We start from the raw sequence: 72,089 nt of genomic DNA, 5'->3' as shown, positions 1-72,089 counted from the left end.
CTCAGGCAATCCACCTGCCCTAGCCTCCCAAAGTGCTGGGATTATAGGCATGAGCCACTGCACCTGGCCCTGAGAGACCTTTTTAAACACAAACTAAAACCCAGAAATTCCAGATAGATACAGTTAGTTCCATAAAAATGTTCATGCACATATCTGTTTGGGGTATATGTTTGTATATTTGTATACCTACATACAGATATACAAATGATATGGTACAACAATAAAAAAGATAGCAAAATAAGTCAGACGAGCGATGTTAGATTGGAAAAATATTTGCAATGCATATGAAAGATAATGCAATAAAAAGGCACTTAAGCAACCATGAGAAAAATGAAAACTAAAAGATGGCTAAAGATGTGAATAACTATTAAATAGAAACAATCATCAAGGATATGCTAAAACTAAGATAGGCACGTTTACAAAAATCACAAAAAACCATAACCTTTATTGCTGATAGAAATGATGTGTGGAAAAGGATATTCATTCATTGCTGGTGGAAGTGGGAATTGCTGTGGCTTTCTGGAGGATAATATACTAATCTGTATTAAGATTAAAAGTATTCATGCTGTAATACAGCCATCTCACGCTTGAGAATCCAGGCAACAGAAATGGAAGCACCAATATTTGCATCTACACAGAAATATTTCTTGCAGGATCATTCCACAAACACTACATGTAAAATTTCTGAACTTGTCCATCAATCACAGTACTTGTCCTTCCATTAATTAGGCAATGCTATGATAATTACGGATCTACAATGTGGGATGGAGGAATTTCCAAAATGTAAGCGAGAAAAGCAAGATACAAGAGAATTTGTAAAATATTAATCCTTTGGGGGAAAATTTTTAAAAATAAACACCTACAAGTGTTCTAATATGTTGGCGCATGATTATATGCACATGGAAGTAATGAGCTTACTTGGTAGGAAGTGGGCTTCAATAAGTTTAAAAGAGGTACCCCAAAAGTCCACCAAAAAGGGAAAGTGTCAGTCAGGTGGCTATGAAGACCCCAGTCCCTGTTCAGGCTTTGTCTGGATGCCACTAGCAAGTGGTGCCAGGAACTGAAAGCACTTTGACTTGGTCGGCACAAAAATAGGAACCCAAGCGGCAGTATCAGAGCCATAGATAGTTCAATTTTTCTTTAACAGACAGATCACACCTGAGAGAGAGGCATCTACCTCTTCCTTGTGAATGAAGAAGGACCCATTTCCAAATTTTATTCCCTAATTACTATTCTGTTTATATTAAATCATAACTGTATACATTAATATATTTATGTGGTACAATGTGCTGATTTTATATACAATTTGGAGTGCTTACATCAAACTGGTTAACACAGACTTTACCTCACTTATTTAATTACTGTGTTAAGACATTTATACTCTACTCTTAATAATTTGACATGTACCCTTGCTTCTCTTTTAAAAAGTTCCTACTGGGGGGGAGGAGAGCAAGATGGCGGCCGAGTAACAGCTTCCTTGCATCTGGGCACCGTGAGTCCAGGGAGATAGGACTCCAGGCATCTCTGGCTGGTGGGATCTGCCTATCATCACCCCTGTGAGGATACAGAGAGTCAACGAGAGACTTCTGGACCCCAAGAGGAGGACTAAAACAGTGGAAAACCAGCAAGTGGTCGCGTGTGTTCAATCGGTCTAAACCCGCTCACAACTGTAAGTTCAGTAGCAGCGAGACTGCAAACCAGAAAGACCTTACCTGTGAACTGTTTTGGTGTCTTTGGACTTGGCATTCAGTTGAACTGCCTTGGGGAGAGCCTGAGCAGGAGTGCGGAGAACTTTGGCCGTTGTCTAGGTCGCCAGTCTGAGCCGCTGAGCCAGAAGGAGCTAATAGTGTTTGGCTGTGGGCCACAGGGAGCCATTGTGAATTTTCTGCCCCTGCAAGCTCCGCCCTCAGGGTCGCAGAGCTAGAATCGGGTGGGAGCTGGTAACCCAGTGACCGAGTAGCCTAAGGGTGGGGTCTGAGCCGCCTTGCAGCCCTAACCCTCAGGGGCAGAGTGAGACTGGTTTTGGCACACTGGGTAAGTGGATAGCCACTTCAGCAGTGATTCCAGCAACAAGCACTTTCCTGGGAAAGCTTCTGCTCAGCAAGTTTACAAGTTCAAAGTGCCTTTTAAGTGGGCTGAAGAGAGATTTAGGGTGCCTATCTGCTGGGGTTTGAGAAATCAGCAGCCTCCAGTCATATCAGAACTGTGATTAACATCTCATACCCCAGAAGACCGCGTGTTGCCCAGACAATATTCAACAACATATACATACTGCTTTGTTTTTCGCTGTGTTTTGTTTTTTCTGTTTTTTTTTTTTTTGTTCATTTTTGTTTGTTTGGTTGTTTTTTGTTTATTTTGATGTTGTTGATGTTGCTTTGTTTTTAATTTCAACCTTTTCTGTACAGATCTTTTTTCTTTCTCAATTTTTCTAGTTTAATTATAATTTCCCATTGCTGCCTTTTTTAATAACTAGAACTTCATTTTTGCTAGTGTTTCTACCGCTATTATTTGGTTTTTCACCCAATTTTATCCCGTAAAGTTTTCTGTTTGCTTGTTTTGGTTTGATTTATAGCATTTTTGTCTTTCCTCTCTACTTGGTGGAGGTGGGGTACTGTGTCTGATCAGGTTAGCAAAGAGCTGCTGACCTCAAGGGAACCACCCAACTGGGCACCCCCAGAAGGTGGTTTTTTTTTTAAGGTTGTATCAAAGTATCCTACTGTACACCTATATTGCTCTATCTCCCTCTTTCTGTGCCTCTCTTCTTTTTGTCAATATTCCTTTTACCCACCCCCTCTCCTTTCTCTATTTTTCTTTGTTTTTCTTATCACACGGTCCTCCTTCCTTTCATCCCTTTTTTGCTCTTCAACCTTCTCACCCTTCTGGTCCTGTAACGCTTAGTCCACAGGCACGAGAGCAAGAGGAAGTGAAAGGAAAATTAGGGCAAGGAAACAGATAAAAGAAATCATTCATGAGGAAGTATCAGCAGAAAACTGCAGGCAACATGAAGAACCAGTCCAGAACAACCCCACCAAGGGACCATAAGATAGCTACTGCAGAGGATTCCACCTATAAAGAAACGTTAGGAATGACATAAAGGGAATTTAGAATACACATGATGAAAACAATGAAAGAAATGATGGAAACAATGAAGGAAACTGCTAATAAAGTGGAAAATAACCAAAAGGAAATCCAAAAACAGAATCAAATCAGAGATGAACGATATGAAGAATATAAAAAGGATATAGCAGAGTTGAAGGAACTGAAACAGTCAATTAGGGAACTTAAAGGTGCAATGGAAAGTATCAGCAATAGGTTAGACCATGCAGAAGAAAGAATTTCAAAGGTAGAAGACAAAGTTCTTGAGATAACTCAGATAGTAAAAGAGGCAGAAAAGAAGAGAGAGAAAGCAGAACATTCACTGTCAGAATTATGGGACTTTATGAAGCGTTCCAACATACGAGTTATAGGAATCCCAGAAGGGGAAGAAGAATGCCCCAGAGGAATAGAAGCCATACTAGAGAATATTATAAAAGAAAATTTCCCAAACATCACCAAAGATCCTGACACACTGCTTTCAGAGGGATATCGGACCCCAGGTCGCCTCAACTCTAACCAAGCTTCTCCAAGACACATTGTGATGAACCTGTCCAAAGTCAAGACAAAAGAAAAGATTCTGCAAGCTGCCAGCAGTAAGCACTAGTTGACCTACAGACGCAAATCCATCAGAGTGAGTGCAGAATTCTCTAATGAAACTTTCCAAGCAAGAAGACAATGGTCATCTGCCTTTAATCTACTTAAAGAGAACAATTTCCAGCCCAGAATTCCGTACCCTGCTAAGCTAAGCTTAAAAATTGATGGAGAAATCAAATCATTTATGGATATACAAACATTGAGGAAATTCGCCAAAAACAAGACCAGTTCTACGGGAAATACTTCAACCTGTTCTACACACTGACCACCACAATGGATGAGCAACAAAGTAAGAACTCAGAAATTAAAGGACAAAACCTAACCTCCACACTGATGCAAAAGATAAAACTAAGCAATGGACTCTCACAAAATAAGATGAATAGAATACTACCACACTTATCAATTATCTCAATAAATGTTAATGGCTTGAATTCCCCACTGAAGAGACATAGATTGGCTGACTGGATTAAAAAACACAAGCCATCCATTTGCTGTCTGCAAGAAAATCACCTGGCTTCAAAAGACAAATTAAAGCTCCGAGTCAAGGGTTGGAAGACAATTTTTCAGGCAAATGGCATTCAGAAGAAAAGAGGAGTTGCAATCTTATTTTCAGATTCATGTGGATTTAAAGCAACTAAAGTCAAAAAAGACAAAGATGGTCACTTTATATTGGTCAAGGGAAAAATACAAGAAGAAGATGTTTCCATTCTAAATATTTATGCACCCAATTTAAATACTCCCAGATTCTTGAAACAGACTCTTACTCAGTCTGAGCAATATGATATCTGATAATACCATAATAACAGGGGACTTTAACACTCCTCTTACAGAGCTGGACAGATCCTCTAAACAGAAATTAAACAAAGATATAAGAGATTTAAATGAGACCCTAGAACAACTGTGCTTGATAGATGCATATAGAACACTCCATCCCAAAGATAAAGAATACACATTCTTCTCATCACCCCATGGAACATTCTCCAAAATTGATCATATCCTGGGACACAAAGCAAATATCAACAGAATCAAAAGAATTGAAATTTTACCTTGTATCTTCTCAGACCATAAGGCACTAAGGGTGGAACTCAACTCTAACAAAAACATTCGACCCCACACAAAGGCATGGAAATTAAACAATCTTCTGTTGAATAACAGATGGGTGGAGGAAGAAATAAAACAGGAAATCATCAACTTCCTGGAGCATAACAACAATGAAGATACAAGCTACCAAAACCTGTGGGATACTGCAAAAGCAGTTTTGAGAGGAAAATTTATTCCTTTAGATGCCTACATTTGAAAAACAGAAAGAGAGGGCATCAACCATCTCACAAGCCATCTTATGGAATTGGAAAAAGAAGAACAATCTAAGCCTAAACTCAGTAGAAGAAAAGGAATCTCCAAAATCAAATCAGAGATCAATGAAATTGAAAACAACAGAATCATTCAGAAAATTAATGAAACAAGGAGTTGGTTTTTTGAAAAAATAAATAAAATAGATAAACCATTGGCCAGACTAACATGAAATAGAAAAGTAAAATCTCTAGTAACTTCAATCAGAAATGATAAAGGGGAAATAACAACTGATCCCACAGAGATACAAGAGATCATTTCTGAATACTACCAGAAACTCTATGCCCAGAAATTTGATAATGTGAAGGAAATGGGTCAATATTTGGAATCACGCCCTCTCCCTAGACTTACCCCGGAAGAAATAGAGCTCCTGAACAGACCAATTTCAAGCACTGAGATCAAAGAAACAATAAAAAAATCTTCCAACCAAAAAATGCCCTTGTCCAGATGGCTTCACACCAGAATTCTATCAAACCTTCAAGGAAGAGCTTATTCCTGTACTGCAGAAATTATTCCAAAAAATTGAGGAAGAAGGAATCTTCCCCAACACATTCTATGAAGTAAACATCACCCTGATACCAAAACCAGGAAAAGACCCAAACTAAAAGGAGAATTTCAGATCATGCATCTATGAATATAGATGCAAAAATTCTCAACAAAATCCTAGCCAATAGATTACAGCTTATCATCAAAAAAGTCATTCATCATGATTAAGTAGGCTTCATCCCAGGGATGCAAGGCTGGTTTAACATACGCAAGTCCATAAACGTTATCCACCATATTAACAGAGGCAAAAATAAAGATCACATGATCCTCTCAATAGATGCAGAAAAAGCATTTGATAAAATCCAGCATCCTTTTCTAATTAGAACACTGAAGAGTATAGGCATAGGTGGCACATTTCTAAAACTGATTGAAGCTATCTATGATAAACCCACAGCTAATATTTTACTGAATGGAGTAAAACTGAAAGGTTTTCCTCTTAGAACTGGAACCAGACAAGGTTGTCCTCTGTCACCTTTACTATTCAGCATAGTGCTGGAAGTTCTAGCCAATACAATTAGGCAAGACAAGGAAATAAAGGGAATCCAAATGAGAGCAGAGGAGGTCAAACTCTCCCTCTTTGCTGACGACATGATTTTATACTTAGAGAACCCCAAAGACTCAACCACAAGACTCCTAGAAGTCATCAAAAAATACAGTAATGTTTCAGGATATAAAATCAATGTCCACAAGTCAGTAGCCTTTGTATACGCCAATAACAGTGAAGATGAGAAGCTAATTAAGAACACAACTCCCTTCACCATAGTTTTAAAGAAAATGAAATACCTAGGAATATACCTTACGAAGGAGGTGAAGGACCTCTGTAAAGAAAATTATGAACTCCTCAGAAAGGAACTAGCAGAGGATATTAACAAATGGAAGAACATACCATGCTCATGGATGGGAAGAATCAACATTGTTAAAATGTCTATACCTCCCAAAGCAATCTACCTATTCAATGCCATTCCTATCAAAATACCAACATCATACTTTCAAGATTTGGAGAAAATGATTCTGCGTTTTGTATGGAACAGGAAAAACCCCCGTATAGCTAAGGCAGTTCTTAGTAATAAAAATAAAGCTGGGGGAATCAGCATACCAGATTTTAGTCTGTACTACAAAGCCATAGTGGTCAAGACAGCATGGTACTGGCACAAAAACAGAGACATAGACACTTGGAATCGAATTGAAAACCAAGAAATGAAACTAACATCTTACAACCACCTAATCTTTGATAAACCAGACAAGAACATACCTTGGGGGAAAGACTCCCTATTCAATAAATGGTGTTGGAGAACTGGATGTCTACATGTAAAAGACTGAAACTGGACCCACACCTTTCCCCACTCACAAAAATTGATTCAAGATGGATAAAGGACTTAAATTTAAGGCATGAAACAATGAAAATCCTCAAAGAAAGCATAGGAAAAACACTGGAAGATATTGGCCTGGGGGAAGACTTCATGAAGAAGACTGCCGTGGCAATTGCAACAACAACAAAAATAAACAAATGGGACTTCATTAAACTGAAAAGCTTCTGTACAGCTAAGGAGACAATAACCAAAGCAAAGAGACAACCTACACAATGGGAAAGGATATTTGCATATTTTCAATCAGACAAAAGCTTGATAACCAGGATCTATAGAGAACTCAAATTAATCTACATGAAAAAAGCCAACAATCCCTTATATTAATGGGCAAGAGACATGAATAGAACTTTCTCTAAAGACGACAGATGAATGGCTAACAAACATATAGAGATGATGAAAAAATGTTCATCATCTCTATATATTAGAGAAATGCAAATCAAAACAACCCTGAGATATCATCTAACCCCAGTGAGAATTGCCTACATCACAAAATCTCAAAACTGCAGATGCTGGTGTGGATGTGGAGAGAAGGGAACACTTTTACACTGCTGGTGGGACTGCAAACTAGTACAACCTTTCTGGACGGAAGTATGGAGAAACCTCAAAGCACTCAAGCTAGACCTCCCATTTGATCCTGCAATCCCATTACCGGCCATCTACCCAGAAGGAAAAAAATCCTTTTATCATAAGGACACTTGTACTAGACTGTTTATTGCAGCTCAATTTACAATCACCAAAATGTGGAAACAGCCTAAATGCCCACCAACCCAGGAATGGATTAACAAGCTGTGGTATATGTATACCATGGAATACTATTCAGCTATTAAAAAAATGGAGACTTTACATCTTTCGTATTAACCTAGATGGAGGTGGAAGACATTATTCTTTTTTTTTTTTTTTTTACTGTTGGGGATTCATTGAGGGTACAGTAAGCCAGGTTACACTGATTGCAATTGTTAGGTAAAGTCCCTCTTGCAATCATGACTTGCCCCCATAAAGTGTGACACACACCAAGGCCCCACACCCCCTCCTTTTATTCTTAGTAAAGCATCACAAGAATGGAGAAGCATGAATCCTATGTACTCAATTTTGATATGAGGACAATTAATGACAATTAAGGTTATAGGGGGGAGGAAAAGCAGAAAGAGGGACGGAGGGAGGGGAGTGGGGCCTTGGTGTGTGTCACACTTTACGGGGGCAAGACAGACTTTACCTAACAATTGCAATCAGTGTAACCTGGCTTATTGTACCCTCAATGAATCCCCAACAATAAAACAAAAGTTCCTATTGGGACTTGGTGCCCAGGGCACAGTGGTTACAGTGCCAACCACATGCATCCAGGCTGGTGCTTTTGAACCCAGCCTGGTTCAGCTAAGCAACAATGACAACTGCAACAAAGAAATAGCCAGGCGTTGTGGCAGGTGCCTGTAATCCCAGCTACTTGGGAGGCTGAGGCAAGAGAATTGCGTAAGCCCAAGAGTTTGAGGTTGTTGTGAGCTGTGATGCCATAGCACTCTACTGAGGGTGACACAGTGAGGCTCTGTCTCAATAAAATAAAATAAAATAAAAATTCCTATTGGTTCGGGAGTGATGGCTCACAGCTTTAATCCTAGTACTCTGAATGGCTCAGGAGGGTGGATTGCTTGAGCTCAGGAGTTCAACACCAGTCTGAAGCAAGAATAATACCTCCACTGCTACTTAAAAAAAAAAAAAGAAAGAAAACAAAGAAAAACTAGCAGGGTGTTGTGGCGGGCACCTATAATCCCCACTACTTTGGAGGCTGAGGCAAGGGAATTGACTGAGCCCAAGAGTTTGAGGTTTTTGTGAGCTATGATGATGCTATGGCACTCTACCCAGGGAGAAAGAGTGAGACTGTGTCTCAAAAATATATAAATAAACAAGTAAAAGAAAAAATTCCTATTCCTTAATCCTTTTATGGAGGCCTTAGGAGTTGAGCAGCCTGTGAATTTCAAAACTTCTCAACCACAATTGTAGCTACTTCTGCTTTTGTAATAGCCCAGAATAGTCTATTTCCCATACACGTCTAAGCTTTGGAAGCATCTATCTGGCTCCTTCCCCACACCCCCTTTTTTCCTTCTATCACCCTGTTCCCTGTCTATCCCTAACAATGTCTGTAATAGAAACTCTGGGAGGCCAAGGTGGGCAGATTGCTTGAGCTCAGGAGTTCCAGACCAATCTGGGCAAGAATGAAATTCCGTCTCTAAAAATAGCCAGGTATTGTGGTGGGAGCCTGTAGTCCCAGCTACTGGGGAGGCTGAGGCAAGAGACTCTCTTGAGCCCAAGAGTTTGAGGTTGCTGTGAGCTATGATGCCAGGGCACTCTACCGGGGGCAAGTGAGACTTTGTCTCAAAAAAAAAAAAAAAGAAAAGAAAAGAAAAAGAAAGAAGAAAGAAAGAAAAAAGAGAGAGAGAGAAGAAAAAACCAGCAATTATGCTATGATCACATTTTTGTAAAATTAAGTATGTGCCTATAAATGTGATCTATATACAAGGATGGAAACCAACATGTTAATATGGTTAACAGTCTATTGGATTTCATATTTTTCCCTTGTGCTTAAAAAATTGTTTGAAATGTTTAATGAGTATATTTTAGTTGTATAATCAGAAAAGAAATTTAAAAGAAAGATAAATATGTGATCTACTAATTTCCCAATATGTGTCTGTGAATAGCTCCAGGCTCCAAGCTGTGTGCCTTGCACACCTCTAAATAGCATTCTTAGAATCTCTCAACCAGTACCTCTGAGGATCCTGAATGGCTTCCCTTGCCATATTTCCAATGAACTGCCATTGTAAGGCAGAATCCTGAAACAACAGGGCAATCTGGGCTGACATAGACCCCTGAGACTTTGAATCTACCCGTGGCAAACTATTTAAATAATGCTATTCTAGTAAAACCAATACCTACTGTATACTCTTGTCAAAAACAAATGGCATGAATTTTCAAATGCATTTCTCACTTATGGCTTCTGGTTATATTCTCAGACCCTATCCACAGGTGGATTTGCTATTCGTAGGAGTATTCTGGCAGAAATGTTTGAGAAAGACCTATCAAGGAAAATAAAAATCTCAACACCACTGACTTCCCCTACAAACTGTTCCTGCAAAAGAGAAGGTTAAGCCTGGAGGCCAATTCATGCAATACCTTCTTCCAAATAAATAGCGGTTACTAAAATTTATGCACAGGCCAGAATACCCTAGAAAGGTATAAAGCCTCAGGCTTCTACAAGGACTGCCTCCACAGAGATTCATAAGGAAATTTGCAAACAGTAACTTTGTCTCCAGACTAAGTCTGGCTCCTAAAACTGAAGTTGGTTCAATTCCACACTAATAATGTTGATTACAAGTGAAGGCGCAGAACAGAGACAAGACAATATCAATCATCTATCCAGGGACATTTATGTAATTGCTTCTTCCTTCCCTCTCTTTTTCTTTCTAAAAATTCACCTTATCTTATATAAAATGTAGATTTCCTGGGTCTCATAAGAATGTGGCCGTTAGCCTCAATGCCCATTCCCTCCTTTTTCTTTCTGTATGCCTCCTCCTCTTCAAAAACTGAGTTCCCAGATCCTGCTTTGGAAAAATAATCACAGATGTGTCTGTAGTTTGTGTTTTTCCCAGGTGCATCCTCAAACTTTGACTTAATAAACCTGCATTGGTTGAGACCTTTGCCTCAGTCACTTAGTTTGGGTTGTCAGACTGAATAGAATGTACCCACTCAGCTATTTAGGGTCTTTCCCATTAGTACCTACCTAACCTCGTGTTACCTAAAAGTATACCCCCCAAGGCATGGTCACAGCAGCTGGCGATACTAACACTTCTTCCAGGGAGAGATGGGTCTGTTCCCCTTCTTGATTTGGTCCTGGCCTGTGAATGCTTTGGCTAAAAAAGTATTAGAGAATTAACATGGTGCCAGTTTGAAAACTGACAAGGCCCCCATAGGCTCCTGGGGCCCTGGGCTGCTCTATGAGAGGTGACACTACCCTGTGTGGGAGACCCTCTGTATGCAAGAAGTGGGGGAAAGATCCAGTGAGCCAGCCCCACTAGCACGAGTCAGAGGCCCGCAGAGAGCATGGTTCCTCGTGTTGCTGGTGAGGGATCATTGGGTGTTGGGAGTTAGGAGGAGAGTTGTGTCGTGTCTCTCAGGAGGACAAGGAGTGCCCTCTCTGGTCCAGCTGCCCCAAGTCTCCGTATGGATCCTGGAAGGAAGAACAAGGAAAGGAATAATCATGTTCACAATTCAGATTCTGGGTCAAGCTGTGTCTGATCAAATCTATCCTTAGTCTTTGGCTTTTTAAAACCAGTAAAATACCCCTCTATCCCTGGGAGGCCTTTCTTCCCCACCATGAGGTCTAGATATGCTACTAGCCGACTGAGACGCTATCTCCTGTGGGAATGCAGTCTCACTCCCCTACCATAATCAGGTTGTTCTGTTCTCTTTGAGAAATGTTTGGCTTTTCCCAAGCCAGCAGTGTAGCCTGTGTTTCTTGGTGTGTCCCTTCCCCTGGTCTGAGTTTGCTGAAGAGAAGAATGACCCACCTATGTTTGCAACTCCTCACTAGGCAGATCATATTCCTGGAGGCTCAGGAAATACATGCAGACTAAAGCAATTCATGGATTAAAAAATGCACTTCTAGAGCTTCTATTTTCCTACACTCTCACCTGCTCACCGCTTGCTGATGGTGAATTTAGCTTCTCTTCCACCTCAAGGCAAATGAATCATTACTGCATGACTGCATACTTTATCTAAAGGCCACTGTGGGGTGGCGCGTGTGGCTCAGTGGGCAGGGCGTTGGCCCCATATACTGAGGGTCGCGGGTTCAAACCCAGCCCTGGCCAAACTGCAACCAAAAAATAGCTGGGCGTTGTGCCAGGCACCAGTAGTCCCAGCCACTTGGGAGGCTGAGGCAAGAGAATTGCCTAAGCCCAGGAGTTGGAGGTTGCTGTGAGCTGTGTGACACCACAGCACTCTACCGAGGGTGATAAAGTGAAACTCTGTCTCTACAAAATAAATAAATAAATAAAATAAAATAAAAATAAAGGCCACTGTGGTGGCACCTGTAGCTCAGTGGGTAGGGCACCGGCCACATACACCGAGGCTGGCAGGTTTGAACCCAGCCTGGGGCCAGCTAAAACAACAAGGACAACAATAAAAAATACCTGGGCATTGTGGCGGGTGTCTGTAGTCCCAGCTACTTGGGAGGCTGAGGCAAGAGAATCACGTAAGCCCAAGAGTTTGAGGTTGTGGTGAGCTGTGATGTCACAACACTCTACACAGAGCAGCAGCTTGAGACTCTCGCTCTCTCTCTCTCAATAAATAAATAAATAAATAAATAAATAAATACATAAATAAAGGCCACTGTATCTAGTGAAATTCTTTCCTTGGTTACTACAAAACATTAAAAAATTTTAAAAAACAAAAAAAGGCCAGGCACAGTGACTCACACCTATAATCCCAGCACTCTGGAGAGTCTAAGGCAGTTGGATTCTTTCTTTCTTTTTTTTTTAGAGACAGAGTCTCAGTTTGTCGCCCTTGGTAGAGTGCCGTGGCGTCACAGCTCACAGCAACCTCCAACTCCTGGGCTTCTCTTGCCTCAGCTTCCAGAGTAGCTGGGACCACAGGCGCCGGCCACAACACCCGGCTATTTTTTGTTACAGTTTGGCCAGGGCTGAGTTTGAACCCGCCACCCGTGGTATATGGGGCTGGCGCCCTACTCACTGAGCCACAGGTACCACCCCAGTTGGATTTCTTGAGCTTAGCAGTTCCAGATCAGCCTCAGCAAGAACAAGACCCCATCTACTAAAAATAGAAAAACTAGCCAGGAGTGGTGGCAGACGCCTGTACTCTCAGCTATTCAGGAAGCTGAGACAAGAGGATTGCTGAAGTCCAAGAGTTTTGGGTTGCTGTGAGCTATGACACTATGGCACCCTACCCAGAGTGGCAGGGTGAGACTGTGTCTCAAAAAAAAAAAGTTGAGGCACATTGTTTCCTCTTGAATTGCTGTGTATTTTTAGCCTGGGGAACAACTCCAGCAAGGTCAGGGACAAAGAACTTGCCTTTTCAAGCTGCAGAAGTGTCTGCAGCCCTTGACAATTCACTGGGATATATACTGTCACCTTTGGAGTAGAGGGGGACTGATTGGTGGACATTTTTTGCTTTTTCTTGGTGACGTCACTCTTCAAAACGGGCCCCTAGCATAGTGCTGAAGTGCTATCTAGTGTTGCTAAGAGGAGGAAGGCTGTGATGTGCCTTATGGAGAAAATTCGTATGTTAGATAAGCTCCGTTCAGGCATGAGTTATATTTAGTGTTGTTGGTTGTGAGTTCAATGTTAATGAATCAAAAATATGGTTCATCAGAAAAAGGAAGAGGAAATTCGCCAATCTGCACTTGAGGCTGCTCCAGAAAATGCTAAAGTAACATCTATAGTGCATGATGAAACTATGGCAAAGACAGAAAAGTGGCTAAATTTGTAGATTCATTAGTTGATGACTGAAAATAAAAACCCATAAAATCTCCAACCCCAAATCACAGCAGATAGCATCGTGGAGAGGATGAAAGCCAAAGAAATTTGGGATCACATTACCCAGGGTCAGGAAAATGTTAAACCTTTCTTGGCTAGGACTGGCAGGCTCACATGCTTCAAAAGGCAATATGGTGTGACAAATGTTAAACTCACAGCCGAGGCAGGTTCTGTAGATAGGGAGACTGCGGAAGAATTTTAAGAACACCTGCTAAGTGTTTTATATATATATATATATATATATATATATATATATATATATATATATATATATGGGTTATTTTGAAGAGCAAATTTTCAATGTTAAAGCGACAAACTTCTTTTATAAGGACATTGGCAAACAACCCTCTGCAATGCATTTAGCATTTTGGTTGATGTAAATGTTATGACCAGAGCCTAACCCTGTACTAGGAACCTAACTCTGTATTACCCTTAAAGCAATGATTCAGCTTTTGCTGATTAGTGTTTGTTGAGACTTTTTGAAACATAACTATCACAAGTAAGGAGAAAAGATTATAACTAAATGTCTTTTGTTTCCTTTTGTTGCCTCTTACACTGGTTAGAACTTCCAGAACTATGTTAAATAGCAGTGGTGAGAATGGGTATCTTCACCTTGCTCCTGAGTTCAGGGGGAGAGTATTCAGTCATTCACCTTTATGGAAGTTGTTTTTGCAGGTATTCTCTATCAGATTGAGGAAGTTCCCTTTATTTCTACTTTTCTGAGAAGGTTTTTTGTTTTTTAATTGTGATAGGCGGTTGAATTTTGTCAAAAGCAAACCAGTAATTCCTCTTTAAGTATATACCCAAAGGAAGTGAAATCACCACCTCGTAAAGATGTCTGCACTCCTGTTTATTCCAACACTATTTTCACTAGCAAGGCATGGAAACTACTTAGGGACCCACCAAAGGACGAATGCATAAAGAAACTGTGAAAAATGATGTCATAACACACATAAATACACACACACGTGTATATATATATATGTATGTACATATCCTATAACTTATGTATATCTTATTCAGGAAGAATAAAGAGAAAGTTTAGAGCACTTCCAAAGAGAATTGGAAGTGTGTCCTTCTCCTGAAGGAGAAATGGTGAGAGGGATGGAGATGCAAAGGTCTGCAGCAGTCTAAATATTCTGTTTGAAACAGATTTCAAGTCTTTCATTGGAAAGAAAGAAAGACTTGCACCTCTAGGCAGTATTGCCTTTTTCTATTTGTCATTGATTGCCTCTTTGTATTCAGGTATAAGATATCATGTATCTTATAACATCATTTGTATTCTGGAAATATATGCAGAGTTGATATAAAGTTCATCTGCAATTTAAAATAGTTTAACATAGGCTTGGCGCCTATACTACAGTGGTTACGGCGCCAGCCATGTATACCGAGGCTGGCGGGTTTGAACCTGGCCTAGGCCTGCTAAGCAACGTGACAACTGCAACAAAAAATAGCCGAATGTTGTGGCAGGCGCCTGTAGTCCCAGCTACATGGGAAGCTGAGGCAAGAGAATCGCTTAAGCCCAAGAATTTGAGGTTGCTGTGAGCTATGACACCACAGCGCTCTACCGAGGGAGAGATAGTAAGACTGTCTGAAAAATAAATAAATAATAAAAATAAAAATAAATAAAAATAAAACAGTTTAACATAGTGGCTAGGGGCTCATTGCTCAATGGTTAGAGCACCAGCCCTGTGCAGCAGGGCTGGTGAGTTTGAACCCTGGCCAGAACTTTATGGACACCCTATATAAGAAAATGTATTAAAATAAATAAATACATTTTGTCAAATGCTTTACTGCATCAGTTGATACCATTATGTGAATCATCTGCTTGTTCTGAATTACACTGACCAATTCTAAATATTGAATCAACTTTGTGACCCTGGGATAAACATGATTTGGTCATGGTATGTAATTATTTTTATAAATTGCTAAATTTTATTTGTTGATATTTGTTTAAGGCTTTTTATGTCTATGTTCATGAGGGATGTTAATCTGTAGTTTCTTTTCTTTTCTTTTTTTTTTTTTTGTACTTCTTTGGTTTTGTATCATGTAATACTGTTTTCTTTTTCTTTTTTTTTTGAGACAGAGCCTCAAGCTGTCGCCCTGGACAGAGTCCTGTGGCATCACAGCTCACAGCAACCTCAAATTCCTGGGCTCAAGCAATTTTCCTGCCTCCGCCTCCCAAGTAGCTGGGACTACAGGCACCCGCCACAATGCCCAACTGTTTTTTGGTTGCAGCTGTCATTGTTGTTTGGCGGGCCTGGGCTGGATTCGAACCTGCCAGCTCAGGTGTATGTGGCTGGTGCCTTAGCCGCTTGAGCCACAGGCGCCGAGCCATGTAATACTGTTTTCATAGAATGAGTTAGGAAATATTCTCCCTTCTTTTTTTTCTTCCTACATTTTTTTTTTTATTAAATCATAGCTATGTACATTAATGCGATCATGGGACACCATACACTGGTTTTATAGACCATTTGACACATTTTCTTTTTTTTTTTTTTTTTTTTTTGTAGAGACAGAGTTTCACTTTATTGCCCTCCGGTAGAGTGCTGTGGCGTCACACAGCTCACAGCAACCTCCAACTCCTGGGCTTAGGCGATTCTCCTGCCTCAGCCTCCCAAGTAGCTGGGACCACAGGCGCCCGCCACAATGCCCGGCTATTTTTTTTTGTTGTTGTTGTTGCAGTTTGGCCGGGGCCGGGTTTGAACCCGCCACCCTCGGCATATGGGGCCGGCGCCCTACTCACTGAGCCACAGGCGCCGCCCCATTTGACACATTTTCATCACACTGGTTAACATAGCCTTCCCTGGCATTTTCTTAGTTATTGTGTTAAGACATTTATATTCTACATTTACTAAGTTTCACATGTACCCTAGTAAGATGCACCGCAGGTGTAATCCCACCAAACACCCTCCCTCCGCCCAACCTCCCCGCTCTGCATATTCTTAGGTTATAACTGGGTTATAGCTTTCATATGAAAGCCATAAATTAGTTTCATAGTAGGGCTGAGTACATTGGATACTTTTTTTTCCATTCTTGAGATACTTTACTAAGAAGAATATGTTCCAGTTCCATCCATGTAAACATGAAAGAGGTAAAGTCTCCATCTTTTTTAAGGCTGTATAATATTCCATGGTGTACATCTACCACAATTTGTTCATCCATTCATGGATTGATGGGCACTTGGGCTTTTTCCATGACTTAGCAATTATGAATTGGGCTGCAATAAACATTCTGGTACAAATATCTTTGTTATAATGTAATTTTTGGTCTTCTGGGTATATACCTAGTAGAGGAATTATAGGATTGAATGGCAGATCTATTTTTAGATCTCTAAGTGTTCTCCAAACATCTTTCCAAAAGTAATGTATTAATTTGCATTCCCACCAGCAGTGTAGAAGTGTTTCCTTTTCTCCATATCCACGCCATCTCCCTTCTTCTATTTTCTGGAAGAGATTATATATGGTTAATGTTGATACTTTCTTAAATTTTTAGTAGAATTATCCAGTGATGCAATATGGACTAGAGATTTATTTTTTGAAGAAAAATTTGGTTTTAATTTTTAAAAATCATTTATACATGCACCTAATTGACAAAGATTGTTACAAAGAGTAAGAAGTTGGTCACTCTCAACTTTTCTCCTTCATGAGAAGGACCCACTTCCCACTCTGTTTTGAAGTACTCTACACTTTCTTTTATTCTTCCTAAATAACTCTTTTTTACCTGAATAGAAAGAGACAATTAAAAAGAGACAATTAAAGTGACCAATAAAAAAGGGCAATACTTCCCGGAGGCACAGAGAAGCCAATGAAAGACTCAAAATCAATTTCAAACAGGGAATATTTATGCTGGGGCAGACCTTTGCTTTTCCTTCTCTCTCATCTTTTCTCCTTCACGAGAGAAAATTCTTTTTGGAAGTGCTCTATAGAATTCTTTTTGGAAGTGCTCTGTACTTTCTCTTTGTTCTTCCTAAATAAAATCTCTCTTTGCTACCCTGAAGGAAAAAACAAAAACAAAGAGTAACAAGTTCCCTGTGTCTACTCTCCTACTTCCTACGCTAACAAAGCAGCTCTTTCAACCCTGTTAACTAATCTTTTGGTATCTCCCTTTATATCTCAAACAAAGATGCCTATATTATTGTTTCTTGATTTTTCAGTTTAAAAATTATCTAAGACTTCTCAATATGGAGGATAGCTTATCTCTTTCCCTTTACTGCCCTCATAAGCAACTTCTGTATTCATTTTCTTCTAATCTAATTAAATAGAACCTTTTTAATACCACCTTTGGTGGTGGTATTATACCCGCTGTGAGTGGAATTGTAGAGAAACGTCAACACACTGAGTCCGAACTAAGCAAGAGTCCTTTATTGGGCTGTCCAGTTAAGAGCTGGCTCATGCCCCAACATCTCTTGACCCCTTTGAAGAGAAGGTGCAAGGTTTTTATATGGCACTTCAAGCAGGGGATGGGAAGTCCTGGCGAAAGCAGAATTTTACAGAAGCTAACATCTGCAATGTTAGAGCTATAGGGTGGGGGTGGTGGTGGCTTACAAGGGGAACTGGGGGATGCACACAGACAGACTTATGATAGGATTGTGGTTTCACAAGATTTTTTAGCTGTCACAGGATTTTGCAGCTCTCAGCTAAACTTCCCACTTCTTGTTTTTGCAGGGTCACTGCTTGCTCAAGGGGCAATTGTGGTTACAAAATGGGGGGTCTACAAGCTCTTAACAAAATGGAGTAAGTCTGGTTCACTTGTTCAAAATGGATGGAGTTAGGGCATCACATTGGTGGTGGCAGTAATGACAACAATAACAGAGCACTCATGTGATGCTTTTTATGGCCCAGAAAAAATTCCAAGGACTTCAATTTTCACAGAACTTTTATAAGACTGTTATAATAATCCTGATTTTACACATGAGGACCAGGGAGGTTGAGGGACTTGTTCAGGGTAATTAGCCTTTAAGAAGCAAAACCAGAATTTGGATCCCAGGCATCCTGGACTCATATTCTGTACTCTTAACCACTACTCTAGAGTCCTTAACATATTTTTTTCTCCAGTTAACTATAATCTTTTACTGTTTGCTTATTTTTCAATATATTCATCACTTACTAATTCTGAGTTTTACTTTGGTTGTGAGTATCTTCTCTCCATGTGTTCAAACACATTAATACAATATCGTTAATTCAGGAGACTGGGAGACAGGGCTGAGACAGAGGCTTGCAGAATGGGTGTGGATGTCAAAGGAAACAACCTCAAGCAGAAGGTAACTAGAGGAGCTGTAACTGTAGGCAAGAATTGGCTTCCACTGGCTTATCAAGTATCTCTGTCACCTTACATGAACTTTGGCTAATTATGGTATTATTTATATTGCAGTTTTAAAATTTCTCCACCCTTGAAATCATTATGGCAGTTCCAAAACAAACATATAGAGTATACAAATGGGAGGAAACACAATTCTAGGAATTGCTACCAAAATTCTAATAAAAGCCAACACCTTGGCCTTGAATATTCCTCCCCTCAATTAGTAAAATTACAGAAGATTGAAAACTTCTTCCTCCCAGTGCAACTGCTCTTTGGATCCTGCTCACTGTCTTACCTGAGAGTGTACTTTTGCTTTTAATAAAAAGCTGTACTTTGCTTGGCTTACATGATGTGTTCTGAAATTCTTTTCCCCATGATCACCAAGAAATTAGAAAAACCCACATCTGAAGACTGGTAACAATATCATCTTCCTGAAAATATATTCTGGAGTAGTGGCTTGCTCACAACTGGCATCCTGGAATCTCCCCTCCACTATCCTGGGGATTCCCTTCACCTTTCTTTTGTTTGGAACCGTTTCCTGAAGGATAAGTCACATTCTTTCTTGTTCTATTCAATTATTTTGGTGAACAACATCCTCTCCGCTTCCTGAAGCAATTTAGTAAAAAGTATGTTTTTCGAACACTTCATGTTTATATGTGTCTTTATTAGATTTAGATTTAGAATGTCGAAGACATTCTTTCATTGTCCATTAGCTTTCATTGCTGCTGTTGAGAATATCAAAGCCATTTTGATTTCTAGTCTTTATATTTGACCATTTTCTGAGGAAACTTGTATAAATCATTTTCATTTCCCCAGGGTTCTGACATTTAATAATGTTGTGTTTTATGGAGGACAAGTCCAATTTCATGTATTCCATACTTGTTGCATCTTTTAAATTTGGCAACTCAAGTTTTTTAGTTATAATATATTTTCTTGAATTAGTTTCTGATGCCCCTTGCATTATTTTCAATTCGCTCTCTCAGAAACTCACTTTATGGGAAGCCAGACCTTCTGAATGTTTTCTAATTAAAAAAAAAAAAAAATCACTTTTTTTCAATTCGCTCTCTCAGAAACTCACTTTATTGGAAGCCAGCCCTTCTGAATGTTTTCTAATTAAAAAAAAAAATCACTTTTCACCTAATAAACACATGTATATGTAAAAATAAAAAATAAAAAGGCATGAGGAAATTTTGGCAGGGAGGATAAAGTAAATGTTCTAGAACTGTTTTCTGGTAGTAGTTACATGACCTTACACATTTGGAAAAATTCATTAAACAGGGCACCTAAAAGGATGAATTTCATTTTAAATAAATTTTATCTCAATTAAAAAAAAAATCACTTTTCCTGTATTTTAAATGTATGGTCATTGTGTTCTACTTTCCAAGAGAGTGCTCTCTTCCAATGTTTCTAGTGTACTTTTATGAAGTAAATGTTTAAGTTATGTATTTTATCCAAATAGGAAAGTGAACAAATCACATATACAACTCCATGAATTTTCACAAAGTAAAAACACTCAGCAGCCAACACCCAGCTCTAGAAAGAGAACATTGCCAGATGCCCTTTCTGTGCCATCACTCAGTTACTACCCTTCCCTAGGGAAACAGCTATCCTTATTGCTAACATTATAAATTTATTTTACCTGTTTTCTAACTTCATACAAGTGGGATCACACAGAATCATATTCTTTTGTTTCTGGTTTCTTTTACTCAACACCGTCTTTATAAAACTCATTCATCTTACTGCTGTGGTTTGAATGTGCCTCCAAAATTGATGTGTTGAAAACTTAATCCTCAATGCAACACTGTTGGGAGGTGGGACCTCTAAAGGTGATTAGGCCTTGTTCTCATGAATGAATTCATGTTGTTTTCATGGGAGGGGGCTAGCTATTGTGGGAGTGGGTTTTTGATAAAGGGTGAGTTTCTGAATTTGGTTCACTTCCTTAGTTCCTCTCGCTCCTGTGTACGCTCTCCCCATGTCATGCCTTTCATCATGTTATGATGCAGCAAAGAGGCCCTCACCAGATGTAGTCTTTTCATCTTGGATTTCCCAGCCTCCAGAACTATGGATCAAATAAATTTCTTTCTTTCTTTTTTTTTTTTGGAGACAGAGTTTCATTATGTCACCCTCGGTAGAGTGCTGTGACGTCACAGCTCAGCAACCTCAAACTCTTGGGCTTAAGCAATTCTCTTGCCTCAGCCTTTCAAGTAGCTGGGACTACAGGCACCTGCTACAACGCCTGGCTATGTTTGGGTTGTAGTTGTCATTGTTGTTGGGTAAGCCGGGGCTGGATTTGAACCCGTCAGCTCTGGTGTATGTGGCTGGTGCCCTAGTCACTTGAGCCACAGGCACTGAGCCAAATAAATTTCTTTTCATTATAAATTATCCAGTCTGTGCTATTCTGTTATAGCAGCATAAAACAGACTACGACACTTTTGTTCCTTGTTATTCTGCATGAAATTCTATTGTACAAATGTACCACAATTTATTTGTCCATTCTACTATAAATACAGAAAATTGTTTCTGCTTTTTATAAGTAGGGCTGCTGTGATCATTCTTGCATATGCCTTTTGGCTGAGTATATACCTACAAGTAGAATTAGTTGGTCATAGGGTATTCATATGTTCAACGTTAGTAGACGATCTGGCCAATTTTCCAAAAAGGGGTTTCACAGATATATAGTTATACACTGTCCTGAGTGAGACATCAGGGTTTCAGTTGCTTTTATACTCTCACTAATATTTGGTGTTGATCGTTCATCTGTTTTTCGCTTTAGCCATTCTGGCATACTATGTGGCTTTAATTTGCATTTTTCTGAAGTTGAACACCTTTTCATGCCCATTTAAATTCTTTTTTGCAAAACATTTGTTCAAAACTTTTGCCCAATTTTCTATTGGCTTTCCATATTTTAGCATATTTATTTGTAGTTGTTTCCTATATGTTCTGGAGATAAGCATTGCATTGGATATAAAATTGTAGGTATTTTGAGTGGCTTGCCTTTTCACTCTGTGATGATGTGTTTTGAACAGAAGTTCTTAATTTGAATGTTGTCAAATATATCAATCTAGTGTGACTTTTTTTGATGCCATATTTCAAACTTGTTGTTTTCAAACAGCTCCTTTGGTGTTGCTAATTTCTGAGGTTTTTGTTTTGTTTATATTTCTGAGGATATTAATGATTTTTGCAAGATTATTATTTTTGCTGCACAGCCTATTCCCTCCCAGTCATCCTTTTCTCTTTATTTTATCCCTGCCACTCATCACAATGGGGGTTTCTCCAAGTATTCTGTGACTATTGGCTGTCTGCTAATATTTGAAAGTCCTTTGTGCACAGTGGCCTTCACTGTACAGTGGTCTGGATGAGCTGTTTTGTGGGGTGGGGGGGAATTCCTGTTTTTAATGTATTTAGGCAAGTCCTCTTGGGTTGGTTCAAATTCATCTAAGAGTACATGTTTGGTTTCTTCTGGACCTGGTTTTAGAGTCTTGGAGGCCACAACATTGTTGTAGAAGGATGAATGTCTGGTTCGAACCAGATGGAGTCTTCCAACATGGCTAAGTTTTGCTTTAGCCTGTCCTAAAAATAAACCTCCAGTTTTTTGACAGAGGGGGAAGGAGAAGTTTCTCATACTTGAGGAGGAGTGGCAGGATCTGTGTGTCAAACTTCTCCTTAAACAGACCTGAGTGACTTTCTGGTTTATAGCCCACTCTTCTCCCCCACTTTTGCAGGTCTGTGGTGCTCACAACTTCTGAGACTCTAGGGATTTGGGATTCTATATCAGACTCCTCTTCGATCTTCTACTGCTGCCTTAAGATTCAGCTTCTCAAGTTCTGCTAAATCAGTTTCCACTCATCACTCTGCTTTCTACCTTCCCAAAATTTTGTTGTCTCTTTATAAGTTTATGTCTTCAAAAAAAACCCCTTAACTGTCATTTTACTGAAATTTGGGAAAGGAGCCAATGAGAATGGAGGTGTTTAATCCACCATCTTTAACAGGAAACCGCTGCATTTAATTCCCTATTCTATCTAGAATTAATTTGTTTGTTTGCTTATTTATTTATTGCCCAGGCTGGAGTGCAGTGGCAGCTCACAGAAACCTCAAACTTCTGGGCTCAAGTGATCTTCCTGCCTCAGCCTTTCAAGTAGCTGGGTGGGACTACAGCCAGTGCCATCATGCCTGGCTAATTTTTTCTCCTTTTTTTTTTTTTTTTTGTCCTCTAATAGAGATAGGGTCTTGCTCTTGCTCAGGCTGATCCAGAATTTGTGTGTGTGTGTGTAGTACATAGGGTAGGAATATAAGATTATATATATTTTCCAAAGACATATTCATTTCTTCCAAAGCCATTTATTGAATTTTCGTTCTCTGTCCGCTGATTTGGAACATTACCCTCATCACATTCAGATGCACAGTTCTTACTGTTCCTCAAGCAAGTCATGTACTGGCCTATCCAGGGCTGCGTTATATTATACTTTATGGATATAACACAATTTATTTACCTTGTTTACATATTAATATATATTTGGGATGTCTTCGATAATTTTTGTCATTGCAATTATGTCATGATCATTTGGAACACATATAATGAAACAAAATTAAAATCACAATTAGATAATTTATACTTTATTAAAATTAGCAAAGAGTTAAGTGCATGTGTGTGTTTTAGCTTGGTAACACATGTAGGAGGAGAAGACTTGGAGAAATGTTTCTCCCAGGGCAGTGCTCATAGAAGGAAATTTGAAAACATCTGCCAAAATTAATATTGCTCCCATCCATTCACTCAGAAACTTTGCTGACTCATTTATATAACACATGTAGTCAAAACTTGTTAGAACTATAGTGGAGATTTACTATATTTATCATTTAATTTAGGGGCACTTGACATCTTTATTCTTTTAGTGACTTTCCTTTGGAAAGACACAGTACAATTTTTTATCTCTACATGGTTTTTTTGGTGATTTTCAGTAGAGGTGATAATCTATCTTTCACATTTCTTAGGTTTATTTTTAAACATTACATAACATTTTGCCATTTTAAGTGGTACTATTATTATACTGAAAAAAAAAAAAAAGGATGGGTTTTTTTTAAAGACAAAATCTCACTGTCACCCAGGCTAGAGTGCTGTGTGTCAGCCTCGCTCACAGCAACCTCAAGCTCCTGGGTCCCAGAGATCTTCCCACCTCAGCCTCCTAAGTAGCTGGGACTATAGGCATCTGCACAATGCCCAGGTAACTTTTCTTATCTTTTAGTAGAGGTGGAATTTTGCTCTTGTTCAAACTCCTAAGCTCAAGCAATCCTCCCACCTTGGCCTCCCAGACAGCTAGGATTAGAGGCGTCCAGCCTATACTGAAATTTCTAACTGACTAAGAATGATATATAGGGAAATTATTTGTTTCTATTCTACCTCCCCTCAATCACCTGCCATATTGAGATCAATGCAATTTTATTTTATTTTATTTATTATTATTATTATTATTTTTTGGTTGACCAAGCCAGAGTTGTGGCATCAGCCTACCTCACAGCAACCTCAAACTATGGAGTTTTAGCAATTCCTTCTGCCTCAGCCTCCTGAGTCTCTGGGGTTATAGGACCCCACCACAATGCCCTGCTAATTTTTCAATTTTTAGTTGGGATGGGGTCTCATGCTTACTTAGGCTGCTCTGGAACTCCTGAGCTCAAGTGATCCTCCTACCTCAGCCTTTCAGAGGGCTGGAATTATAGATGTGAGCCATTCTGCCTGACCACAAATGCAATTTGTTAGGTTGGCCAAATTAAGTACATTTTGAGGCTACCCAAAGAAATCTCTCTGAACCATTAGATCCCACCACCCCCAGAGAGTCTCACTTCAAAAAACTCCAGCAGGAGCAGGGCGTGGTCTCTAAAAATAGTTGGGTGTTGTGGTGGGCACCTATAGTCCCAGCTACTCGGGAGGCTGAGGCAAGAGAATTGCTTGAGCTCAAGAGTTTGAGGTTGCTGTAAGGTATGATGCCATGGCAGTCTACCGGGACAACAAAATGAGACTCTGCCTCAAGAAAAAAAAAAGTGCTTGGGCAGCACATATACTAAAATTGTAACTATACAGAGAAGATTAGCATGGCTCCTGCACAAGGAGGACACACAAATTCTTGAAGTGTTCCATACTTTTTTAATAACATGAATAGGCACACAGGCAAGCAATGTCAACAACCTTCAGACAGGTCTCTTTTAAGAAAATTATTTTTCTTTCATTGGCCATATTTAGATATATTGCCTTGCTATATGTTTTTAATAAAGAACATATCTTATGCTACTGGGGAGGCTGAGGCAAGAGAATCACCTAAGTCCAAGAGCTAGAGGTTGCTGTGAGTTGTGATGCCACGGCACTCTACTAAGGGCAACAAAGTGAGACTCTGTCTCCAAAAAAAAAAAAGAACATGTCTTACAAAAACAACAACATTCCAACAGGCTCTGACTTCTGCTCCTACTCTTGCCCTCCCAATCTCTCCAAGCCATTTTCTCTATACATTGATGAAAGAAATGGGACAGCAAAGGAAAGGGCCCTCCCTACAAACAATAGCTTATCTCTCCAAACAACTTGGCACCACACTCTAGAATGGCCCACCTGCCTAAGGGCCCTGGCAGCCCAGTTTTAACCCTTGCAAGTTAGAAGAGTACTTTCAGTAGACCCACCAACTGTCTTTTCCTCCCTTAGTTTAACCAACCTCCTTTCTCACTAATCTATTCAGGCCCTCTCCCCCACCCAGATACAATAACTCCATGTCCTATTCAGAGTCCCCACATATCACACCAGCAAAACGTGCTCCTTTAAGTCCTGCTTCTCTTTTATCAATCCCCTAGACAGACACTGACTCAATCTCACACTGCTGCACAGATATAATAGAGATTCAGCAATCTCCCATTTCACATCTTTCTGAAACTATGAGAGAACAAGCAGATCATATCTAGCTTATTGATGGCAGCTCCTACATACTTGAGGGCCAATGCTATGAGGGATATTCTATTCTTTTTTTTTTTTTTTTTGCCGGGGCTAGGTTTGAACCTGCCACCTCTGGCATATGGGACCGGCACCCTACTCCTTGAGCCACAGGAGCCACCCGGGATATTCTATTCTTTATCCCAGATTATAGAAGCTCAACCACTACCTATAGACATCATATCCCAAAAGGCAGAACTTATAGCCTTAGCTCTAGTTGAAGTACTGTCTGTCAATGTTTATACAGACTCCAATTATGCCTTTCATATCATCCACTCACATGCTACCATAAGGGCTGAACAAGGTTTTTCTCACAACCAAGAGCTTACCCATAATCAATGCAAAACTTATCAGCTTTTACAGGCTGCAAAGAAACCAAAAGCCCTTGCCATTATCCATTGTAGATATCATCAAAGTTCTGATGACCCCATCACAATTGGAAACAACAAAGTTGACCTTCAGGCCCCCAAAATGGCTCTAAAATATAAATATATATTTTACACACTAACCAATTTCTCTCCCACATAGTCAGCATCAAAGACTTTCCAACACCAAAACCTAACAAAATAGAGACACTGGTGTCTTAAAGATGGTCATTATATCCTACCCGAAACACAAAACCCCCAAATCTTCCAACCCTTGCATAAATAATTTCATGTCAGCCACCACCCTCTCCTTCAATTCCTTAAACCCATAGTCACTTGTAAAAGTCTTCCCCAACTTCTCTCTACTGGAAACTGCAAAATCTGCTCCACAGTCTCTCCCCAGGGCCCAAGACCCACCTCATTTCCCACCCACCGGGCTAGAGGTTACATCCCTGGCCAAGACTGGCGAATTGATTTCACTTATATGCCCACACATAAACCACATAAATGCTTATTGGTGTTAGTAGATACCTTCTCAGGATGGGTTGAAGCTTTCCCAACTACTTCTGAGAAGGTCCCAGAAGTTGCCCAAGTCTTCCTCAATCACATCATTCCCGTTTGGGTCTCCTGTCTCCATTCAGTCAGACACTGGCTCTTCATTTATAAGTAAAGGTCACCCAACAGGTTCTACAGGCTGTGGTATTCTCCTGTATTACCACCTAATATCATATAAGTATTCTCCTATATTCACATACTCTGTACCAACCTCGATTCTCAGGAAAAGTAGGAAAAATTAACTCTATCATAAAAACTCATCTGACTAAACTAAGCCAAGACATCAGAGTACCCTAGACCACTCCATTACCCATTCCACTCATTAGGATTAGGGCTACTCCTAAGGCCCCCACTTTTTACAGCCCATTTGAAATAATGTACAGCAGATCCTTTTTATTAACACCCATTCCTGGTGATCCGAGCCCTTTGGGAAATTATCTGCCCACCCTAATTGAAACCAGAGCTAAACTCAGAAAACATGTACAACCCAGCCTTCCCACTCCTTATAAATCCCTTTCCTGGGACCAACCTGATGACCTTACTGGTAAACAAATATATATAAAAAAAAATCAATCTTACCCCCAAACAGGCTAACATCATGATGTGTCTTCCCAAAACTAACTTGGTTCTTACCTTTGATAAGATCCATAATAACCTTTTTTCTTATTTTACTATTTGCTCCCTGCCTTTTTCACCTAATAACCAAAATTTTACAAAATCATATATAGCCATTACTAACAAATCCTTAGGAGAAATATTTCTCTGGCAAACCCACCTCAGATACAACACACATCCTAACAATACTTCCCTTTAGGCTTCCACACTAACCCTAAGTTATGCAGAAAGTAGTTTATGAGGACAACACCCAATTCCCAAAACAACGAAACAAATAATCGGGAATGTTAGATTGGCCAAACTAACACTATCTTGAAAAGCCGCTCTGTGAGACTCTGTTACAAGTGGACATAACTCAGATAAGAGAGACAGGCTGTAGGCTTATCCTGGCACTGCCTAATTATGGACACACCCCAGCAAAATATGCTGACACTCTCACAGGAAGAACCTGCCAGGGGAGTCCACATAATGAGATAACATCTTTGATGTTCTGATGAGAATGACGGTTTGGTGGTCCTTGATAGAAACAGCTCCCTCTCAACCAACTATATAGGATTGGCCTCCCTCCCTAACCCCACTCCCAACATTCTTTAGATCTTAGCCTACTTGTGCCCAAGTGTCAAAGTAAACAATGCCACCTTGCTTACATTTTGGTTTTGAGTGTTCTGATCTGTTCTTTTTTCCATTTCTTTAACCTATCACAATTTTACTTCTAGATTATTGTTTATTCATCCATGTAAACAATCAACAATTACCCGTAAGTATATAGTTATATAGTATATAGTTTAGTAGTTTTTCTGTTTACTTCTTTTTCTTTACTTTCTTTTTCTTCTATAATTTCTCTTATATTTATAAGTAACTTCTTTTTTTTTTCATAGAGTTTTGTAGGAGTCAAATTTTTTGAGTCTTTGAAGGTCTGAAAATGTCCCTCATACTTGAATGAATGTTGATCAGGAATAGAAATCTAATTTTCAAATCCTTTACTTCCAGAAGTTCAAATTATTGTTACTTGGGTTTTCTGCACAATTCTTATGTTATCATAATGAATCGGCTGTCTTCTTTCAGAACGCTTTGGGGATTTTTTCCTCCCTTTTAGTCTTGGTATTTTGGAAATCTCATCATGAAGTAGGTAAAGGCAAATCTGTTTCAATCTGAAGATAGGCTTAATTCTTTTTCTTAATTCATTAATTTGTGCCCACTATTCTCACAATTCTTGTATTTTCTCCTACATAAATGTGGGAAGGTCTGCAACTCTCATTATGATTCTTGACCATTATGTTTTCATCTTTTAATTTTTGGTTGAATATTCTGATTCCCACTTTCCATATGTGGTGACAGATTCAGTAGGTTGGGAGGTGGGTGCAGAAGGAATCTGAGAAGTTCTTGATAAAGATGTCTTTTAAATCTTGTTTAACCCAGTGTCTTCCAACTAACTTGACCATGGGCAAAAATTTTTAAGTGGCTTATAATAGTTTGTATAATATTTCACAGAACTTGTATTCTATATACAGATTCTAAAAACTATCCCAGCATAACATTTATTATAGGTTTTTAAATACTGTTAAAAAGTGAATAATTCCTCCACCCATCAATTTGTAAATCTCTTTAGAGAGGTAATAGTTTAACTTAATTATGGTCATTTATACTCTGGTATGGATAAATTAGGGAGAATAAGTATTTCAGCACAAGCAATCCTATGAAATGGAAATTTGGCACAATACACAAACTCCTTCAAAAGCGTCTACTTCAGAGGTATTCAGAAAACTTTAATGGTAGCTAGGTAATTTTCGTTGGGGAACATGGAAAATCCTTCTTAAGAAAGCAAACTATGTTATGTCTTCATATCTTGGGCAGGATTAAGAAAACTTCCAAGTCAGTTACAGAAGTTGAAGTTTAAAGAAAACTGAGGGTGGCCATGTGAAAGGTAAATATCAGGATACAAGGCAAGAAAGCAAGACATAGCCCTGAGCTGAGAGATGAGGGGCACGGTTTCTGCAAAGCAAGAAACATGTATTTTTCAGTTACAGTTTATTTTTATGCATGTATTTCCAAACTGAATGAAATTCACATTTGCTTTAGGAATATCACATTGTCTCCCTAAACTGGCTTTCTGTTTACTTATTTTAGATAAAATATTTCGTTAAGTAAAAATAACACCCTAAGTTTTTAACTTTTATTTTTATTATAACCAGCTGGGAGTTACAGAACTCAGAGATATATATCAGAGACTGAACATTGGGTGTCTGGTTAAGCTCTCAGGTAGATTTCATAAATCTCTTAGGCTTTCCCATAAGTAAAAAATGTAATGAAATAGATTAGATCCAGTTACATATTATTATGTGAGGCTTTTTTTACCTTAAGCTCTAAAATTTATGAGTTTTTAAATAGGTAAACTTAACATCTTTAGAAGTTGAAGCATCAGTATTAGAAAACCACTAGATATTTTTTGAACAACTAGTATGTGGCTTTGGCAAATAATTTAGTTTTGATTTACTTCTCTGAGAAATTAATTATAGTTACAAAGCTGTACTATGTGTGGCCTCATTGATTCAGGCGGTATTTGGTATCCCATTATGTGGCTGCTCATGTACGGCAAACTCATTCTTATTAGTATTGACCAGAATTTATCGATCTACTTTAAGCACCATAAATTTTTTTTTTTGAGACAAAGTCTCACTTTGTTGCCTTCACAGAGTGCCGTGGCATCACAGCTCACAGCAACCTCCAGCTCTTGGGCTTAGGTGATTCTCTTGCCTCAGCCTCCCAAGTAGCTGGGACTACAGGCACTCGTTACAATGCCCGGCTATTTTTTTGTTGCAATTTGGCTGGGGCAAGGTTCGAACCCACCACCCTCAGTATATGGGGCCAGCACTGTACTCACTGAGCCACAGGTGCTGCCCAAGCACCATAAAATTATTTTTTCAAAAGTTCATTGTGTAGGGGTAGAAATATTTCAAAGTAATTTCAATTATTATAATTATTATTTTTTTGAGACAGAGTCTCACTATGTTGCCCTCAGAGAGCTGTGGCATCACGGCTCACAGCAACCTTAAACTCCTGGGCTTAAGTGATTCTCTTGCCCCAGCCTCCCAAGTAGCAGGGATGACAGGAGCCCACCACAATGCCCATTTATATTTTTGTTGCAGTTATCATTGTTGCTTAGCTGGCTGGGGCTGGGTTAGAACCCTCCAGCCTTGGTGTATGTGGCTGGTGCCGTAATCACTGTGCTATGGGTGCCGAACCAAATTTCAATTATTATTATTATTATTATTTTGAGACAATGTCTCACTTTGTCACTTGGTAGAGTGCCGTGGTGTCACAGCTCACAGCAATCTCAAACTCTTGGGCTTAAACAATTCTCTTGTGTCAGCCTCCCAAGTAACTGGAACTACAGGCACCCACCACAATGCCCAGCTATTTTTTGTTGTAGTTGTCATTGTTGTTTAGCTGCTGGGTCTGGGTTAGAACCCTCCAGCCTCAGTTTATGTGGCTAGTGATGTAACCACTGTACTATGGGTGCCAAGCTGAATTTCAATTATTTTTAATAGTTATTGGAGGCGATAAAGGATACAATGTAATTCCTTAACATTTTTTTTATGGTTCCTATTGCAGTGACCTCATAAAGACTCCATAAGCATATCATCATGGAATGAGCATTTTTACGTAGCTTGCCCAGTCATCTAAGAAAAACACCATACTTGTGACAATTTTCTCAAAATGATTGGCATAGCATGATGAAGCTGTGATTATGTGGAAATAAGTGTTCCTTAAAAACTCAACAGAATCCAGGTTATCTCCGAAATAACCACATCAAAATGCTAGAACAAGTGTTCTAGTACTTACTTTTTAGGTGTTCTAGTACTTACTTCAATGGCTGAAGAATCACATCAAGCTCTCTGCTAGGGCCATGGGTGACCTCAGGGACTTTTGCATCCTTCTGTCCCACACCAGTGTTAGCTTGTTTTCCACCAGTGCCTGAGGCTGAACTGGCCATTTTTCATTTTCTCAAGTACCTTAATTGTGTCAAGCCTAATTTAGATGTGAAATTATTGATTTTTTTTTTGCAGTTTTTGGCTGGGGCCAGGTTTGAACCCGCCACCTCTGGTATATGGGGCCGGCGCCCTACTCCTTTGAACCACAGGCGCCCCCCAAAGTTAAAAAATTTTATATAACATGGAAGTAAAATTAATGTGTGTCATCACCAATTTCAATGGTTTTGTTTTTATTTATTTATTTATTTATTTATTTTTTGAGACAGAGCCTCAAGCTGTCGCCCTGGGTAGAGTGTTGTGGCATCACAGCTCACAGCAACCTTCTACTCCTGGGCTTTAAGCCATTCTCTTGCCTCAGCCTCCCAAGTAGCTGGGACTATAGGCACCTGCCACAATGCCCAGCTATTTTTTGGTTGTAGTTGTCATTGTTGTTTGGCAGGCCCACGCTGGATTTGAACCTGCCAGCTCTGGTGTATGCGGCTGGCACCTGAGTCGCTTGAGCTACGGCCCCGAGCCAATTGTTTTGTTGTTAGTAAAGGAAACTGAAGTCCTGAGGGTTGCAGAGGTTTTCTGTTTTCTGCCCTCGGGGTCTTTTCAAAGATGCCCTTTAGCTCCCTTAAATGGATTCATGAAGACTTCAGGGAAAGATTTCAGTCATTAATCTTGGAGATGACTGATACATTCTCCTTCTTCCTGAAGAGGAGTGAAAGAAATCTCTTAGAGCTCTCATCTCCTCTTGATGAGTTTATCACAGCCTCCCTGACAAGGCATATAACCTGATAACTTGCATCAGGTTTGTGCACCAATTGAAGATGACTGATGAGTCACAGCACACAAAACAGCCAACACTCAGACGTCATTAGTGGGGTCAGCCTGCACAATTCTGACTGAAAAATTAAAGTGGAGCAGACTTTCCATTCCACGGGTGCTGGGATCAGCTGAAGACCAGAGCAGAGCTGTGGACAGAAACTTTCAACAGGTGGGATGGAGATCCTGAAGCATTTCTTCAAAGGTGTATAACAGGAGATGTAACCTGACTTTCCCAGCAGGATCCTGAGGCAGAGCGCCCAATGTGGGACCTCCCATTGGCCTGTGTCCAGTTAACTCATGGACAGGGGCAGCCCAGGTCAAACATGAGGCCATCGCTCATGGCATCGGGCCAGGGTGGGTGGGGCGGGGCAGATCTATATAAGGCCAGCAGGGCCAGGGTCTGGGGCTTTGTTCCCCGCTAGACTGCACCGGGAGCAGGCTTTGAGGTGAGCTGGTTGCCTGGGAGACGATTTCCTCACCACTGGGGCCCCAGCAGTTGAATCCTGGGCTGCTAAGGTCAGGTGGTGGTGGGGCTGGAGAGAGGTGGCAGCAAGGGCTGCTGTGGCGTCTACGCAGCAGGATGTGTGAGAATTACTCCAGGTCGTTGTTGAGGGTCTCAGTGGCGCAGATCTGCCAGGCTCTGGGCTGGGACTCAGTGCAGCTCAGCACCTGCCATCTCCTCACGGACGTGCTGCCTTGCTATCTGCAGCAGCTGGGCCGCAGCTGCCATCGGTACTCTGAGCTTCATGACCGAACAGACCCAGCTTTGGATGACATTGGTGAAGCTTTCCAATTTATGGGGGTAAGTCTGCATGAACTAGAAGACTATATTTGCAATATTGAACCTGTCACTTTCCCACATTGAATCTCTTCATTTCCTGTTAGCAAGAACAATGTACTTCAGTTTCCTCAACCTGGAAGTAAAGGTGCAGAAGAAAGAAAAGAATACATCCCTGACTACATGCCACCCGTGTGTCTTCTCGGGAAGAGGAAGAAGGGGAGCAGGTGCCCACAGATGGGGGCACTTCAGCAGAAGCCAGGCAGGTTCCCTTGGAAGAAGATGATGAACTGGAGGAGGAAGAAATTATGAATGATGAGAATTTCCTGGGTAAGAGACCACTGGACAGCCCTGAAGCTGAAGAAATGCCTGCCACGAAGCCACCCTGGCTGCTGAGTATGAAAAGGGATAACCTAGATGTGTTATTGGAAGCTTGAGAACCCCTCGGCTCAATAAATATGCAAAAGGTCCTGCCCATGCTCCCTCCAGAGCATGTGCAGGGCAGCACAGACCTTGCCCCTACGTGGCCAGGGCCACCCATGTTGACTGTGGTTGCAAAATCACAGTTGCCAACTGCAAAACCATTAGAAATCAAGTCCTTTACACCTAAAACAAAGACTAAAACTACTTCTCCTGGATAGAAAACCGAGTCAGCGACACTGGTTGGAAGTCCTATTCAGCCACCCCAAATCATGTCCAAACAGCAGAAACTACCAGGACATTCTAAGAGCTCAAGAATCCCAAGAGCCCTGAAGTTACGACTCAAATTCCTCAGGTACCCATCAGACCAGAAACACCAACCAGGACTCCTTCAGATGCAAGAAGTGAAAATGTCAGTAAAGAGGCAGTCCAGGCGAAGCAGACACAAACGGCTCCTGATCCTGGGAAGCTGAGCAACGAGGATCAGCCAAAAGAGGCTAATGGACGACTCTATCCATGTTGTGATTGCGGGTGCCTGTGCTGAAGGAGAGCCAGATCCTTTTGAATTCTCCTCTGGATCAGAATCTGAAGGAGGCATTTTTATCAGCCCCCAAAGAATTTCAGGTTCGGAGTGCACCACTCCAAAGCCTCCACTTCCTCAAACAATTTCACCAAGTCAAGATCCACTCCCTTGCCTCTTTTGGGTGGAACTTCAAGTCTGATAACTCTTGGGCAACGGACTCCTCAACGAATGAGGTTCTGTGGAAAGCATAACTGGAAATAGCCTTCAAATATGCCTCCCAACTTTCTTTCTATCTCTTCTGCTTCTGTGTCCCCTCCCACTCTCCAGCCTCTCCATAAGGTGTGTGAAGAAAAAGCCAAGCCGCATTCCTCAGTGGAAGTGAAGTAGAAATTGAAAAAGGAACTGAAGACTAAAACGGAAAAGAAAGAAAAGCAGAGAGACAGGGAGAGGGGAAAAGACAAAAACAAGGAAAAAAGCAAAGACAAGGAAAATAAAGTAAAAGAGAAAGAAAAGGAAGCTGGCAAGGAAACAAAGTATCCATGGAAGGAGTTTCTGAAAGAGGAGGACTCAGAGCCCTCCAAGTTTAAAATAACAGAATTTGAAGATGTTGATCCAAAAGTGAGATTGAAAGAGGCAATTGTGAGGAGGGAGGAAGGGGAGCACAAAGATAAGAAAAAAGATGGAGAAAACGGTAAGAAAGATAAAGAGAAAAGGAGAAAGTGAAAGATAAAGGTGGAGAAGAGAAGGTGAAAGCAGCGCCAGCCCCTCTGGGGCTGTCCTCAAAGGAGCCGGCTCTGGGCCTGTTCCACCCTGCTACCACAGCAGGGGTCCCTGCCCTGCTGCCCTGGTTGTGCTAATGTGTTGGGAAAAACTCTTTGAGGAAAAAGAGAAACCCAAGGAGAAAGAAAGGAAAAAAGACAAAAGGGAGAGGAAGGAAAGGAAGGAAAAGGAGAAGGAAGAGAAGGAGAGGGAAAAAGAAAACAGAGAAAGAGAGAAAAGAAGAAAAGGAGAAATACAAGCATGAAAAAATAAAAGTGGAGCCGGTTATCCCAGCCCCGAGTCCAGTTATCCCCAGATTCACCCTCTGAGTTGATGCTGGCCAAGACAAGATCGTCATCAGCAAAGTAGTTCCCCTCCCAGAGGCTAAGCCAGCCCCCTCCATGAACCGGCCCAAGATGCTGTCCCTGGCTGCCATAGTCCCAGCCCTCCGCCCCATGCATGTGGGCCCTGCGCTCCCACAGCCACCCCTTGTGGCCATGGCCTCCCCAGCGCTGCTGCCCTCCCTGGGTCCTGCAGTGGTGACCGAGACAGTCAGCACTTACGTGATCCGAGATGAGAGGGACAAGCAGATCTGGATCTGTCCTGGGTGTAACAGGCCTGACGATGAATGTCTGATGATGAGCTGTGACGATTGCGATGACTGGTACCGCTGGCCCTGTATCGGAATAATGGCTGCACCACCAGAGGAGGTGTCCCAAGAGTGCCAGCAAAAGGAAAGGTAAAAAGCACAAGAAGAGGAGGCGCCCCAGCGCCCTGGCGCCGGTCTGCACTAGGGCCGGGCAGAGTGCCGTGTGCTCCGTTTCTTCCCCAGCTCCTCTGGAGGGAACTGGTGTGACTCTGCCTTCACATCTGCCCCAAATTCCTGTGGATAATGGCTCCCACAAGACAGAGGACCAGAACACACCACCCCTCTGCATCCCCTTCTGAAATGCAGCCATCTATGCTGGCTCCAGGGCCGATGATACATTAAGGACTTGCCTTGGGAGTGGAATGTGGGGGCCTCTGGGAGGCCCCCAAAGCTCAGTGCCCATGGAGGAATGAAATTTCCAAAGGAGACTAGACTCTTGCTTGCTGGAAATGTGGGGACTCTGAACCCTGCAGTCTTCAAGCCTCACACCTGTGGGGTCCTGCCTGGCAACAGCCACTGCCTCCCTGCTCCAAGGACACTTTAGAATTCTGAAGTTGTGAAGCCCCAGTCTTGCTGGGGATTGTAAGATTAGTTACGCTTTTGTTGTTAACTAATCTTTTTGTAAATTAAGATGTAGTTTAATTAATCTGAGCTCTCGATTGCACTTGAGGGAATAAATAAAGTTCTAGACGTGGGTGTTTGGTGTTCTTTTGTTTAATCTGGGAGTAGACACAGCCTCCTTGGACACAGGCTCAACTTGTGCTAATTGACAGAACTGATAAATGTGACTCCATAGAAGTGAAAAACAGGCTGGGTGCAGTGGCTTACACCTGTAATCCTAGCACTCTGGGACGCTGAGGTGGGTGAAGTGCCTGAGCTCCAGACCTGCCTGAGCCAGAGTGAGACCCCATTTCTAAACAATAGCCTGGTGTGGGGGGCGCCTGTAGTCCCAGCTACTAGAGAGCCTGAGGCAAGAGAATCACTTGAGCCCAAAAGTTCAAGGTTGCTGTGAGCTATGACGCCACACCACCTTTCCTTCCCTGTAGGCTTCTCGGTTTCCATTTGTGCAATTCCTGCTCTCCACCCAGTGAAGTCTTGGTGGAACTGTAAATCAAAATTCTCTGCCCTGCTGGTTCAAAAATCAGTGGGCTCTTTCTAGCAGAGACTTTTTTCCCCAGCCTTAGGCACATTCCAATAAATGTTGGGCACTTGCTACACAGGCGGCCAACTGGGACCTCCCCTGAGATTAGTCCATTGGACTAATGCAAATAGAGGAAAGAGAGTTGGGGGTCTCTCATTCCAAGTGGGAGTATGAGAAGGTGGCTGCATTGTTTTGCAGCCCTGTTCCCACAGTTTCTGACCTCAGGTCTCCAGCCTTCTGGGGAGTATCTGGCATGCTCCAAATTATTCCCTTATTCCTAACTCCTAGGGCATTAGGGAGGCAGGTTGGGCTTGCTACCTAGTGTGCTCGTAGGGTTCTGTGTAGACGTCCTTACTGAACCTAACCCATTCAGACCAGTGGGGTCTGGGTGCTCCAACTCATGTCAACTAGGTAGAAATAAAGGAAAGGTGTGTTGGGAATGCCGTGAGCTAAGCTTGTATGTACTGTTAAGGTAAACAGCTTATCCTAGTTACTGTTAAGGTAAACAGCTTATGCTAGTCTTATCCAAGTCTATGCAAATTTGGTCTTTCCTTATGTGCAATTTAAGGCACAAAATTATGCCTTTTAAATTCTTCAAGATCCTCTGCTTTTAGGTTTAAAAATATTTACATAGCTTTTTTTTTTTTTTTAGAACAGTCTCATTGTCACCCTGGGTAGAGTATAGTGGCGTCATAGCTCACAGCAACCTCAAACTCTTCGGCTCAAGTGATTCTCTTGCCTCAGCCTCTCTTGCCTCTAGTTTTATTTCTTTTGGGCAATTACCAAGGACTACAGGTACCCACCATAATACCCAACTATTTTTAGAGATGGGGTCTCGCTCTTGCTCAGTCTGGTCTCAAACTCCTGAGCTCAGGCTGTTCACCTACTTTGGCCTTCGAGAGTGCTGGGATTACAGGTCTCAAACATCGGGCCCAGCCAATGTTTGCATAGCTTTTAATATGCATACATTGATTTCCATTTCATTCAATTGAATCCTGTGATAAAATCATTTTGAGAAAGTTGCTGGAAATATAATCATTTTCTAGTTCTATTTAATAACAACTTTTAATAAAAAATTGTCCTTCACATTGCCATTTCTGGTGCTTGAGAACTTTAGAGGATGTAAGAATTTTTTTTTTTTTAGAAATGTTTTATTTTCCTGTATATTTTGTATCCTAAAAATAAATGTTTTATTTTCCTATTTTCACCTTAGTGTGGTGAATGTTTTAAGTTCAGACAATTTTTAGAAGACTCCACCCTTGCCCTCTCCAGGCCAGCATTTTTTCTTCTTTTTTTTTTGAGACAGTCTCACTTTGTCAGCCTTGGTAGAGTGTTTGGCGTCACAATTCACAGCAACCTTGAACTCTTGAGCTCAAGCAATTCTCTTGCCTCAGCCTCCAAAGTACTGGGGACTACAGGCGTCCGCCACAACACCCAGCATTTTTTTAGAGATGAGGTCTTACTCTGGCTCAGGCTGGTCTGGAACCGGTGAGCTCAGTCAGTCCACTCACCTTGGCCTCTCAGAGGGCTAGGATTACAGACATGAGCCACTGCGCCTGGCCTACGTCGGCATTTTGGATATTGATTGGCTATCAGGTTGTTCTGTGACTTCCAGGACCATAGGGAAGAGTCCATCAAAAAACTTAACTGAGTTTAAGTTACATCTTCCATTGTTGTCCTTTCACTGTCACAAACACTCAAGATGTATTGATTTTTAAAAATTAACTAATTTTTGAATTATCTATTGCCTTTTTGAGGGCCTATAGTTCTGTGAGTTTTAACACTACAGATTGTTGTAACCACCACCACAATCAGGTTACAAAAGTGCTCCACAGTCCAAAAAGCAAACTCCTGTATGTTGCCCCTTTCTAGTCACACCCCTGATTCCTGGCAAACATTTTATCCATTCCTTGTGGTTTTGCCTTTTCTGGAATGTCTGCTTCTTTCTCTCTGAGAAATGCCTTAGAAATTCATCTGTGGTGTTATGTGTATTATTAATTATTTCTTATATTTTTCTAAGTTGTATTCTACCTAAGAGCTTATAAATTCACCAGTTGAAGGACATTTGGGTTGTCCCTAGTTCTTGGTGGTTATAAATAAAGCTTCTATGATAATTCATGTAAAAATTTTGTGCATTTTTATTTCTTTCGGGCAATTACCAAGGATTGGCATTCAAGGGTCATATAATAATTGTATGCTTACCTTTTTTTTTTTTTTTTTCTTTTTTCAGACAGAATCTCACCTTGCTGCCTTTGGTAGAGTGCCATGGCATCATAGCTCACAGCAACCTGAAACTCTTGGACTAAGTGATTGTCTCGCCTCAGCTTCTCAAGTAGCTGGGACTACAGGCGCCGGCCACAATGGCTGGCTATTTTTAGAGATGGTCTTGCTCTTGCTCAGGCTGGTCTTGAACTCCTGATATGAGGCAATCCACCCGGCCTCCACCTCCCAGAGTGCTAGGATTACAGGCTGAGCCACCATGCCCAGCTGTGTTTACCTTTATAAGAAACTGCCAAGCAGTTTTTCAGAGTGGCTGTACAATTTTGCATTCTAAGCAGCAGTGCATGGAGTTTTAGTCACTTTGTAGTCTCACTGGCATTTGGCATTACCAGGTTAAACAAAAAATGTTAATCATTCTAATAATGTTTTCTTATGACATTCAAATATTTTACTTTACTGAGACAAAATTAACGTCTAGGGTTGGTGCCTGTAGCACAGGGGTTATGGCTCCAGCCACATACACCGAGGCTGGTGGGTTCAAACCCTTCCCGGGCCAGCTAAACAACAATGATAACTGCAACAAAAGTTAACTAGGCGTTGTGGTGGGTGCCTGTAGTCCCAGCTGCTTGGGAGGCTGAGGCAAGAGAATCGCTTCAGCCCAAGAGTTTGCTGTGAGCTGTGACACCACAGCACTCTACTGAGGGTGACATAGTGAGTCTCTGTCTCAAAAAAAAAAAAAAGAAAGAAAAAAAGAAATTAACGTCTAATAGTGAACGTATTTAAAGTGTACAATGAGAAAATTTTGACATGTATACACCTGTGAAACTATCATGATCATGAAATAAGGTGAACATAGTCATCATGCTCCAAAGTTTGCCTGTGTTCATTTGCCTTCACTCCAGCATGCTGTCACCTTCCCCAGAGAACAAATGATCTCCTTTCTGTCACTGTAGATTAGTTTGCATATACTAAGTGTTAGAAATGGAAACATACAATATGCCTTCTTTTATCTAGTGTACTATCTTATGATCTTGCTTAACATGGCACACCTCATGTTTGGTTAAATTAACACTTTCAATTTATATTTCTTCATGTTTTTGTAGTTGCCACTCATGAGGAGTCTGGTAATCCAAATGCCAGATTAAATGTAGTTATTGACCATTCCTTGTCAAATTGTTGGGTTAGAGTTAATATTTATCTTTTTTTAATTTACAGAACTTTTTTTTAGAGACAGAGTCTCACTTTATCACCCTTGGTAGAGTTCCTTGGCATCACACAACTCAGCTCTTGGGCTCAGGCAATTCTCTTGCCTCGGCCTCTTGAGTAGCTGGGACTACAGGCGCCCGCCACAACGTCTGGCTATTTTTTTGTTGCAGTTTGGCAGAGGCCGGGTTTGAACTCACTACCCTCGGTATATGGGGCTGGTGCCCTACTCACTGAGCTGCAGGCGCTGCCCCAATTTACAGAACTTTTTATGAGTATACGGATATAATTTGTTTCAAATAATCCCATAAATTGAGGGAACTCTCAATACTATTTTCCACATAGTTAAACATGTCAGATAATCCCCAATTTTAACACTGTTGGTTTGTTTAACATCTCAAAGTCGTCTATTTTCTTGCCCTTATCTGTCACCTGGGGTTTCTTCACTATTTTCCTATGGTAAAGCCCCTGTCTCTGGCCACTTGTCTTTCTCCTCTTTCTTAGTTGAGTTCTTCTTTTTTGGTGTAGTAGTCCTTTATTAGCTTCTTGAGGAAAGTTGGATAGAATTTGGCTCGATATAGAATTCTGAATTTACGATAGTTTTCCTGGCCAAGAGAGGTGGCTCATGCCCGTAATCCTACTTTGGGAGGCCAAGGTAGGTAGATCCATTGAGCTCAGGAGTTCAAGACCAGCTTGAGTAAGAGTGAGACCCCCTCTCTACTAAAAACAGAAAAATTAGTTTGGTGTTGTGGTGGGCGCCCATAGTCCCAACTACAAAAGAGGCTGAGGCAGGAAAATCGCTTGAACCCAGGAATTTGAGATTGCTATGAGATAGGCTGATGCCACAACACCCTATTCCAGGCAGCAGAGTGAGATTCTAGCTCAAAAATTAAATAAATAAAACTTTAAAAATAAATAAATTAAATTAAACAGTAATTTTTCCTCAGAAATCTGAACTTACTTGTTTCTTGTTTTTTAGCTTTCAATATTGCTGCTGAGAATGGGATACAATTCTGATTCTTCTTCTTTTATATGTGACTTTTCAGAATTTCAGTGGAGGTCTTTCAGTCAAACATATGCCCCTAATTTATGGGAGTTTTTGTTGAATTTCTTTTTTATAATTTAAATCTTTATGTGCTCTGTTCTCTCTAAAATTCTCATTATCTATTATCTGGACCACCTAGATTGGTCTTTAGTTTTTCCTTTGAAATTTCTTTTTTACTTGAAGTTTCCGATTAATATGAGGGTACAAATGATTAGGTTACATTGTTTGCACTTGTTAGGTAAAGTTTCAAGTTATAGTCACCCAGTAAGTGTGTCATACTCTTTACATTGTGCCTGAGATCTTTAATTTTTTCTGTGCTGTTTCTGAGATATGTCTTGACTTCAACTATTTCTGCTCATTTTTCAAAAATATCTTCTACTACATATTTTTTGTTTTTCTCTGCTACTTCATTTAGAAATAGAAAATGTTCCCTTTCCTTAAAGAAATACAATACTTTTCTATATTAAAAGATGTTTAATCATAGATTTTTTTCCCCAAAAAATCTTTTGCTTCTTACCTTGTCTCTATTTCTCTTTTCTGATTGTTTCATTTCGTCTGTGTATTCATGAGGAAAGCTTTTATCGAGTTTTCCTTGGTACCCTATACATATTTAAGTGTGAAATACAGAAAAAGATTACCAAAGGCTTCAGATGAGAGTGGATGCCTAAGTGAAAAGAATGTTCTTAACAAGTTGGAGTTAAAATAGCTTTTGCAGAAACATATAACTCATTGTGGACTTACAGCTCCATAATCCTTTATGGTTGTTTAGTGAGATCTTGGAGACAGGGAATAAATACGGTGCTCATTCTGTATGCTACCTCTCCTAAATGATAATTTGCCTGGGGATAGAATTCTTGAGTTAGTTATTCTATCTCAATATTGTGAATTCATTATTTCTGTATGCTCAGACATCTATTGTGTCTATTGAGAAATCCATTTTCCGTTTATTGTTACATCTTTTATTTATCACTCCCCGCCATTAGCTTTCAAGACTTTATCTTTAAAGTTCTTAAGTTTTGCTATTAATATAATGGGTTTGTTTAGCAGTATACTACTACTATTTGTTTAACATTAGGTAGTATTTTTCAATGTAAGGAAAAATACTTTCATGTCTCTCAATTTTAGAAAATCTCAGCCTTCAATTACCACTTTTCCATCATTCACTTTTTTTTTTAAATGTTTAGCATGTCTCTTTACTTTTCTTTCTATTTTTATCTCGATTTCGATGGGATTTTCTCAGCTTTCTTTTTCTAATTTATGAATTATTTGGTAGCTAGATATGTTTTCTATTTAGTCCATATTCTGATATTTTAAATTGTCAAGCTATCTGATTTTTTTCATAATCATTTGTACTTTTGCCATAGTAGCATGTTATTACTTTGAACATACTTATCCTATGGATGACATTTCCTACTTTATCAGTTTGAAGATTCAGTATTTTTATCTGTTATCTCTAGAATTCCTATCCTGAGTTTTTGCCTGGGTTGGGTTTATGTGAGAGTGTGTGTTTGTGTGTGTAATTGTGATCAGTGTGAATGACACATCTATATCATGCAGTCAGTATGGAACAGCTGGGTTTTCTGACTATTCTCCCAATATTGGACTTTCTTATGTGTTTTTGCAATTCTTACATGTGAATTTGTCTTCTGTGGGAATTTTACTTCTTTAGGGGGTCTGAGTAGTGGTTGCCTCCTTAGGAAGTAATTTCATGTTGATCTTGAAGGTACATGGCTCCTTAGATCATAAGTTAAGGATGAGGCTCAGGGGTCTTGTGGGTGAAATAGGGCACACTCCTGGGCCTGCTCCTATTTCCACCTGTGACCCTAGTGCAGAAGTATTCCAGCTCCCAACAGGCCAGCCCTGTACCATTTCAGGCCTTGAACGTGTACCTCTGTTCATCTCAACTCTTGTACCTATGTGATATTGTACCCTATCCCTTCTCCTGTTTCCATCTGCAAAGGGGAATTTTTTAAGGGTATAGAACCTGTAGATTTCAATCTTAGGTTTGCTACACATATTTCCCTAAAAAAATGTGTATCCTGACCAGGTGTGGTGTCTCAGGCCTGTGGTGTCTCATCCTATCACTCTGGGAGGCCAAGGTGGGGGAATCCCTTGAGCTCAGGAGTTCAAGACCAGCCTAAGCAGCCTTGTCTATACTAAAAATAGCTGGCATTTGGTGGGTGCCTGTAGTCCCAGGTACTTGGGAGGCTGAGAGGATCGTTGAGCCCAAGAGTTTGGGGTTGCTGTGAGCTATGAAGCCACATCACTCTAGTCTGGGTGATAGAGTGAGACCTTGTCTCAAAAAAATATATACCCTGTTTTTAAAGTATTTATACATGACTTATCAAAAAGAAAGACATGCTAATTACATAGCAAATAAAGTTTTGGCAGATTAGCAAATTTTCCAAATGAACAAGGGCCATTCATCATGGAAGATTAAAAGCATAGACACTTAAGATACCAATTTCTAAAATAATATTGAAATTGAGTAAACTTCTAACTTTTGAAATACATTTAGTTAAAACATTTTACAATTCACATGACTAATACTTATTCTTATTAAGGATGTTAGAATGTTCAACATTTTTCTTGTTTTAATTTCTATTGCGAAATTGAATAATTCAAACATAAAGTGGTTGGAACTTTAATTATTCTGAGCCATGAGAGGAATGTGGCTGTATGGCCTTAGTCATGTGGTGTACAGCTGCAACTTCTGTCTTCTTTTTTCCTACAAGTAATTAGGAAGAACAAAGGTATTACATATAAGACCCCTTCATATCACCACCCCTTGTCATGGAGTAATCAAGTAAACTTTCTTGGAATGTAGCAATCCGTAACTAATCAAATTACTATAATGTATGCATTGGTATCATATGGAAAATGTAATTTTGCTGAAATTTGTCATCTGTGCCTATGTAAGTAAAACCTTAATTTCTCCACTTTGCAATGCTGACCCTATTCATTGGAGTCAGTGTTTTCTGGGTGGCTGTCCTCAAATTTTGTGCTTGTATCAACTCTATACGTAATCTATTTTCTGAATATTATTATTTAAGAGAAAAAGGTGAAATGGAAAATACCAGACTTAAGCTGACTGGCCAAAATTGGCCAAGGTCATAAAAGAGAACTTTTACAACATATAGATGTGAATTAACAAAATTTGGGGCATCTCATTTGAGAAGACCAAGTAGATTTGTATATGAAGTCCTGAAAATCTGGACTTCATCAACTGCTTCAATTCAGCAAACATTGCTTGAGCCTTGCTCTGGATGCTCTGAGATGCTTGGCATTGGACATACAGAAGAGACTGACACATGCCTTTGTCTCTCCACACAACCACTTTTTTTTGTTCTTGTTTGTTTATCACCCTCAGTAGAGTGCCATTGCATCACAGCTCACAGCAACCTCCAACTCCTGGACTTAGGGGATTCTCTTGCCTCATCCTTCCAAGTAGCTGGGTCTACAGGTGCCTGCCACAATGCCCAGCTATTTTTTGTTGCAGTTTGGCCAAAGCTGGGTTCAAACCCACCATCTTTGGTACATGGGGCTGGTGCCCTACCCACTGAGCCACAGGCACAGCCCCACACTACCACTTTTTTACTGAACAACCTCAAAAATACAAATCCTGGGATTAGCAGGCATTCTATGGTGCAATCAAAGCTACTGGCACCACTATGGAATTGTCATGCTAAAATAAATTCAAACCTGAGTCTAAACAAGTCTCAAATTGTAAACACCAGCATACAGGAAATACAAGAAGCAAAAGAATGTGTTAGTTACACCATAAGAATGCAATTCATGAAGATCCAGATTGTGGAAAACTGAGCAGGCCAAACATATGGCATGAAAGCCAGAAAGAAGAAGGGGAAATATCACATGTTGAAAGAGCTTAAGAGAGTTGTCAAATGCCTGATGCTGAGTTTACATAAAGCCTATTTGAACAAGCCAATTATATGAAGTTATTTTTGAGAAAATTGGGAAAATTTTACATATTACATTGTAATATTACATTTATCAAGAAATTATTAATTTTGGAAAGTATGAAAATATTTTATGGTTAGGTTTTTTTTTTTAAAGTAATTTTATTTCAGCCGGGCGACGTGGCCCACACCAGTAATTCTACCACTCTGGGAGGCCGAGGCGAGTGGATTGCTTGAGTACATGAGTTTGACACCTGCCTGAGAGAAAACGAGACCCCGTACCTACTAAAAATAGAAAAAGTGAGGCAAGAGGATAAGTTGAGCCCGAGTTGGAGGTTGCTGTGAGCTATGACGCCATAGCACTCTACCCAGGGTGACAGTGATACCAGAATTTCATCTTCAGTAGGTTCTTGGTCTCGGTGATTCAAAGAATGAATCCACGGATCACAGATCAGTGGTAAGACAAGGTTTATTTAAAGAAAAGAATACAAAAACACCAAAGCTCCTGGCAGCGAGAAAATCCAAGTCTGGGGAGAAAAGCTCTGTTTTTCTCTTCTGGGCTCTTTGTCCAGGGGTGTACATAGGCCCATGGGTTCCTTACATATGAGGCCAGGAGATGAATGGATACAGTCCTTCCTGCTGGGGCAGGGTGAATGAGTGCATTTATGAATGGATACAGACCTTCCCGCTGGGGCAGGGTGAATGAGTGCATTAATGAATGGATGCAGTCCTTCCCGCTGGGGCAGGGTGAATGAGTGCATTAATGAATGGATGCAGTCCTTCCCGCTGGGGCAGGGTGAATGAGTGCATTAATGAATGGATACAGTCCTTCCTGCTGGGGCAGGGTGAATGAGTGCATTAATGAATGGATGCAGTCCTTCCCGCTGGGGCAGGGTGAATGAGTGCATTAATGAATGGATGCAGTCCTTCCCGCTGGGGCAGGGTGAATGAGTGCATTGCATTAATGAATGAATACATCCCTTCCGCTGGAACGCGGTCAATGAATGTATTAATGAATGGACCCAGTCCATTCATGGAATTGATGCCAAGGAAACTTACATGGAACTGACTTAGGCATAGGAAATAAGAGCCCCTGTTCAGTCATAAGTGCAAGGAGAAGGAGACAAGGCGCCGATGTCTCCCAGCAGTTGTCCACGCCTCTGGCTACTAGAGCAGTGGGTGTGGGGGGTCCCTCCCCTTACCTACCCTCCAGCCGGCTGGTTCCTCTGCCGGCTGCTGCCACACTAACACTGCCTGAGGCAGTGGGTCCTCCAGCTCAGCTCAGCACAGCTGGCTGGAGAGCCACCTGTCCTGTATCAACAGCTTGAGACTCCGTCTCAAAAAAAAAAAAAGTACTTTTATTTTATTTTTATTTATTTATTTTTTTGAGACAGAGTCTCAAGCTATCGCCCTGGGTAGAGTGCTGTGGCATCACAGCTCACAGCAACCTCAAATTCTTGGGCTTAAGCAATTCTCTTGCTTCAGCCTCCCAAGTAGCTGGGACTATAGGCGCCCACCACAACACCCAGCTATTTTTTGTGTTGTAGTTGTCATTGTTTGGTAGGCCCAGGCTGGATTTGAACTTGCCTGCTCCAGTGTATGTGGCTGGAACCCTAGCTGCTGAGCTACAGGTGCCGAACCTAGAAGTACTTACATTTTAGAGAGACATATGACACTTTTTTTTTTGGAGACAGAGTGTCATTCTGTCGCCCTCAGTAGAGTGCTGTGGCTTCACAGCTCACGGCAACCTCAAATTCTTGGGCTTAAGCAATTCTCTTGCCTCAGCCTCCCAAGTAGCTGGGACTACAGGTGCCTGCCACAATGCCTGGCTATTTTTTGTTGCAGTTTTAACTGGCTGGGGTGGGGTTGCACCCACCACCCTCAGCATATGGGGCAGGTGCCCTACCCACTGAGCCACCAGTGCTGCCAACATATGACACCTTTAAGACTAGAATTCTGTAATTTGCTTTAACATGATTCAGGAAAACATTGAGTGGAAAGGGGAGAAGGGGTGGAGAGTAGGTAAAACAAAATTGGCAATTTTTTTTTTTTTGAGACAGTCTAACTTTGTCACCCTTTAGGTAGAGTGCTGTGGTGTCATAGCTCACAGCAACCTCAAACTCTTGGGCTCAAGCAATTGTCTTGCCTCAGCCTCCCAAGTAGCTGGGACTATAGGCACCTGCCACAATACCTGGCTATTTTTAGAGGTGGGGTCTCACTCTTGTTCAGGCTGGTCTTGAACCTGTGAGCTCAGAGCAATCCACGCACCCGGCCAGCAAACTGTTGATAATTCTGAAGCTGGGTGATAGATATATGGAGGTTTATTATGTACTTCTCTTTACTTTTGTATTTGTTTGAAAATCTCTATAAGAAAAACAAAAGTTTGTAGATATAACACACAATTGAATTTGCTTCTGAGGCAGGCAAGTAGGAAGGAGCGAAGGAAGGGAAAGAAACAGAAGGACAGAAAGAGAAAAAAAGAAATGAAAGAAGGAAGAAAGGGAAGGAAAGGAAACAACAGGATATGTCAAAGTGTGTATATAGTACCAAGGAAGCTACACTGAGCTCATGGAGATTCTTGGTAACAGCAGGCTGCTGTCTAGGTCTTAGAAAATATCTTAACACTGCCCCATGTGAGAAGTAACCCAAAGTCTAGCAGTGTGATGGACATGCCACCTTTTTGCTTTCTGTCCACTTTTTCTAATCTTCTCATTAATAATTTGAGACTGGCTCTCTGCCTTTGGGTGTGTTATTGGGGTATGTTTCTCACTGTAGAAGTCCAGCTGGATAAACATAATCTTCAAGTGATTTTTATAGTTTATTACTCCCTTACTAGAGAGTAACTCTCTTTGGCTTCTAAAAGAAACAAATGCAAAGACCTTATAATAAATTCCAGGGCTCTCGATGGAATTATTAACCTGTTATAAGAAGAAGAAAGTTGTTGAGAAGTTGCTTACTTGTTTGGTGGGTTTCTTTTTAGTCTCTAAAACTTTAAGGCCAAGATGTGGGCTATTGTGGATTCCAGTGAGGATCATGAAGGAAGCTAAAATATTTTTGACCCAAAATATCATTCTTTGACATATTTTGAGATGGCTGTTCAGAAGGCCTGCAAATTGAAGTAGCCCTGCAAAGCTGTCTTGTGGGGAAGATTTGCATCTATAGAAAATCTGCATTGCTGCAGCCAGGACTTTCTTCACCCAATCTAGGAAGATTAACTTAGAGCCTGGCAACTTTAAAGACCTGAAAGAAACATTTACCATCTATTCTTTCTGGGGGCTGCTACTTGTGAGATTTCATCTACACGGCAAGACCACCTTTGCTAACCAGACCCCCTCTTCTCTTCCTTCCATAATCTAACTTACCATGACAACCTGTTTTTGGCCATGCTTTAAGCCCTCATTCTTTCCATAACTTCGAGATGAAAAAGTGACAACCATTTGGCCATTCCTTTGAGTTTTTATATTTTGTATGACTCCCATACCCATATGCACATTGATAAAATTTGTGAACCCTAAACTATGGTGCATGTATACAGTGGAATATTATTCAGCCATAAAAAACATGGAGACTTCACATCTTTTGTATTTACCTAGGTGGAGTTGAACATTCTCTTCAGTAAAGTGTCTCGAGAATGGAAAAGCAGACACCCATGTACTCAAAACTAATTTGAAACTAGTAGATGAACAGAAATAGGCCCACACAAGAGAAAAATACAAACTCAAGAATGGTGGAGAGGGTAGGGGGCTCAGGGAGCTCCCACCTAATGGGTACAATACAGGGGTATATGGTACATCTGCTGGGTAAAGGACTCAAGTACATCTCTGACGTTACCTAACAAATACAAACAATGTTACCTAATCATGTGTACACTTACATTAATCCAAAATAAAAGCAGAACTATAAAAAAATTGTAAACCTTCTTTTCTTATTAACCTATTATCAGCTTATTGATTCAAATGATCAAACCTTTAAGGAAAAAAGTTTACATTTTTCTACAATTGTTAACAAGAAAGCCTTTCTATTCCAGGTCAAGCTATTCACACAACCAGTGGAAAAACTGATGAGGATGTGAGTTTCACTTTGTACTCTCATTTAGGTATAAGGATACTTCCTTCCCCTGGGAATGCAGAATATTTGGGAGGAACGGGAGATGAGGGCTGGGAATATACAAATATGGAAATAGATGAGCTGGGGGGTCTAAAACATTCTTTTTATAAAATATACTGCTTTTGGCTTCTATAAAACCTAGAATTGTCAGGGGAATCACAGCATTATTTTGAAAACCTCTTATTCCCAGAAGTGGCTCAAGTATCATTTTTGCTCTAAATTGCAGTTGGAAAAACATGGTCACTGAAAGCATGGACTATCCTGTCGACTGAAGAATTACAAGGTTCGTAAATTTGGAGTAGAGAGCTTTATTTTGTATAAAAGTTTGTCCTGACAGGCTAGGAAGGGTAGCCTCCAGTAGAAATAAAAGCGAGCACTCCGAAACAAGTAAGACAAGCATTAACGCTGAACTAGTTGGCTAAATATACATGTTAAAAAGATCATAGGAGGAGGTATGAATATTCATGAAGGGGTGAACATATATGCTGCAAACATGCCTGTCATATGCATTTGATGTTCACTTTGGGCTACAGACTTAACATTAAACTAAATACATTACAGTTAGACCCTACACATCAAAATGTGAAGCAGAGGACATGAAGACACTCAGTGGCAGCCTCCACCAACTGGCAAGAACCACTCCATGGTCTGTGATCTCTTATTAGGAAGGAATGTTGGTCAGTTGCCATGTTGAAATCACAGAAAGAGAGGGGAGTCCTGCAGTGCCAGGTGTTGGTTGAAACCAGCCGTGGAGCATGTCTATCGAGAGTGCTGGTTTTTGTTTAACCCTTATGAAAGAAAATTTAATGGCAGTTAGCAAGGGATGAGTTATAATGAGGCATGTCTGACCTCCTGCCCTTTCAATTTTTAAGGCTTTTCTGCGGCTCCCTTGGCAAAAGGAGGTTCATCCAGTCTGCTGAGGGGCTTAGAATTTTATTTCTCGAACCTAAGCAGACTCTCTACTAGTTTGTTTATTTATTGAGACAGAGTCTCACTCTGTCACCCTGGGTAGCGTGCCATGGGGTCATAGCTCACAGCAACCTCAAACTCCTGGGCTCAAGTGATCCTGTTGCCTCAGCATCCCGAGAATTTGGAACTACAGGTGTCCACCACAACACTCAGCTAATTTTAGTAGAGATGAGGTCTCACTCTTCTCAGGGTGGTCTCAAACTCAGAAGCTCAAGTGATCCACCCACCTCTGCTTTCCAAGGTGCTAGGATTACAGATGTGAGCCATGGTGCCTGGCCTTGGTTTAGTTTAGTGACTTGCATAGTGTTCACTTGGCTACTGGCCAAGTGTTTGTTTATTTTTAACAGACACTTACTATCTGCTAGACACTGTTTTTGAGGCCTTTACCCTTTGAAGCAGGTATGGTTATTTTAGAGTTCTTCTACAGATGATAGCACCCAAGTCCAGACAGGCATCAAAGGCACAGCTCGGACTCAAGTCCAAGCAACCTCATCCTTAAGGCTCTGCACTTCCCCAGTGCTCTATACCACAGCTGTAGCTTTAAATTCTGCATCTGTTTTTTTTTTTTTTTTACAGGGCATTAATTCTATTGGTTTTCCCTGTTGGTAATCAATAAAACATTCATACTAAACCCCACTAATTACAAGAACTATGCTATGGTAAGAAAAAAAAAAATCCCTTCTCCTTCAATAACTGGAATAATTAACCAGACACTCTGATGCATTTAATGATGTTGGAAATCATCTAACTTTACACTTTTGTTTTATTCACTGATGAAGCAGGCAGACTTATAAATAGACTGTGTGCTTTTTTTCACTTCTTTTGGATTCTTCACTGTAATTCTTCTTTAGAAAATTTATGTGAATGAAATTTTCTATAATACACCTTAGAAGTCCAGAAATGCAATACTAATAAAACTACACTACTGAAGAGCACTTTGCAAGTTTCTGTGTTAGATATTAGGTGGAAGGAAAGATGGATGAGAAATGGATTCTATGTTTAAAGGTTTTATATTTTGGGTCTAGTCTGACCTGTGGTTCTAAAAGTGTTCTTTTTTGGCCAGCAGCATCTGCATCACCTGGCAGGATACTAGAAATTCTTAATATCAGAAACTGTGGGGGCAGGGATCAGTGATTTCCTTTAACAAGCTCTTTGAGTGATTTTGATGCTCACAAAAGTTTGAGAATCACTTAGTCTAGAAGCAGAAGAAGTATAAATAAATAGAAGATTTTAAAACAAGGTCAGAAACAAATACAAACAATGCACAGTGGAATTTCCAAGAGGAAAAGTTGAGTTGAGGCCTAGGGAACTGTTGGAAAAGCTTTCTGGATTGGACACTGGGACTGGCTCTTTAAGGAAAGTGAGCTAGACAGTGCACCTTGGGAGGAGCATAAGGCTCATTTCGGAAGGAGAGAGAACATAGAGCAGGTGCAGTCAAATGTGGCCTGTGAGGGGCTCAGAATATTTCATTGAGAATAGCAGAAAGAGTGGGGCCATCGGTAGTGGCCCAGTTACTGAAATCATTAAATATCGTTTGACTGATACTTTAACAATGAAAGAGAAAACTTAACTGAAAGGAAAAATGATACACATTTGATAGACAATTCCTTAATTTAATTTTAATTTTTAAAAATAATATATATTTATTTATCTATCTATCTTTGTAGAGATGAGGGTCTCACTATATTTCCCAGTCCACTCTCAAACTACTGACCTCAAGTGATCCTCCCACTTCAGCCTGCCAAATGCTATGATGAGCCACCATACTGTACACCCTGATTCAAATTTAAGAATGGCTACCAGGGCATTTTAAGGAAAGTTGTAATATGCGTAAGTATGAGGTGCAAAATAATATTGTTATTAAAATGAAAGCCTGATATTGAAATATGAAAATTTATTTCTACTATAATTACACTAGAGAAATCTTTGAGACATCTCCCCAAAGGTATATTTTTAGCTTCACTATTCAAAGAAAGACTGAAAAAGTCAAAGAAATTTTATCTGATGCCCTAAAAATGAAGAAGAAAATGTAAAACAAAATAGATTTTAAGGCAGACTTTAAATCTGGGTGAAGTGGAATAACAAGGCCTCATTTTCTCTCCTGGTTGGAACACCAGAACAAATGGACAAAATACATGAAACAATGACATTCAAGAACTTAGACATCAGAGAATAAAGAACATCAATCTCTAGGAAGCAAGAAAAATTGAGGTGAGATCTATAATTGACTCACTTTTTGATTCTAAGAAAGCTTCCATCCAAGCTGTGGTGTAAAGAGGAGCAACCAAGGTGAGCATGCTTGAGGCAGAGCTGGGAACTGGGGAGGGCAAGAGAGAAGGAGTTCTGAAGAGAGGAGAGCTGCACAGAAGAACCCTGAAGATCTGCAGAGGGCTCTCCTTGGATCTTTTGCAGAGTAATGATCAGTACGTGTGTGAAGAACTTATCCAAGGATGAGGAAAGATTGATCCAAAACGTTAAAGAGAACAGTTGCTTAATGAGCGTACATTTTAATGAGGCCAAAAATAGTGTCCATTCCCAAAAGCCAGAATGGAAAACCTTCTAATTCAAGGAGCATCTTTTAATGTACTAACAACCACATTGCCCCTGGAGTGGAGAAAAGTTAACCTTAGAATAATCTTAGATCTGGTTCTGACCAACGAGGTTTTACAAAAAGACCAGAAATGGTCCAATTGTTTCCAAGTGCCTCAACCACCTCTCAGAACAGAGATAAAAAATATAGGAATACAGAAATATTCAACAACCAAATTACCAGGCATGCATAGAAGCAGGAAAATACAACCCATAATGGGGAGAAAAATGAATGAATAAAAATTGACCTCAAAATGACACCAATGATAGAATATGCATAACGTTAGAATTTCATTCAAGAAGAAAAGAACTAGGCCTACCTGAGTAGGCCTATATCTGTACATGTAAAATTAATTGAATTCCTAGTTTAAAACTTTTTCCTAAAGAAAATCTGAGGCACAGATGGCTTAATTAGTGAATTCTATAAACATTTATGGAAGAAATAACATCACTTTTAAATAATTTCTTTCAGAAAATAGAAAAGGTTGAAATACCTTCTAATTGATTTTATTATGCCAGCATTACCCTGATACCAGAAGCAAAAGTTTATTTAATTTAAACACAAACATCTGAGGCACAGAAACACCAATCACTGGAAGTTGTTTTATGATTAGTGAGTTTCATGGGAACAGGTCCTTTGTGTCACCCTTTCCACTCTTTCCACCCTTGTCTTTTCTGTCCTTCTGCCAAAATCTATGGAGACTCATAATGGATGATTCCTTCTGTTCTTATTACCATTGCTAAATGAACTAAAGTAAATATCTAGCCAGTCAACTGCATTTTTAAAGCTATATGCCCCTTCCCCTGTACTAGGCCCTCACAATGTCTTCACAAGATCGTATGTTTTTGTAAAATTTACAACAATATGATATTTGAATCTCCACCTGTTCAGAAAGCTGCCAACTTCCCCTACTGTTGAGTGAGATTGGAGAGGCTGAGGGCATTTTAGAGATCCACTTAAGAGGCTATTGAATTGAAGATATTAATTTGGGGATATAATAACATACTTACATTGTTTGCTGTGATTTCTGTGTACACTGAAGTTCCTGTTTGCCATACTGTATATACAAATGGCTTGACGATTAATTCTATTTCCCACTAAGCTGAACCCCCAAGCTTTTGCAGTGTCAAGGTTCAGAACCTGAGTTGTAGGATGAGTGCACTGTGCCTGTGCAGATAACATCAGCTGTACCAATATACCTATAATGACAGTTCCAGAAGAAGAAGATGTAGGAGAAAGGGGAAGAAAGAATATTTGAAAAAAAAAAATAGCCAAAACTTCCCAAATGTTTAGGTACAAAACATTAATCAGTGCACCTAAGGAATGCAACAATCTCCAAGTAAGATTAAACTCAAAGAGATTCACACCTAAAAAATATCAAAACCAAACTGTTAAAACACAAAGAGAGGATTTTCAGCACAGCAAAACAGAAGCAACTAATTATGTACAAGTGATCCTCAATAAGACCAACCGATTTCTTACCAAAACCCAAAGAGGTCAGAATGTAAAGGAATGACATTCAAAGTGCTAAAAAAAAAACAAAAAACTAAGGATTTTTTTTTCTTGAGACAGAGTCTCACTTTGTCACCCTTGGTAGAGTGCCATGGCATCATACCTCACAGCAACCTCAAACTCCTGGGCTTAAGCAATTCCCTTGCCTCAACCTCCCAAGTAGCTGGGACTACAGGCAACCACCATAATGCCTGGCTATTTTTAGAGACAAGGTCTCACTTTGCCTCAGACAGGTCTTGAACCTGTAAGCTCAGGCAATCCACCCGCCTCGGCCTCCCAATTGCTGGGATTATAGGCATGAGCCACTGCACCCAGCTCCACCTAAAGATTCTATATCCAGTAAAATTATTCTTCAAAAATGAAGGAGCAATTCTGATGAGTGATATCAGCAAGATGGCTGAATAGAAGATACCAGCCTTTACCACCGTTAAGCAACAATTAGACATCTATTCATGGACAAAAAAAAAAAAGCCTTGGGAGGGCTCAAGAATCAGCATGTATTCCCTACACTTTCATTCCATTAGCCAAAGCATGTCACATGGTAAAACCTAATATTGGTGGGGCAGGAAAGCCCAGAATTGCAAGGTCACTTTGCAGTAGGAAAGATTAAAGAATTGATTGTCATTCAGGATTGTAATTCAAACTACTGCCTCATTCTACCATAGATGCAGACTTTTATGGCTTCCACAGAGAAGTGAAGTGAGTCTGTCACTGGAGTCATCTTTGACAGGAAGAGAAGAAACAGCTGAAGTAAGTTTTGAGAAAATTACCCTGATAATTTCTCAGATTGTTTTGTTTGTTTACATGTGTTTGTGTGTTGTTTGTTTTTTGTTTTGATCTTTAGGTAAATGGGAGAGATGAACTAGTTTAGGTTGCATATAGAAATTCTCTGTGCTGCTCAGGTGTTTTCTTGGGGAACCTTTTGGACATTTTGCTGTCCACTATTAGTGGGCACCATTAATTCCCATAGACACAGTCCCTCAGATCTTAAAGAAAAAAATTCTTAGTTATTGTTAAGTGGAATATTCTGTCCCTAAGTATATCATCACTCTGTATCTGCTCTGTTTTCAAGGTGGACATTTTTTTTCAAACTCTTAGCACTGCTGGACTATAATGGGTCTGCCATGTCTTGATTCATCTGTGTCACCTCTCTCTATTGGCTTCCACTGTGGGACATGAGGACTGCTTAGATCTCTAATTTCCCCTCTGTGCTTATTTTCCTTGCTCTCCCAATAAGTTAAATATCATTTTGGTTAAGTTTGTCTGTGGTGCTTTCATAATTGCAGCCATGTAAATCCTATTGTCTGCTAAGTCAAGTTATGTATCATATTCAGTTCCTTTATTATACAAACTTATCACCCTTAGTTAAGGTGTCATATACAGCCCCAATTCAAACCACCCCTTTGAATTACTCAAGTTTTCCTGTGTTTCTCACATAGTATGTACAAATAAATTCTGTTCTTTTTTTTTTATTCTGGTTAATCTGCCTGTTATTAGAGTGATTCATTTAAGCCCCTAAATTTAAGAGGGTAGAGAGGGAGTTTTTCCTCCCCTGCAGTTGGATGTCCTTTAATATTTGGTAGTAATACACTTAAAAATTGCTTGGAGAACTGAACAGAAAGCTGCATTTTCTAATATCTGTGACTCCTGTTGCTACGATTGGAAGGTTATCTCAGGTCTGATAATGCAGGACCCCACTAGGAGCAGGTTTATGTCATTCTCCCACATCACATCCTTGTGTAGGGTTCTCTAAGCTCACTCGGTTTCTCCAGAGAGGATGTTCTAGTCTCTTCCTGGGAGATACTTGCCTTGATGCTAGGGCTCTGGATTCTAGGCAATGGAAAAAGACTAGATAGAGGTGTATATCTCTCATTAATCTCTGTTTTCAGGACAAAACCTCATCTCTACTCATTGGCTTTACCTGGTGACCCTGACTCAGGAGGCTTTCTGGTTCAATTTCTCCAGAAAATAAGTTTCAAATTTCTCATGAAGATGAATCAGTTAACTTTTGCTGATTAAACAAAAGATCCCAAAACTTAGTGGTTTTAAAGGAAACCCAATTTATTTGGTGCAAGCTCTTGTGAGTCAGTGATTTGGGATAGGCTCTGCTGGGCAGCTTGGTCTCAGCCAGCCTCAGTGCATATGGGTGTGTATGGTCAGTGACCAGTGCAGGGGCCTCATAGTTTCCACGCAGCCTTTCATCTTTCCCACCATGTTCTGATCCACACCCTACTTTTGCCTTCAAGGTATCTGTGTCTTCAAGTCCTGAGCATTTCCAAGTTTGCAGGATGAATCAGTTTTCAGTAGGCATTTAATTTTCAGGCTACACATTCTACTCATTCAGTCCCCGGTCTTCTATCTGTTAATGTGTGATCAGGTATGTCTTAGCTTCACCCCCCCAAAAAAGTCTGGGTTTCTATCTGATTCTCCTTCTCTTTCTCTTTCTCCTAGTTTATAACCAATTATCAAGAAGAGACAGGTGCTGAAACATATTTACCCTGTCATGTGCAAAACAAAAGTCTGAAATAAAACATTTGAAATTAATGATGACCCTCTTTTAGTGTCAATGAAAGGGAAGATGGGTCTAGTTAGTCCCTGCTCCGAATGGCAGCCAGCCAGGGGGCTGGTTCTCCAGTTATTAAATTAGAAAATAACCCACAGGGATCGATTGTGATGATGGCTGCAAGAGTTTAAAGGATCTGTCAGAAAACTCTAGATGTTCATATTGCATTTGGACCCATGAACTCTCAAGGCTGTCTCATTTCTTACTAAAGACCACGTGCTCGTCTGTGGCGGTCTGTCTGAGTCCAGCTGATAAGCACACTAGAGGCTGGGAGGGTGACTGTTGGAGGGTGTGAGACTGTGATGGCGGAGTTCCTAATAATTAACACACTTTGGCTGCCTTTTGTTCTGGAAAGTATTTAGCTCTTCCTGGTGGCTTTTGAACATGCTTTCAAAAACATTCCAATAATGTTATCCATTTAATTTTCTGATGAGAGAGTATTTTGAGGTTTGAGAGAAATCAAATTCTTGGCCTTAGAGCTGTAACAGAGTCTAACTCCATTCTGAAGTCTGACATCACTGCTCTGAAACCCAGCCCTTCTCTCTTCCTCTCTGCCCACCCTCTGGACAGACCAGTAAAAAAGCCTGGGTACTCCCTCTGCTGACACTGGCATGCAGGGGATTCACATCACCCCAGAGCCTGACCTCAGGGAGGATGCCACACCGTAGACTCAACTACTAACCTCCATCAGACCCCCAGCCAACCTCCTTCCCTCACTCTCAAGCCATTTCCTTCGTGCATTTTTTACTCTTTCTCCCTCTCTTCTAGCAAATTTGCAGAAATTCTATGTTTTTTGACATTACATTTTCACATATTATAAATGATTGCAAATATTTTCTTCAAGACTGTCACTTACATTTTAGTTTTGCTCCTTTTTCTTTTACGGTACCAACATTTTGACTTCTATAATGTCATGTTTGACAATCTTTTATTTTGGATTTTGTGTTATTCTTAGAAAGTATTCCCTCACCTCAAAATTATGAAAGTTATGTTTTCTTTCTAGAATTCCTACTAGATGACCATTGGATTTTCTGGACCTATCTCCTGTCTCCTACATTTCTGTCTGTACTACATTCTTAGTCTTTACCAATTTTATCTTCACAGGATAGCTGTGTCCATTCTGCTATCCTTCTCATCTAGTGGCATATTTTTATTTTGACAATCACTTAGATGTCAATACATCTGGATTATTTTTTTCTTTGTGGTACCCTTTAAAAGAAAACAACATGGCATCTGCTTAAACTGTTTTCAGGATAAAAATCCTCTGTTCTTTGCCCTAGTAATTTGGTTTTGGGGGGGCTACTCCTATTTCTTCAAATTATTTATTCTTGGTTGTCTGTTCTTGTGTGTGTAGTTGAGGGTTTATGTTAAACACTGGGTTTCCTCAGCCCAAGGGGGAGTCTCAGTGACTGACATACTCCAGGGAACAACCTGCCACCTATAAGCCTGGGGGTGGAAAGGCTATGTGATCCTTCAATTTAAGGAGCAGGGAGCTTGCCTTCTCAGTTTAGTTTGGTGTCCCATTCCTCTCTTCATCCCAGGGGCTTAGACCCTGCATTGGGGGTCTGCTCTAAAAGTGGCGAGTTCTTGGGCTTGCATTTTGATTCTTCTTTCTTGCTCAGGGAAGGTTTGTTCTTTCTTCAGGAAGTCCATCGCTTTAGCACCAAAGCCATCATGGTAACTGCTCTACATACAGGGTGAGGGAGGGACGGGATGGCCCACCAGCCCCATAATGTCCCTAAGCCACATCCTGGGCTTTTGCATTTGTTAATTCTAAGCTTGGAATTTCCCAAGGACTTTTTTAACGACACTAATTACCACATCTGGATACTTCAATTTTTCTTTTGTCAATCAAAACTCATTTTCTGGCCAGGCATGATGGCTCATACCTGTAATCCTAGCACTTTGGGAAGCCAAGGGAGTGGGTCACTTGAGCCTGGGAGTTTGAAATTAGCCCGGGCAATACAGCAAGACTCCATTTCTTTCTTTCTTTTTTTAGAGACAGAGTCTCACTTTATTGCTCTCGGTAGAGTGTTCTGGCATCACACTCATAGCAACCTCCAATTCCCAGGCGTAGGCCATTCTCTTGCCTCAGGCTCTGGAGTAGCTGGGACTACAGGCACCTGCCACAATTTTTTGTTGCAGTTTGGCCGGAGCAGGGTGTGAACACGCCACTCTTGTTATATGGGGCCGGCACCCTACCCACTGAGCCACAGGCGCCGCCCAGCAAGACTTCATTTCTAAAAATAATTAAACAAACAAAACACCATCTTCCTCCATCAATTTTTATGAAAGTTATTATAGATGTATCAAGAGATATTCTAAGATTGCTTGCAGAAAAATAATCCCTTACACCACACATCACCTATACACCACCCCAACTTTCCCCAAACTCCTGGTGCTTTTCCTTTGAGGAATTTATTTGCTGTATCTTCAAATGCCATGCTTGTGTTATTTCATCTTGATATTTTGGAATTATGGATCCTCTTTTGACTTCCCAGCCCCACCACAGACATTCATTCTCCCCACTCTCCATCAAATGCCAACCTGGTATTTACATCCTGGTCTTAGATGGGTACTCCTTACTTGGATTATTATGACGTTAGAAATGTTAATTATCACTCAGCTTCATAGAAGACGACGAGAACTTTTCTTTTCCTATTCAAAGTTCGTTTTCCCTTGAAATAGTGTTCGTTTTTCCTGATTTGGGCTTTTTTTATTTTCAAATATAATTTTGACTAATCCAAGTACTATTGTCCACCAATTATCTAAGTCTCTTCTGTCTATAATCAGGTGCAGTAGGTATTTTATTATTTTTCTCTTTCTGAAGATGTCTTTGCTCCAGTCCTTCCTGGGTTGGATCTCCTGCTTTTCTGTATCACATAATTTCTTCTTTTTTTGCTGTATTTCCTTTTTGGGTAATATCCTCTAGTAGCTTCATGAGATTCTCATTATTCACAGATTTATACTTTCAAATTTGTCTGCTCACTAAAATTTATTCATAAACCACAAATCAATCACTGTGGGGTTTTCTCAGTCATTCCCAGAGCATTGAAAAATTTGAGTCATTCAAGGCACATTTCTCAGCTGAGGTCAAGTAAGGTGATAGACACTCTGCCTTCTTGTTTCAGCTCTCATACTATAAACAAGTGTCCTCAACACAGTCCGTTAGTGTCATAGTTTTGCATTTTTGTGCTTTTTGTACATTTAACTGATTAACTGTAAACGGCCCCTAAACATGGTGCCGAAGTGCTATCTAGTGTACCTAAATGCTGAAAGGCTATGATATGCTTTACAGAGAAAATAAATGTGTCAGATAAGCTTGGCACAGGTATGAGTTACAGTGCTGTTGACAGTGTATTCAATAGTAATGAATCAACAATATGGTACATCCAGGAAAAGAAGGAAGAAATTCACCCATCTATGTGTGAGGCCACTTTGAAAAGTGCCCAAGTAACATCCACAGTGCATTATGAAGCTATGGAAAAAACTAGAAAACTTAGGGAAATTTTTGGATTCACAAGAAGATGCAATAAAATGTGTAATGAACAGCACTGTCATGAGGCTAAAAGTCTAAGAAGTTTCCAGTTATATCACCCCGGGTCAGGAAAATGCTAAACTCTTCTCAGCAGGTGTTTTATTATAAAGAAATAATATATATAATAGTGATTTGTAAGACATATGTATCAAAGTATCTGGAAACAAAAACACACATAAAACAAGGATATGTACTGATCTGTTGGCAAAAGTGTAGCAACTGAAGGCTTGGAACCTAAGCCTATATTTCTCCAGTAGCAGTGGTTTGGTATTGGCCAATACAGTATTCTTGTGTCCTCCACAGCCACACCTCCTATACCACAGCCACACCTCCTATACCACACAGCCACGTTTCCTGCTCTGGCCTTCACAGACTGTTACTACACCCTTTCTTCTCTCTCCTCTTCCTCACCCCTTGAAACTTTGATGTGGCAACACTTTTCTTTGTGACTAATCTTTAGAAACCTTCAACATCAGTTTTGTTTCTGTTACCTCTGCCCCTACCTTTGGTTAAATTCTTTTCATTTAAATCCTTTTGAGTGTATATCTCTCTTCTTTTGGACTCTGACTAATTTCCTTTTTCCCTACTGCTCATGGAAGCTGTGTCCAGCCCCTCTGCAGGGCTTCTCTGTCTTACTGTTGGCCCAAACTCTTCCTCCCACAAACTTCAGCAGGAGCCCTATACCAGTGTGATCCAGGGAGCAGAGGTGTAATTTCTTATTTATTACTTTTATTATAGTTATTATTAATAAATAACTATTATTTATTAGTTTATTTATTATTTTTTAATATTTTATTTATTTATTTAAGACAGAGTCTCAAGCTGTCACCCTGGGTAGAGTGCCATGGTGTCATCATAGCTCACAGCAACCTCCAACTCTTGAGCTCAAGAGATCCTCTTGCCTCAGTTTTTCTATTTTCAGTAGAATCAGGTCCTCACTCTTGCTCAGGCTGCTCTTGAGCTCCTGAACTCAAGCAATCTACCCACCATGGCCTCCCAAAGTCCTAGGATTACAGGCATGAGCCATTGCACCCTACTCAGAGGTATAATTTCTCTGCTGTACCTTCAATCTCTTCTCCTCTAACAGTTTTTCCCTTGAGATATAAACATGATTGTACAATCTTCACCTTAAAAGATAAAGTAGAATTACCGACTTTAACTCTTCTTATTCTTCTCCAAAATATCACTTGTCCTTCTGTTGATATTTGGCACCCACATCCACTCCCTCCTCTGTTCTTCGTTGTTCTGTTTCTATGGTTCCTATTCTCCACGCCTCTGCCACTTTGTTCTCAGTTACTTGAATATTCAGGATTTCCTTTCTTCACCCAGGCTCTCAACATTTCCCTTCAAAGGATCTAACTTTTGTCCTCTTGAAGGAATCGTCATTTCTTGTGGAGAATCTGACCACATCTGTGGCTTCATCTGGCCCAAATGCCAATGACCTTCAAATCTCTCTATAGACGAATCTCTCATCAGCACTCCAGGCTACTTTCTGGATATCTACACTAGAAATCACAACTAGCGCCTTAACTCTATGTGTCCAAAGACATGTATCTTCTCCACATCAATTTATTCTCTGTTTCCTGGTATTCCTGATTTGGGTATTTCCTGCCATGTCACTCAATTTGAAAACCTGTGAACCAACCCATCAATCTCCAATCATCCAGCCATTTAAACCTTGACTCCTGTGGTGGTTAATTTTATATGTGTCAACTTGATTGGGCTACAGTATGCCCAGACATTATGTTTAATATATTATATAATAGGTATATCTTTGAGGGTGTGTCCAGAAGAGATTAGCACTTGAATTGGTGGGCTGAGAAAAGCAATTGGTCCTCCCCAGTGTAGGGGGGCATCATCAAATCATTTGAAGGGCAGAATAGAACAAAAAGGCAGACGAAAGAGGAATTTATCTTCTGCCTGACTCTGAGCTGGGACGTCAATCTTCTGCTCTTGTGGTGCTCCTGGTCCTCAGGTCTTCAAACTTAGACTGGAATCATCCTGTCTGGCTCTCAGGCATACAAACTACATCATCAGCTTTCCTGGGTGTCCACCTTGTTGGTGGCAGATCATGGGTCTTCTCAGCCTCCATAATCATGTGAGCCAAGTGCTCATAATAAATCTCTTTAGGCACACACATGTATACACACACACTTTCTATTGTTCTGTTTCTTTGGAGAACCCTGACTAATAACACTCCTAAATATTTCTTAGGTTTGTCCTGCCTCTTTCTCCACTGCCTTATTTCAGATTCATCTTCTCTCACCTGGATTAATGCAGTGATCTTGTACGGCAGTTGTTCTAGCTCAGTGTGCTGCCGAGCACACCATGCTAGAGCATCCAATTTAGAAGAATGTCTATTATGAGACTCTAAGAATGTGACAATTTTCTATATTTTTTGCTTTATTAGCTAAAACATGAAAGTGAGTAAGTCACAGCTTGTCAAGATCCCAGTTCCTCTTTGCATCTCCTTCCTTTGTAAATACTGTTCAATTCTGTTTCAAAATTAAAGTGATTCAAGGCACCTGTGTTCATTAGCCACATGTATTCTTTGTCATTTCTACTGCATTTCCAAAGTCGTAACAGCTTACTATTTTTAGGGAGATGGATTGCAACAGAGCTTTTTTTTTTTTTTTTCTGTTAGCAAGGTTCTGTACATGTCTAACATGCAACTTTGTTTTTATGACTACTGGTATACCATGAAAGCATTTCGTGACATTTTCTCTGCTTCATGAAAAAGTGAACCCCAAATAACTGTTTAAAACCCTGTGAAGAGCTTAGAGTCAAGAAAAAAAATTCACTGAAAATAACAGTAGGAAGAAAACTGAACTAATTCCTGTGTTGAACGGTGGCAGAAAGATGAGGCCATTGGCATGGAATGGGACCCTCACCTCTCATGGTGATTGCCTCCCACATGGACAGACAAGTGGTTTGACCTTCAGTGATCGACACCTTTGCCACCACAATTACAATTATGTCACTAGGCTCTGGGCTATTGTTCTCATTTATTTAACTGGGGGAGCTTTGAAAGGCTGCATAATCAGACTATTGACTTCAGACCACTAGGGATTGGGGGAGGCCAGGGCATTAGGGCTTTCTAAAGACTTCCAGAGACTGCAATGTGCAGCTGAGGTTGAGAGCCATGATAAACTGTTCCTTTACAGAAAGTAGTTACAGATTATGTAGTTGGCCTTCTGCTGTTCTTCTGCTGGTGAATAATTCTTCAGACAGAGAAACCAGAAACTCAGTTTTTCAGGGAATTACCTCTTCAGTGGCCTACTGCAAAGTCAAAGAAGCAAAATGTTAATAATAATATTTAATGTCAGATGGCTTCACATAGGAATCTGATTTTTTTCAGTATTGCTAAAGAGTAAAAAGCTATCAAGTAATTGGTTTTTTAATCTGTAGAGATTTAAAAATACGAATCTTTATTGGAAAGATAGATTAAATCCATGAGATCTCTTTTCTATTATCAAATGCAAATGTCTCAGCAAAGATTGTGTTGAGTGTGTATATATATGGGTATTTTAATACCATACTTTGCTTGTATCAACAGAACCAATAAGTAACACTTTTCAGAGTCTCAGCAGGGGGCAGACTTTTATAAATAATCAATTTCCTAGCTGCTATGCTGTCAAAGGAGATTATTTGATTACCCATTATCAGTTTAGTATAATTCTAACATGTGCCCTAAAAAGTTTTTTTTAAGTGCATTTTTAAAAATGCACCCCATAGTTACTTGTATTTATTATGGGTATATATATATATATATATATATATATATATATATATATGAGGCTGGACAATGAAGTTCAAGAACTCATCCTAGAAAAACCTGCATATCTCATTGCTGAATATCACTCTGGTTACCTTAGAAGTATTCCCTTTGGGAAGCTATGCACCAATGCCAGCACCTAATCCACTCTTCAAAGCGATTTTGGAACTTTTTTTCTGAAGTCATCATTAGAGCTGTTGTTGCACAAAGTTTGACAATTAAGTTCATGAAGTGGCTTTAGAAAAAATGCTATATACCTCATTGCTAAATATCATTACGGTCACCAAATGGCCTAGTATTTAGCTATACCATTGCATTATAATACTGTATTAATTATAGCATGTATGCAAAAATAGAAATTAAAAGGGATAAATTGAAGATTTTAAAATAAGCATTATTTTAAAAATATTTTCATTCTATTTAATGATATAAAAGCCTACTTTACTGGGTTATGGTGCCAGCCACATACACCAAAGGTGGCAGATCCAGACCTGGCCTGGGCCAGCTAACCAACAATGACAACTGCAAGAAAAAATAGCCGGGCATTGTGGTGGGTGTCTATAGTCCCAGCTACTTGGGAGGCTGAGGCAAGAGAATCGCTTGAGCCCAAGAGTTTGATGTTGCTGTGAGCTGCGACGCCATGGCACTCTACCGAGGGTGACATAGTGAGACTCTGTCTTGAAAAAGATACTTTACTCCCACTAGAAAATATTAATAATAGAGCAATGTGTGATTCAATGTGCATCATCATTTTTTGAAAATTTTTGTTTGAATCTTTTGATACACCATGTGAAGTTCTGGTTCTAGATTCTATTTATTTTGATACTTCCTTTTCATCTCCAGCATTGTTGAAAAGGATTCTTTGAAGCACTTGTTCATCCAAACGGAAGCCGCATGGCACTGGCGCCCTTGCCAGGCTGGGCCACCTGTAGCCCAGCCCACCCACTGATTCTGCACAGATGTAAGGGCACCAGGCTCATTTTCCCTGATGTGGATCAGGAGGTCTTGCAGACTGATTAGAAAATGTCCTACTTATATTTTTTTATCAAGTGGGCTCTTCATTTGGAATATTTCACTTTTTAAAAAACTCTATTTTTCAATTTCTAAGTGTGTTTAGTTATAAGAATTTTCACAACACAGAATCACTTAGCAGCAGCAAGAATACTCTCATCTAGCACTTTTCTTTCAAGAAAGGGTTATCTTTTCTCCTTGTTAAAACCTGAAATTTACCTTGAGGAGTAGATTTTGTCTAGGCATGTTTCAGAAATATCTTTCAGGCAACAAACTATTGCGACACTTGTAATTATAGAAAAGTTTAGCAGCATGGGGACTTCTTGGCTAAAAAAAAAAATCTTGCTTAAATATATTATTATGAGATAACCTACAAATTATCATGAACACCAAACACTTTCCTGGCTATTCCCTGTGTCTTTTTGATGATTCTCAATTACAACATTTTCAATGTAATAATAACACCTATAAATTCACTTAATTGGATGTTGGCAGACCATCACGTGCCACCCTGAGCTAGAAACTGACGAGTGTGGGGGCTGCTTTCATGACAGAATCTCTGCTTTCTTCTCAGATGCCCCAAGCCTCCTTGTAATAAGACAGCATACACATTGAATCCCAGGGGAAGGTCTGATGGTTTGGAGATGGCTGGTCCAAGGACCAGGAAGGTTGGAATTCAGAAATCCAGTAACTCCACTGTCCATCTTTTTCCTTTCTTATCTTTTAGTCATATAGGTCTTCTTCATTTCTTAATATTTCTAGATATTTTAAATCAGGTGGTTATTGTCAAGGGGAATATTTTTATTTTGAGACAGAGTCTCACTCTGGTCACCCTGGGTAGAGTGCGATGGTGTGATAGCTCACAGCAACCTCAAAATCCTGGGTTCAAGTGATCCTGTTGCCTCAGCCTCCTGAGCGGAAGGGACTACAGGCATCTGCCACAACATCTGGCTAATTTTCCTTATTTTTAGTAGAGGTGAGGGTCTCACTCTAGCTGAGGCTGGCTTGAACTCTTAAGCTTAAGCAATCTACCCACTTCGGCCTCCCAGGGTGTGAGGATTACAGGTGTGAGCCACTGCACCAGCTGTCAATGGGAAATTTCAAAAAGTGGTTATTGTATGAAAATATGAATATCATTGCTTTTGTATATTGGTTTGTCACTTAATAATTTGGGACTCATACAAATTATTAACTTCTCTATGCCTTAGTTTCCTGAAATGAGGATAATAGTAATGTGCACTTCACAGAGGACTGTTATGAGAATGAAATGAGCACCTACTCTCCCAGCAGAGTGCCTGGTACATGGGTACCTATTGTTATCGGGATGATGACTCTTTGGCCATCTTGCTGAATTCGCTTTTTTTCTTATAATAAAATTTGTATTCTTTTGGGTTTTCCAGGCATATAAGCATATCATCTAAATATAATGATATTTTTGGCTCCTTCTCTCCTATAATTATATTTCTTTCTTTCTTTTGTTCAGTAACAGGCAATAATAATTAAATAATAGAGATAATGCACAACCACGTGCTGAATTTTAATGAACTATTTTACCATTAAGTGATATATCATGCACAGATATGTACATATGTCTTATTAAATAATCAAAATATTCTTGTTTCTATTATGCTAATTTTAATTAAGCACAAATTTTGATGCTTAATAATAGGTTTTCTCTTTGATTTTATTTATTTATTATATTTTTTGTTTGTAGAGACAGAGTCTCACTTTATTACCCTTGGTAGAGTGCTGTAGCGTCACACAGCTCACAGCAACCTCTAGCTCCTGGGCTTAGGCAATTCTTTTGCTTCAGCCTCCTGAGTAGCTGGGACTACAGGTGCCGGCCACAATGCCCAGCTATTTTTTTGTTGCAGTTTGGCCAGGGCTGGGTTTGAACCCACCGCCCTCAGTATATGGGGCTGGCGCCCTACCCACTGAGCCACAGGCGCCACCCTTCTCTTCGATTTTGACATGATTAATTAAACTGGTAGCTTTCCTTGTACTGAGGCATCTTCCTGGTGACTGAGATGGCCCTATACTTGGCTACGGTTTATTATTTTTATAATGCACTAATGAGCTGTATTTGTTAATATGTTTTTTGTTTTTTTTTTGTTTTTTTGCAGCTTTTGGCCAGGGCCAGGTTTGAACCCACCACCTCTGGTATATGGGGCTGGCACCCTACTCCTTGAAACACAAATGCAGCCCTCATTTGTTAATATCTTATTAAGGCTTTTTATTAGTATTTATAAGCAAATCAGTCTCTAGTTCTCTTGGTCACATTTAACATCTTCCTCTGCTTCTGTATTTCTGCTGGATCAGTAGTGTGATCTAGGGACTTGATTGAGTTCAGGCATGATTATTGGAGGCCTAGCTCACAGATGCTACTCCTCCAGCTGAAGGACCGTAATGTCTGGGTGCCTCTTTTTTTGTGATGTCAGCAATCATTGATGTGCAGGCCTTAGACCCATTAATTCAGTAGAGATTATGAAATACCGATAATCTAATCATAGCAGCCGTTATGTTCACTTGTTAGATGGAAGACTAGCTTACCCTTCAATTTGTAAAGGAAACTCAAGAGAAAAGCTTAAAAACCTGATTGTTTCCCATTAGTGTCTTCTAGAGATGACCACTGAGCCAATGTGCTTTTTTTTTAAGTTTGAACTTTATGTAAATGCTTGAATATAAAATATCTATTATGGAAGAAAAGCATAATACAAGAACACAAACTAATTTGTTTTCTTCTTTTCATGCATTTATGTGTGGGGAGCTGTGTGCATTAAATAGTATTATGTATTTAGTATTTTTCTGAGTCAAAATGTTTCAACATATTTCAGGTGCTCCAACCAATTACAGTTACTGATTATGAAAATGTCCCATGGTTGGTCAGTGGCAGCTTCTTCAAGTTGGCTTCTGACTCCTTTGGATATAAACCTGGCTTCTTTGCTATCTGGTGTGAACATATATTTCAGGTCATTTCTGCCCCAGGCAGGAATTAGTCATCTGTTTAAGGAGCCCTGGCTCATTCAAATGGGCAGTAGTCACAGAAACCAGGGGGTGGGTAAGGGATGCTCTTTGTTTTGGGGTTGGTCATCATTTCTAGATTTATTATTTAGCTAGCTAAAACAACTACAACCTAAGTTTAGTTGTTTTTGTTTCTTAGGAAAAAAATACTTACATTTCTTTTTTTTATTTATTTTTATTGTTAAATCATAGCTATGTACATTAGTGCAATCAAGGGGTACAACGTGCTGGTTTCATATACAAAATGAAATAATCTCATCAGACTGTCCAACATAGCCTTCATGGCATTTTCCTAGTTCTTGTATGTAGACATTTGTACTCTGCATTTAGTAAGTTTCGCCTGTACTCATTCTAAGATGGACCGTAGGTGTGCCCCACCTATTACCTTCCCTCCACCCTAACCTCACACCTCCCTTCCCCTCTCTTGGCCCTTTCCCCATATTCGTGTGCTATAGTTGGATTAGAGCCTTCATGTGAAAGCTATAAATTAGCTTCATAGTAAGGCTGAGTACATTGGATAATTTTTCTTCCATTCCTGAGATACTTTGCTAAGAAGAATATGTTCCAGCTCTATCCATGTAAACACGAAAGAGGCAAAGTCTCCATCTTTCTTTAAGGCTGCATAATATTCCATGGTATACATGTACAACAATTTGCTAGTCCATTCATGGGTCAATGGGCACTTGGGCTTCATCCATGACTTAGCAATTATGAATTGGGCTGCAATAAACATTCTGGTACAGATGTCTTTGTTATATTGTGATTTTTGATCTTCTGGGTGTATACCTAGTAGAGGAATTATAGAATCGAATGGCAGGTCTATTTTTAGATCTCTAAGTATTCTCCAAACATCCTTCCAAAAGGAACGTATTAGTGTACATTCCTACCAGCAGTGTAGAAGTGTGCCCTTTCCTCCACATCCATGCCAACATCTCTGGTTTTGGGATTTTGTTATGTGGGCTACTCTTACTGGGGTTAGGTGATATCTCAAAGTAGTTTTGATTTGCATTTCTCTGATGATTAAGGATGATGAGCTTTTTTTCATGTGTTTGTAGATCGTGTGTCTGTCTTCTTTAGAGAAGTTTCTCTTCAAGTCCCTTGCCCACCCTGAGATGGGATCACGTGTTCTTTTCTTGCTAATATGTTTGAGTTCTTTGTTGATTCTTGTTATTAAACCTTTATCGGAGGTATAACCTGCAAATATTTTCTCCCATTCTGAGGGCTGTCTGCTTGCTTTACTTACTATGTTCTTGGCTGTGCAGAAGATTTTTAGTTTGATCAGGTCCCAGCAATGTGTTTTTGATCCTGCTTCAGTTGCCTGGGGGGTCCTCCTTATAAAGTATTCACCCAGGCCAATTCCTTCAAGAGGTTTCCCTGCACTTTCTTCAAGTATTTTTATAGTTTCATGTCTTAAGTTTAAATCTTTATCCAGTGAGAGTCTATCTTAGTTAATGGTGAAAGGTGTGGGTCCAATTTCAGTCTTTTACAGATCGCCAGCCAGTTCACCTAGCACCATTTGTTAAATAGGGAATCTTTTCCCCAGTGAATGTTTTTAATTGGCTTGTCAAAGATCAAATAACAGTAAGTAGCTGGATTCATCTCTTGGTTCTCTATTCTGTTCCAGACATCTACTTCTCTGTTTTTGTGCCAGTACCATGCTGTTTTGATCACTATTGATTTATAGTACGGTCTCAGGTCTGGTAGCATGATTCCTCCTGCTTTGTTTTTATTGCTGAGTAATGTTTTGGCTATTCGAGGTTTTTTCTCATTCCATATACAACGAAGTATTATTTTTTCAAGGTCTTTAAAATATGACAATGGAGCTTTAATTAGGAATTGCATTAAAAGTATATATTGCTTTGTGTAGAATAGACATTTTATTTTTTATTTTTTATTTATTTATTTTTTTTATTGTTGGGGATTCATTGAGGGTACAATAAGCCAGGTTACACTGATTGCAATTGTTAGGTAAAGTCCCTCTTGCAATCATGTCTTGCCCCCATAAAGTGTGACACACACCAAGGCCCCACGCACTTCCCTCTTTCTGTTTCCCCCCCATAACCATAATTGTCATTAATTGTCCTCATATCAAAATTGAGTACATAGGATTCATGCTTCTCCATTCTTGTGATGCTTTACTAAGAATAATGTCTTCCACGTCCATCCAGATTAATACGAAGGATGTAAAGTCTCCATTTATTTTAATGGCTGAATAGTATTCCATGGTATACATATACCACAGCTTGTTAATCCATTCCTGGGTTGGTGGGCATTTAGGCTGTTTCCACATTTTGGCGATTGTAAATTGAGCTGCAGTAAACAGTCTAGTACAAGTGTCCTTATGATAAAAGGATTTTTTTCCTTTTGGGTAGATGCCCAGTAATGAGATTGTAGGATCAAATGGGAGGTCTAGCTTGAGTGCTTTGAGGATTCTCCATACTTCCTTCCAGAAAGGTTGTACTAGTTTGCAGTCCCACCAGCAGTGTCAAAGTGTTCCTTTCTCTCCACATCCACGCCAGCATCTGCAGTTTTGAGATTTTGTGATGTGGGCCATTCTCACTGGGGTTAGATGATATCTCAGGGTTGTTTTGATTTGCATTTCTCTAATATATAGAGATGATGAACATTTTTTCATGTGTTTGTTAGCCATTCGTCTGTCATCTTTAGAGAAAGTTCTATTCATGTCTCTTGCCCATTGATATAAGGGATTGTTGGCTTTTTCCATGTGGATTAATTTGAGTTCTCTATAGATCCTGGTTATCAAGCTTTTGTCTGATTGAAAATATGCAAATATCCTTTCCCATTGTGTAGGTTGTCTCTTTGCTTTGGTTATTGTCTCCTTAGCTGTACAGAAGCTTTTCGGTTTAATGAAGTCCCATTTGTTTATTTTTGTTGTTGTTGCAATTGCCATGGCAGTCTTCTTCATGAAGTCTTTCCCCAGGCCAATATCTTCCAGTGTTCTTCCTATGCTTTCTTGGAGGATTTTTATTGTTTCATGCCTTAAATTTAAGTCCTTTATCCATCTTGAATCAATTTTTGTGAGTGGGGAAAGGTGTGGGTCCAGTTTCAGTCTTTTACATGTAGACATCCAGTTCTCCCAACACCATTTATTGAATAGGGAGTCTTTCCCCCAAGGTATGTTCTTGTTTGGTTTATTGAATATTAGGTGGTTGTAAAATGTTAGTTTCATTTCTTGGTTTTCAATTCAATTCCAAGTGTCTATGTCTCTGTTTTTGTGCCAGTACCATGCTGTCTTGACCACTATGGCTTTGTAGTACAGACTAAAATCTGGTATACTGATGCCCCCAGCTTTATTTTTGTTACAGAGAACTGCCTTAGCTATACAGGGTTTTTTCCGGTTCCATACAAAATGCAGAATCATTTTTTCCAAATCTTGAAAGTACAATGTTGGTATTTTGATAGGAATGGCATTGAATAGGTAGATTGCTTTGGGAAGTATAGACATTTTAACAATGTTGATTCTTCCCATCCATGAGCATGGTATGTTCTTCCATTTGTTAATATCCTCTGCTGTTTCCTTTCTGAGGATTTCATAGTTTTCTTTATAGAGGTCCTTCACCTCCTTCGTTAGGTATACTCCTAGGTATTTCATTTTCTTTGAGACTATGGTGAAGGGAGTTGTGTCCTTAATTAGCTTCTCATCTTGACTGTTATTGGTGTACACAAAGGCTACTGACTTGTGGGCATTGATTTTATATCCTGAAACATTACTGTATTTTTTGATGACTTCTAGGAGTCTTGTGGTTGAGTCTTTGGGGTTCTCTAAGTATAAGATCATGTCATCAGCAAAGAGGGAGAGTTTGACCTCCTCTGCTCCCATTTGAATTCCGTTTATTTCCTTGTCTTGCCTAATTGTATTGGCTAGAACTTCCAGCACTGCGTTGAATAGTAAAGGTGACAGAGGATAACCTTGTCTGGTTCCAGTTCTAAGAGGAAAAGCTTTCAGTTTTACTCCATTCAGTAAAATATTGGCTGTGGGTTTTTCATAGATAGCTTTAATTAGTTTTAGAAATGTGCCACCTATGCCTATACTCTTCAGTGTTCTAATTAGAAAAGGATGCTGGATTTTATCAAATGCTTTTTCTGCATCTATTGAGAGGATCATGTGATCTTTATTTTTGCCTCTGTTAATATGGTGGATAACGTTTATAGACTTGCGTATGTTAAACCAGCCTTGCATCCCTGTAGTATAGACATTTTAACAATATTGATTCTTCCCAGCCATGAGCATGT

At 40.0% G+C, this 72,089-nt stretch overlaps 1 non-coding gene and 1 pseudogene across 1 annotated transcript; both read left to right on the top strand.

The window, feature by feature from the left end:
* Positions 1–24,826: 24,826 nt before the first annotated feature.
* LOC128580016 (U6 spliceosomal RNA) lies at positions 24,827–24,929 on the top strand. Its single transcript, XR_008378379.1, has one exon. It is a non-coding gene; the product is annotated as a U6 spliceosomal RNA (small nuclear RNA).
* A 7,679-nt stretch (positions 24,930–32,608) lies between these two features.
* Positions 32,609–35,522, top strand: LOC128598161 (transcription initiation factor TFIID subunit 3-like; annotated as a pseudogene).
* Positions 35,523–72,089: the final 36,567 nt, after the last annotated feature.

Source organism: Nycticebus coucang, chromosome 2 (assembly GCF_027406575.1).
Source record: "Nycticebus coucang isolate mNycCou1 chromosome 2, mNycCou1.pri, whole genome shotgun sequence".
In the NCBI taxonomy this organism is placed as follows: domain Eukaryota; kingdom Metazoa; phylum Chordata; class Mammalia; order Primates; family Lorisidae; genus Nycticebus; species Nycticebus coucang.
The sequence above is the reverse complement of the archived record's forward strand: the minus strand, read 5'-3'. Positions and strand labels throughout refer to the sequence as shown.